We start from the raw sequence: 72,089 nt of genomic DNA on the forward strand, positions 1-72,089 counted from the left end.
TGGCAAAGGCATGAAATGCACGAAAAATACAGAAAATGGAGTAAATACCTCTCGTGCCTCATAGGAGAGGTGATGCTCTGGCTCTCGCAGAAGTAGATCTCCAGGTGTTCGATCATCGAAATCGGTAAAGTGATGAAAAATGGCCCGGGGAAGAACATGTACCGGCGGAGCATACCTCCCGGGAATAAAGGGTCGAACCCTCGGAGGCAAAGTCATGACATCAAAATCGTCCCCGGCACCCGGAGCGCCTCCACCATGAGGAAAATTACCCGCCATTTCGGAAAAACTGCAAAAGGAGCAAAAATGAGCCAAAATTGAAAAAAGTCAACAAAAGTCAACTCTCGGGAAATGAAAAAGTCAACAAAAGTCAACTCCCGAGAAAATCTTCCAAATATTGAGACAAACTCACCTCAAGTGGCGAAAATGAGAAAAGAAGCCCCGAAACCAAAATTTAATCGGTTCAAAGTGCTTGAAACTGAATGTTTTCGCGAAAACAACTTGCGTGGGGCCTTGAAAAACGCGTACGGAGCTCAGATCTGAGGGAGAAAATGGTGTGGGAAGCAAGAGGAGAAGATTTCGTGGCTGAGGTTATGAGCTCAAAGTGTTTGGGTGAGAGAATATATAGAAAAGGAGGTGAAAAGACAAAATTACCCACGAATTTGGGCAGGTGGCCGGCCGGCCACCTTTTCTGGCTGGCCGGCCATTCTCTTTTTGAAAACTAGCCGGCCACCTCCCCCTTTCCATAAAATTGGCCGGCCATGTCCCCCACATGCTCACCTAGCTCACAGCAAATTTTGAGGAAGATTGGAGTTCCCGGGACCTGAAAAAGTTTAAGGAAAGTGCCCTTTCTGTCGCAAAATTGCTCCGCCGGAACTTCAGCTTCAGGTTCTGACATGTGTCTCGTCATTATTCATCGAAATCAAAGTGTATCCTTTTTTAATGTGTTGTAGCCTTTCCAGGAAGTGGATCGGAGGCCGTGATCGAGCCGCCTTCACCGAAACACGCGTTTCCTTGCTCGTCATTTCATAACAAACGGGCACCTTGATTTATGCTCGTTTTGCACTTTCATGCACACAATTTGCATTCTCATGAGTATACTTGCATTGTTATGCACATTTCTTGATATTGCCATACCTCTGTGCTCGAGCATGCGTTGTCACGCACGTTCCTTTCTCGCATCGCGATGCATTCACTCGTCGGCACTGCGTGTGTCAAACTTTCGAAATCACATTGAATATATGTTGGTAGCATATTGTGCTTGTTGAATTTCTCTCTTTTGCAGGCACGATGTCATGACCCGAACCCGTCCCTATGGGTTAAGGACATAACCGGCCAGCAATCTTGAGATTACCCACGGCCTCAGACCAAAACAGACATGACTTGTCAGAGTAAAGGGGCCAAACGGAAGCAATAAATAAAAACTTTGTCCATAGAGCCGTGCTTATATGCACATTAACAGACCATGTTCAGTTACGTTAATAACCCACATCAAAAGTACAGTTCCACAAATTCATTACAGACAGGATCATCCAAAACGAGTCAACCTATGATAGACTATTTACAGATATACATAAAGCCCTTGCCGGCAAGACAAAATATAATTACATAGCAAAAAGGCAAGGGTAGGTCTCAAGAGTGAGACCCAAGGCTGACTTCCGCAAAACTCGGATGTTTTCCTAGCAGACTTCACTGGGGCTGGGTTTGGACTTCCCTTGGCTCACCTACAAACACATGAATGAGCGTGAGCGATAGCCCAGTGAATAATATCAAATATGACAGTTGCATAACAATGTAGAACAACATGTTCCAAACGGCCTTTGGCCCAATTCACATTTCTACTTAACATGTATATTATATATATACTTATACAAAATTTAGATCAAGTGACTGTAGTTCCAACGTGCTGGCCTTTGGCCCATTCGGGTTTCTGTTCTTGTCAAAACGGCCTCCGGCCCATTCATTTATGTCAAACGGCCTTCGGCCCATCCATTTATGTCAAAACGGCTTTTAGCCCATTCATTTACGTCAAAACGGCCTTCGGCCCACTCATTCATGACAGAACGACCTTCGGTCCATTCATATTCATCTAAACGACCTTTGGTCCATTCATATACATCAAAACGACCTTCGGTCCATTCATTCTTATCAAAACGACCTTCGATCCATTCATATTCATCTAAACGACCTTTGGTCCATTCATATACATCCAAACGACCTTCGGTCCATTCATTCTTATCAAACGACCTTCGGTCCATTCATTCTTATCAAAACGACCTTTGGTCCATTCATTCTTATCAAACGACCTTCGGTCCATTCATTCTTATCAAAACGACCTTCGGTCCATTCATTCTTATCAAAACGACCTTTGGTCCATTCATTGATCCCTGTCAAACTTTTGTCCACAATCCCAATTAACAACCCATAAAGTTTATAAGGGAATAACAATTGGACATTGACAAGCTTTCAAATATTGATATTACTTACAGTGATCGGCTTGTGGATTCGCCCTGGAGCTTGACCCTACACATTCCATGCACACAAAAGGGTCATTAACCATTCAATCCGTCCCTTACTTCACATATTCCTCTTTAGGCTTTATTCTTATCTCATTAACTCATTTATAATGTTTAACACACGCCGAAGAGTGATTACAAGTGAAAGAGAACGGAAAACGAAACACAGAACGCATGAACAAAATTCCAGAAATTAGGGTCCCCGCCCGAGCGTCAATTTACCCGCTCGAGCGGACCCTCAAGGCCTGCAAAAGTACTGGTTGCATGAAAAATACGCTCGAGCGTTAAATAGGGCGCTCGAGCGGAAGGCCTAACAAAATAGCTCCCACGCTCGAGCGTCAACTTCCCCGCTCGAGCGGGAACCATGTCTACAAAAAAAAAAAAAAAAACTGCTGGGAGCTCGATTTCTACGCTCGAGCGTCACTTCACCCGCTCGAGCGGACATCGAAAATCTGGGTTTTCCAGATTGAGTTCTTGAGCTTCATCTTGACATTCAAAGGCTCTAAATGCAGGATTTCGGTCCAAACTTCACATAATCATATACTAACATGGTACAAACATAGAATTACAACATATTGAAGCTCAATTTCATAATTTATCTACATGCATGTCCCAAAATATGTTAAACTCAATCATTAACATAACCAATTCATGCATTCAAACTCATGTCTTCTCAATTTGTACATGCATGTGATGGATTAGCCACATTCTCAACTTAGATAACACCAACGGTGATCAAAACATGAGTTTCCTTTTAACATTTCACATGGGTTATACACATTTGTGCTTAAACATGCAAATTTCAAGGTATTTCTTACATGCATGCACATATTAAGCCTCAATTCAACAAACACAACTCAACTTCATCACAATCTTGTTCTTGATCACCAAGATAGCTTGGACATGCACAAAATTACAATTATAATCCAAGAATTACTCACCTAGGAGCTTGATTCTCACAATCTATGATCAAATCTTGACTTAGGCTTCCAATCTCCAAGTTTCAAGACCAAAGTTGCACAATCCCTCTTTCTCCCTCCCTATAGTCGGCTCTCCCTCTCAAATTGAGTTCAAGAATCAGCCAAAATAAGCTAAGGGAGAGAAATAAGGTGCAGTGCTCAAATATGGCAAGTCCCACTAAGTCAATATAATATTAGTAAATAATTGGACACCAATTTACCAATTTAATCAACTTAATCTGGTCCGAATCAATTTTTCAATTAAATTTCACCGTAGGCTCTAAAAATTATGCCAATCACAATGGCGTAATCAATTTCGGGTTCTGTGGCCGATAAGGCCCTCGATTAAATTTCCAAAGTTGATTAGTCAAACAGATATTCCTACGGTGAACAGATAAAACTTCAAAATCACATATATTCACATAATGGCACATAAAATCATGATAAACACATAATCCTACTCAATTTAAGGACCAATTAGCATATTACAGAACAGGGGTATCACACACGATATTGTATGTACGGCTCATTTGAGGCTGGTGCGACCAGACGAATCGCGCAGGTATCGTATCTTCTCCGTGTGAGACGCGACGAGGATTGAATAATCCTCTGCATTCTTAACTGCATGAAATGTAGTTGTTGCTTTGCATTCTTGCTTAAAACTGTTGCATCTATTTGCGAATACTTGCTTCATTACAGCTTGCTGCATTTGCATGATCATTGAGTTATTTCCGGCTCTGTGCATATCACTTTTCATTTTGCCCCCTTGCCCGCGGGCATGCCTGCGGGCACATCTCTGCTTATCTTGTACGTTTGTCTAAGTCTTCGGCCTTGTCAAAAATGGGTCGTCTCTGGGCTTTGACATTCACTCCCGTCACTTATGACTTCCGAGTTCTGTCAAAGAGGGGCAACTGTAGACACCCCATTTTTGACCGACCTTAAGACTCAGACGTCACCAGTTGAGCACTCGGTGATATCGCATATTGTGCTCGCTCAGAAGTTTCAGAGTCTTGGTTGCGCGCCTTGCCTCCGGACTTCCAGGCTCTTCTTTGCTTTGCCTCGGTTTGCGAACCAGGCTCGATTTTCTCTGTTTCTTTTCCTGAGGGGAGGGAGAGGTCCCGTAGACCATCTCTCAGTGGCCGTAGTCTATGTTTCGTGGTCATAGGCCATTTTGCCCGTTTGGAGTCCGATTTTCGGTTTTTCGGAGCCGATGGTCGTGTGCCTCGGTTCGAGACCGCTTAACCACCTCCGTTTGCTCCGGTTTTTGGCACACACCTTATTTGCTCCCTTTTGAGGGACACTGTGGTCCGAGAGACCAACTTCGTGGTCGAACACCACTCCCGGTGTTTAACAGGCAGTTTTTGGGGCCCCGAACTGCGCGTTTTTAGCCCCCGAACATTCGTTTTGCATCGGTTTTCGTTCATTTTTGGCAGGTACCTCTGTTTTATCACCGGGAAGGTCGTACAAGGGTGGGAGGCCAGCAATTGTTTCAGCAACCAGTTATATTCCTCTGGCGCCCTCCGACGCCCGATTTTCTTCACTTCAAAGCCAATGTTGAACAACCTTGGGCCATTTTCTTGAACTTTTAACCACATATTTGTGTTGTACACACATGGGAGGACACTAAAAGTTGGTGGCCGGCTAGTAATTCCATATGACCCTTTTGAACCCTTCCTAAAAATGGCTTGTTCTCTCTCTTGTTTTACAGTTGACAATTTTGAACCACAGGGTTGTGTTGAGGACACCTGGGAGGACACCTATCTGTGGTGGCCGGCTAGAAATTTCACTTGAACTTTTTGACCCTTGGCCGGCCGGCCATGGGGGGTGGCCGGCCGGCCACCTGCAGCTCCAAAAACTAGCCGGCCTCTCCCCTGAGGGTGAGTACTTTACAGCTGTATATCTGTTTTCCCCAAAAAATATCTGTATCCGGGGGACAGCTTTTGGGGGAAACTTGGTCCCTTTTCCCCCACTTTTTCCCCTCCATCTCTCCTCCTCCTTGGTCCATATAACTGGCCTCCAGCATTGGTCCAAGGGTTGGAAGAAATTTGCCTTCAAGCTTTGTATGCATATCTCCCTCCATCTCTCTCTTTCAAGCTAAAACAACCAAGTTCTACCACCTTTTCTTCATCACCACCTAGCATCACCACCACTACTCCATTTCCAGCAGCTTGGGGAGCTTTCCAGCAGCTAGGAGGCATCACTTCTCAAGCCCAGAAGCAACCAAAGACATGTCTTCAAGGGTGAGTTTCATTTCCCCCTTTTTGGCCCATTTCTTGTATCATTTATAAGTCATACATGCTTGCTGTTTTGAGCTCCGGCCCTAACTGAAAGTGGCCTTCTTTTGAGCTCTTTTTCACTTTTGTTTAAGGGCCTCTCACTATTTGAGGCCCTCTTGATGCACTTGCTTCATTATCCCTCTTGTATGTCATAATCTTGCATAGTATTTTTGGCCTATGTATGATCTGTTTTGGAGCATGATGTAAACTGTAAATAGGGTTATTTCGAGCCCTTCTTTAACATTGAAGAAGGGCTCATCACTGTTTGGGACCTCCATGTGCCACTTGTCATTATACCCCTCTTTGGTCCCCATTTTTGCATGATTTATTAGCCTATTGTGCTTCTATTTTTGGGCGATTTTCAGAACTTAAAACAGCCTTATTTTGGCCTCCTCTTCATGTTTCATTGAGGGTATTTCACTTTTTGAGGCATCCTTTATATACTTTGTGTTATATCTCTATTTTTTGGCCATATTTTGCATAGTATTTTTGACTTGTATGCATACTGTTTTGGATCCGGACATCAACTGTAAAATGCATTTGTTTTGGCCCCTCTTCAATGTTGTTGAAGGGCCTCTTTGTGGTTAAGGCCAGAAACCTTCACTTGCTTCTTTGTCCACCTTTTGGCCCATTTCTTGCATGAGAGTTTAGCCATGCCTGTGCTGGTTTTTGTGGTTTGCCATAAACTGTAAAAGATCATGTTTTGGGCCCCTCTTCAACTTTGTTGAAGGGCCCTAATCTGTTTGGGGCAGCATCTGTGAGTTGCTTCTTTATCTCGCATTTAGGGCCATTTTTGCATGCTAGTTTTGCCCTATTTCTGTTTGCTGTTTGGCCATGCTTTGAACTGTAAAGATGCTTATTTTTGGGCTGCCTTGCTTCTGTCTTTTCATTCCATGTACCAATTATGTATGCATTGCATAGCTATAGGCCATTTCATGCACCAAAATTCATGTTTCGGGACTCGTTCCATGCATTGGGTATCATTTTGCCATGATTCGGGGCTGTTTTGCATCTCATTTTGCCTCTGAAAATTGCATGTTTGCATATCATATTCCATGTCTTTGCCATGTCTCATTAGAGTGGCATTTCGGTGCCTGAGGGTCGGTCCTCGGTTTGCGTGCACGCATTTTGAGCTGTCTTGTTTCATCTGATGGCCTCTTATGTGAGTGTGGCTGAGACTCTCTCATGTTGGTGTAAGCCCATTATTGCATTGCGTATGCCATTTCATCCATAGCATTGTGTATGCTCGGTTGTGTATTACCTCGTGCAGCGTGTATGCCATTCCATAACATTGTGTATGTTAGGATCGTATCTTAGTTGCATTTCATGCATGTCATGCACATTGCATCGTGTTCAGGATAGGTGTTAGCCTGGGCACGGGAAACGAGGCGCATTTCGTACTCCGAGTGACGGAACGTGCCTCAATTCCCCAGTCACCGACACTCCAGATTATCCATGATGGAGTTAGGTTTTAGTTGTGTTTTCATGTGCATTCATCCTATATTAAATTGTGCAATTCGGCTCCTCGGCCATCATGCATCGAGATGCGTGATTGGTGGCACGAGGATCGAGGCATGCATACATTTGTGAAAATACATTGCTATGCCCCTTTCCTGCTCTCTGTTGCAGCAAATCAAGAATCAGCAGTCTTCCGAAGCTTGGCACGCATTTCAAGAACAGGTGCAAACAGAGGCTAATTGGGGCATCCCAGTGGATTTCTGCGCAAGGCAGCCCAAACATACATCATTCATCAGAGTCAAGGCAACCCCTGGCTTGCATGCCAGTTTACAGCTTTCTTAGTTAATTTGTAAATTAATTAGGAATTTGTATATATTTGGACTGTGTTATTTGGACTGTATTATTCATTCATTCGGGACTGTATATTATTCGGACCCTCTGCGCGAGGGCACAACTGTAATAAGTGTGCGTGTGTGTGATGTATGTCTTCCAACCCCACGTCTTTCTCCCTTTTATTTACCAGCTTATGATGGTTAGATTAGGGCATATTTCAATTAGCATACAGTATGATAGCATGTTTGCATTCATTCATCTGTTTTGCATGCACCGGGCTCGGCGCATCATACTAACTGCATTGTACTTTCAATTCCAAATTGAATACATGTTAGTTGTAACATTTCATATGCCATGTTTAGAATAGCCGAGCCTGCTATAGTTGCATTTTGCATGTATTGCATTAGGCATTTCTGCATACTTAGGATCATGCATGACTTCTAATGTAGTCTCTTTTTTTTTGGCTTGGAGTACTCGGTAAGTTTTCCTGCTTTAGCATCCTTACATGCGTGTGAGTGAATGCCATGATAGCATGCTTACCATGAGGCTATTTGCTTATGTGATATAACTGCCTGAATGCCTGTGGGTGAAGGTTGGGCTATTTGAATTGGAATAATTCATCGAATGTTTGTTTTAAGCCCACTAGATAGTGGCAAAACCCTCTTTTTTAAGCCCACCTGAGGGTGGCAAAATCTGCATTTTAAGCCTACTTGCGAGTAGCAAACCATTTTCAAATAAACAAACATGAAATGTTTTGTTCCAATTCAGGCGATCCAGTCTATACTTGTATGCTGTGCGCATCACATAGTAATCTAGGCTAATAAGCGGAATAAGAACGCATAATGTTTTCAAAAATTGATATCATGGTTAGTAGAGGCCGATCTTTGATCGGGCGAGCGGGGGTGCTCACGAAGTGACCTTTCCCAATCGTACCCAAGTTCCCGAGCCGAGGCAACTTTGGTGATGACGGACACGTGGCCTTAGGCAACGAGTCAGGGTTTCCTAAATTTTCCAAAATAAAATATTTAGGTGGCGACTCTGTATCTGGCAAAGCAGTCCATGTTTGGCACTTCTTTCAAAAATCTATTTTCTCAAAACAATTTGCCGGATTTGGACTCTTTGGTTCAGACTTAGAACCGTGACAATTTTAGAGTCCTGAGCTGTAGTGACCCAAAATGAACAGAACAGGAGCTCACCCTCCCGGGAGCGTTCGGGGACGTCTACACCACCCAAATTGCATCACTCACCTGTTGAGTCCTAGGAAGGCCCACAACAAAGTCCATCGTGACATGCTCCCACTTCCACTTGGCTGTAGGCAAGGGTTGCAACAAACCCGCTGACCTCTGACGCTTAACATTCACTTGTTGACAAGTAAGGCACCTTGACATAAACACGGCCACATCCTTCTTCATTCCCCTCCACCAAAAACTGCCAGCTAAGGTCATGATACATCTTTGTGCCTCTAGGGTGCACTACAAGGCGTGAATGGTGAAACTCTCAGAGTGCTTCCTCTTAACAAGACTCCGGCATAAAGAGACGGCCAATGTATCTAACACTAGAGTCGGAGTACACGTTCAAGCCTCTCTCTACCTTTCTACTGGAGATCTTCTCCCAGCGAGATTCAACCTCAAGGTCACTCTTCTGTGCTTCCATCACCCAGTTCACAAGAGTAGGTTGTGCAACTACCGAAAATAGGGCTACAGACTCAACGAACTTGCCAAGGTGCAAGTCAAACTCTCCAGTGGCACCCAACATCTCCCAATCCCCGATGGCGATACAAGTTACACTGCTAATTGGTCTCCTACTCAAGGCATCGGCCACAGCATTGGCCTTCCCCGGATGATAATGTAATTCAAAGTCATAATCTTCTATAAACTTCATCCACCTCTTCTGCCTCAGATTCAGGTCTTTCTGTGTAAACAAATATTTCAAACTCTTGTGATCAAAAAACACTTCAAACTTCTCACTATACAAGTAATGCCTCCAAATCTTTATGGCAAAAAGGAGCCATGCCAATACTCGAGTGGTAGTTATTGTTATACACAAATTCGACCAAAGGTAAATAGGTTTCCCAATTGCCTTGAAAGTCTAAGGCACACATCCATAACAAGTTTTTCAACGTTTGAATGGTCCGTTCATATTTGCCATCTGTCTGTGGGTGATAAGCACTGTTTAGTCTCAATTCAGTTCCTAAAGCTTGCTGTAGACTCTGCCAAAATCTTGAAGTGAACTTAGGATCTCTGTTAGATACAATAAATACTGGCACACCATATAATCTCACAATCTCATTAACATACAAGCTAGTCAACTTATCCATATTATATAAAGATTTGACAGGTAAGAAATGTGTAGATTTAGTCAAACGATTAACAATTACCTAGATAGAGTCCATACCTTGAGGAGAGCAAGGTAATCCCACAATGAAGTCCATCGTGATATGTTCCCATTTCCATTCCGGTATTGGAAGCGGCTGTAGCAATCTGACAGATCGTTGATGTTTAACTTTAACTTGTTGGTAGTACAAACATCTAGCTACAAAATCTGCAATACACTTTTTCATTCCCAGCCACCAAAAATTTTGTTTCAAATCATGATACATCTTTGTATTTCCTGGATGCGTAGCAAATTCGGAATTATGGGCTTCAGTCATAACACGTTTCGTCAAATCGCAACAATCTAGCACATAAAGGTGATTCTGAAATTTCAACACATCAATGTCAAGCACAAATCCCGGTCTCGATTTTGAGTTAATCTCATCAACAATTTTCCTTAGAAACTCATCTTCTCGTTGTTTTTCTTTAATTTCTTCAATGATTGCAGGTTGGGCAGAAATAGTAGCCAAGATCCCGCCTTGTTCACCCAACACAATTTCAATTGCATTCTTCTCCAAGTCACACAATAACTCTCTCCGACTGGTGAGAAAACATGACAAATTCCCAATAGATTTTTGGCTCAATGCATCTACAACGGTATTTGCCTTCCCTGGACGGTACAAAATTTGCAAATCATAGTCCTTGATCAACTCTAACCGTCTCCTCTGTCTCATGTTCTGCTCTTTCTGGGTGAAGAAATATTTTAAACTTTTATGATCTGTGTATAGTTCACAAGTTACTCCATACAGATAATGGCACCAAATTTTTAAAGAAAATATTACAACAGCTAATTTAAGGTCATAGGTTGGATAGTTCTTTTCATGAGGGCAGAGTTGTCGAGAAGAATAAGCAATCACTGTTCCATTTTGCATCAACACACCCTAAACCTTTGTAGGAAGCATCATTGTAAATTTGAAGTCCATCAGTACCAGTCTCTCTTTGATTAGTCCAATCAAATGGTGTAGCTTTCCGTGTCAATTGAGTGAGTGGCAAAGCAAGTTTGGAAAAATCTTTCACAAATCTACAATAATAGCCTACAAGTCCTAGAAAACTTCTAACTTCTGATACATTTGTCGATCTAGGCCAGTCCACAATAGTTTCAATTTTCTGTGGGTCAACAGAGATATCGTCCTTGTTGATTACATGCCCCAAGAATGCCACATTGTCAAGCCAAAATTCACATTTGGAGAATTTTGCATATAACTTCTTTTCCCTTAGCGTCTATAAAGCAATTCTTAGATCATTCTCATGTTCTTCCCTACTTTTAGAATAAATCAATATATCATCGATCAACACAACAATAAACTCATCAAGAAATTGTTTGAACACTTTATTCATTAAGTCCATGAATGCTGCAGGTGCATTAGTTACCCCAAATGGCATGACTAAGAATTCATAATGCCCATATCTAGTTCTTAATGCAGTTTTCTCTACGTCTTTTCCCTTGACCTTTAACTGGTGATACCCGGATCTAGAGTCAATTTTAGAAAACAATTGGGCTCCTTGAAGTTGATCAAGCAGGTCATCTATTCGGGGTAGTGGGTACATATTATTGACAGTTACTTTGTTCAACTCTCGGTAATCAATATATAGTCTCAAAGACCCGTCTTTCTTTTTGACGAATAACACTGAAGCACCCCCAAGTGAAGTGCTCGGGCAGATAAACTTCTTGTCTAATAGTTCTTGGAGTTGAGTCTTTAATTCCTTTAGTTCAGAAGTGGACATTCTATCATATATTATACCAAAAATTTTAAAATTATAGGAGTTTGCACCCCCAAATTTTTTTTAGATGCTTTCAAAATTATATGGAGTAGCCCTCCAATTTTTCAAACTACAGAGTAGCCCTCCCAAAGTCTCAATCCTAGATCCGTCCCTGGTCCCACCCTCCCACCAACTCAGCAGATTGGCAACAGAACCTGGAATGACCCACTTGAGCCCCCACAACACTAATAAAGATGACTGGCCTCGCCCTTCCGATGCAAATAAACTTTTTTTTTTTTAAGAGCCTTCGTTGTGTAGCGGCCTCGCCCTTTCGACAACCGGCATTGATTGAAAATACTTATTGAAGAAGCCGTTTAGAGTGAAGGTGTTGATGGCACAAAATATACGAGACTGCGGTATAAGGAACCAAACCAAATTGAGGAGCTCGCCTCCTTCTCTAAGCTTTTGAAGATGGTAATTTTTTGGACAACTAATTACAGCGTAGCATAACATGGCCAACCACAAGTTTTCAATTTTTCCCATTTCACCTCCTTATTACCTTCGTCGACACCGAGTTTAATAATCACATCTGTATAGAAAAAATCCATCGCCTCTACGAAATGCAATTTGGCTCCTTGTTCAATTTTAACTTTTTCAAAACGAGCAGATCTTGCGAGCTCAATGAAATTTTTTATCATATCCGAGGGTGACCATTTGCGTCCTTCTTCACCTTCTTGTGTTTTCATTACACTACATATAAGAGTTTTAGAAATTAATTTTTTCATCTCTAAAAGTATAAATTTTGTTTTAAAAAATATTTAATAACTAATTTCAATTGTCGCGAGTATAGTTGCAAAAAGTCATCTCGAAAAGTAAGAAAATTAGTTTTTAAGAACAAAATTTGAAAAAATATCGCTAATAAATGCACTTTTAGGGACAAAATAATTTGTTCTCAAAGATTTATTTTTTGAGACAAAACTTGTTGTTTCAAAAGGCTAGTAATTCATCGCTAAATGTCCAATTTTATTGTTAAAAATAAAATAATAACACTTTATGTAATAAAAATACTTTGTCCCTAAAAAGTAATATTGTTCGTAATTTTTTTTTGTCTCAAATCATAATTTATTGTAGTGATAACATCCGTAATATACCTGAGTAGATATATCATGTAATTTGATAGAGTTTTGCATGTTTCCTTGTCATCATGATGTCCACATGAGTTAGCACTATTTTGGGAAGTGCATGTAACCGACTCTAAATCTGACTCTGACTTACTAGTATCATCATCATGGTAGCATATATTTGTTATGGTACGCATAATAAGAATTTGGTCATGAAAAGCTGTAGAGCCAATGAACCGCTTAAGCCCCCCAAGGTCAATTAAGTTGTTTGTAGCTGCGGCATGATAAATAAATTGTATGATCATAGGATATAGCGTCCGAGGGATACTATGCATATTGAACGAGTCTTGAATCCCCGAGCACCCAAGTATTCTACGCCATTTTGGAAGCATGTCTTCCTCTTCGAATATATCGATTTGCCCCATCTTTTTAGACCACTTCTTCTTTTCGAAAAACCAAGGAAATTTCTGCAACAATCGGATTGCCAATTTGCCTCTGCGGCACTTAATTAGACAAAGCATCGCCCAATCAGAGAATAATGACAAAATGACTGCATAAACCTCCAAAGCTAGAGCTCCGACCAATAATACCCCTGTGATGACAATATCAACCATGGAGTAGTGCTGCTCGTTCCACTTCGCTTCCATGGCGATAAGCTGGAAGAGTCCTACCAACACAGACACCGTACACATGAAGCTGATAGAGCGAAAAATGCACCCTCTCTTGGTTAATGTTATGGGTGCTTTTGTGTATAACAAATCGTACATGAGCCCCATTTCAACCTCCAATATATCCCCAAAATATGTATCATCATCCAGATTCATTGAACACCCTTCCATGAATTCATATCTATCAATGTCATAATTCTCTATATAATCTTTAAATTGCGCAACCAGCACGGAGGCCGTACTTAAAAAAACTTCATCTCTTCCCTCTTGTTTGATAGGGTAAGCAAGCTTATCGCTATATAGAACTATTAGATCATTATAAAAGGGTACAATGTTTCGTGATTCATCATGGCATGCTAACTTAAGAGCCCATGTTCTCTCCCCATACTTAATAATTTCAGTCACGAATGCCGGAATTAACATAAATGAAAACCAGAGAGGCCTCCAAGACATAACACTGACATAAATTGTCATAGTGGCTTGAACACCCATGCCCAAAAAATGCTTTATCCACAATTGATTACCTTCCAAAGAATAAGCAGTTATGGTATCTGGGTCACCAAGATGCAATAAAAGCAAGGGAGCCCATAATGCCTGTAATGCATTAGTGGGATTAGGAATATTGTTTTGGGCACAAGAAAGCTTGCCAAGGGCAAAAGTTTCCACCAAATCGGCCATTATGTAGGCCAACCAAACAATCACATTAATCCATTGTGACAATATATTCTTTCTACGTTTGCCAAAGACGAAAAAAATGATTTGTAAACTGAGACTAAGTAGAAGTAGCATCCGAACATCCCACACATCCCATAGTATCTTCCACGATGCTGGAATCAAATTCATCACACCCTTCTCTTCTTTATCCACATGGAGAGAAAATTAAGTTACTATAAGTAAACATAGATGGATAAATATGAATTGAACATTGTTATCCAACCTAAAAAATTAGACTCACTTTTTAAATTCAATAATGTAACATTTAATTAGAATATCTGAAGTAACATTGTCTCTTATATCTTCTCTATCATCAACCAATCATCTCAATTACACATCATTGGGTCTAAAAGGTGAGATTATATATCATTTTCCATCATGGTAACGCATTATAATTGAGAATGAATATTCAAAAATTTCAACAACACAACTCTTTTTTTTTTTAATTGTGCATCATATGCAAGTTATGATAATTTATAATGTCGATGGTACTACAACGTGTCTTAACCAAACCACCTTTAATCAAAACTAAAGAAATCAAAATGGGTCATAACTAAATACCCTAATGAATTATAATTTACACCAAAATGAATCATAGTCAACATTAAAATGAGTCATAATCAGACGCCACTTGCATCATAACTAAAGACTTTTTTAATCATAACCAAAATAACAATCACAATTAAAAATAATAATAAAAAAAAAACACACAATAATCACTAACTTCTGTAGATAAAAAAAATAACAACCATAATAAATCATAACAAAGTGCTAACCAATACTCTAATAGGTCAAAACCAATATTACAATCGATTATAACCAAACATCACAAAAGTCGTAAATAGGCATATGATACACTCCAGGGGTGTAAATTTGGCCTAGACTCGGCCCCGCCCATGTCGGGCCTTACGGGCTCTTGCCAAAATTTGGGTCTGGTCAAAAAATTAGGCCCAGGCCTAGGGGGTATTCGGGCCTTGAGCAACCTCGACATGGGGCTCGGGCTTGGGCATGCCTGAACATTTTTTTTTTTTGTTTTTTTTTTCTATCAAAATTCTATTATTTTCCACTAAAAAAGACACTGGGCCTCGGGTGGGCCGGACGGGCCAGGCCTTGAGTGGCCCTGAAACGAGCCTATGGGTTAGCCCACGGGTCGGACCAAGCAGGCCGGGTTTCAAAATGATGACCCAGGCCCAAGCCCAAGGTCTCAGGCTAGGCTCAAGCTCAGGCCTAAATGGGTCGAGCCCACCCCGGGCTGCAGACGGGACTTCAGGCAACCCACAGACTACAGGCCATTTGTATACTCCTTTTTTTGTGGTGTGTTTTCAAAGAATTTTTCATTAAAGTGAAGAGAAACGTTATAAACTCATAATTTATGTCTCTCAATTTACTCACAATGGCATAATAAGAGAATTGGACCCCTTATATGATTGAGTTTGTAACATATCAAAATTGACACATAATCTATCAACTCATTGTGAGACTTAAATTATGAGTCTTAATCTTTATTTCTAAAATCAATTAAAGCAACACGTATTTTTCCTTCCTATCTATAAAGGGAGCTTTTTTGATAAATCCATTTTCTAAGAGCTTTATTCCATCCAACCCATATTCTTTTTGACTATTCCATTAGGTCCAATTTGAGATAAGAAGACCAAAATACCCTTTTCATCTACTTATATTCCATTTAGTTCATATCATTTTCTTATATTTCAATAAGTCCTACAGGTGAGATAATTACCAAAATACCCCTAATGTGAATGTTCACACCGTCAATGTGAATGTTCATATCGTCAATGTGTAGGGGCCCGACCCATGTCGATCCTCGTGGGTGCCAGGAAAAATTCGAGTCGGGCCGGGCCGGCCCACAGGCCAAAAAAATAGGCCCGGCCCGGCCCGTTGATAATGTGAATATTCACATTGACAAGTTAACATTCACATTGATAGGAGTGTAAAATTGGCCCGCGGCCCGTGGGCGGCCCGAAGCCAGCCCGCCGCCCCGGGCGGGCCCGTTCATAATGTGAATATTCACATTGACAAATTAACATTAACATTGATAAGAGTGTAAAATTATCCCGTGACCCGTGGGCAGCCCGAAGCCCAGGCCCGGGCCCGGCCCGTTGACAATGTGAATATTCACATTGACATGTTAACATTCACATTGATAAGAGTGTAAAATTAGCCCGTGGCCTATGGCCGGCCCGAAATTCGCCCGAGGCTCGTGGGCTGCCCTGGGCGGGCCCGGCCCGACCCGTTGATAATGTGAATATTCACATTGACATGTTAACATTCACATTGATAAGAGTATAAAATTAGCCCGTGCCCCGTGCCTGCCCGAAACCAGCCCACGGCCCGTAGGCGGCCCGGGGCAGGCCCGGCCCGACCTGTTGACAATGTGAATAATCACATTGACATGCTAACATTCACATTAATAAGAGCGTAAAATTGACTCGCGTCCCATGGGCGGCCTGAAGCCCGTGGGCGGCCCGGGGCGAGCCCGGCCCGGCTCGGCCCGTTGACAATGTGAATATTCACATTGACATATTAACATTCACATTGATAGGAGTGTAAAATTGGCCCGTGGCCCGTGGGCGGCCCGAAGCCCGCCCACTGCCCAGGGCGGGCCCGGCCCGGCCCTTTGACAATGTGAATATTCACATTGACATATTAACATTAACATTGATAACAGTGTAAAATTGGCCCGTGACCCGTGGGCAGCCCGAAGCCCGGCCCCGGGCCAGGACGGGCCCGGCCCAGCCCATTGACAACGTGAATATTCACATTGACATGTTAACATTCACATTGATAAGAGTGTAACATTAACCCGTGCCCCGTGGCTGCCCAAAACCCGCCCACGGCCCGAGGCGGCCCGACCCGGCCTGTTGACAATGTGAATATTCACATTGACATGTTAATATTCACATTGATAAGAGTGTAAAATTGACTCGCGTCCCATGGGCGGCCGAGGGTAGCCCGGGTTTGGGTCCGGGCCTACCCCGGGCCGCGGGCGAGCTTCAGGCAACGGACAAATTTTACACTCCTATCAATGTTAATGTTAACATGTCAATGTGAATATTCACATTGTCACGGGTCGGGCCAAGCCCGACTCGGGCTGCGATCCAGCTTCGGGCCGTCCACGGGCTGCGGGCCAATTTTACACTCCTATCAATGTGAATGTTAACATGTCAATGTGAATATTCACATTCCCAACGGGCCGGGCCCGCCCCGGCCCGAGGTCGGGCTTCAGGCTGCCCATGGGTCACGGGCCAATTTTACACTCTTATCAATGTGAATATTCACATTGTCAACAGGCCGAGCCGGGCCCGCCTCGGGCCCCCCATGGGCCGTGGGCAGGTTTCGGGCAGCCATGGGGCGCGAGCTAATTTTACACTCTTATCAATGTGAATGTTAACATGTCAATGTGAATATTCATATTGTCACGGGTCGGGCGAAGCCCGCCTCGGGCTTCGGGCCGCCCACGGGTTACGGGCCAATTTTACACTCTTATCAATGTGAATGTTAACATGTTAATGTGAATATTCACATTGTCAACGGGCCGGGCCCGCCTCGGGTCGCGGGCGGGCTTTTGGCCGCCCATGGGCCGTAGGCCAATTTTATACTCTTATCAATGTGAATGTTAATATGTCAATGTGAATATTCACATTGTCAATGGGTCGAACCGGGCCCGCCCTGGGCCGCCCATGGGCCGCGGGCAGGTTTCGCGCCGCCATGGGACAAGGGCCAATTTTACACTCCTATTAATGTGAATGTTAACATGTCAATGTGAATATTCACATTGTCAACAGGCCGGGCCGGGTCGGGTCGAGCCCGCCCTAGGCTACTGACCAATTTTATACTCTTATCAATGTGAATGTTAACATGTCAATGTAAATATTCACATTGTCAACAGGCCGGGCCGGGCCCGCCCCGAGCCGCCCACGGGCCGTGGGCGGGTTTCGGGCAGCCACGAGGCGCGGGCTAATTTTACACTCCTATCAATGTGAATGTTAACATGTCAATGTGAATATTCACATTGTCAACGGGCCGGGCCGGGCCCTCCACGGGCCACGGGCGGCTTTTGGCCGCCCTAGGCCGCGGGCCAATTTTATACTCTTATCAATGTGAATGTTAACATGTCAATGTGAATATTCACATTGTCAATGGGCCGGACTGGGCCCGCCCCGAGCCGCCCATGGGCCGCAAGCGGGTTTCGCGCCGCCACGGGACGCGGGCCAATTTTACATTCCTATTAATGTGAATGTTAACATGTCAATATGAATATTCACATTGTCAACGGGCCGGGCCCGCCCCGGCTCGCGGGCAGCTTTCGGACCGCCCACGGGCCAATTTTACATTCCTACCAATGTGAAATTTAAAATATGAATGTTCACATCATTAAATTGCTAATCGTTCAAAAAATATTTATAAAGGTATCAAAATTGAATATAAGGGCATAAGTGTCCAAGAAAATAGTGTAAATCAAGAAAATAGACTTTATGGAATAAAACTATACATACATGGGACTAAATGGGTTAAAAAATTCCTTCATGGACTTCTTAGATTGAAACTCTTCTAAATTGGACTTATCAATAAAAATCTCATCTAAAAATAATGTGCACCGTCTTTCACTGACAACTAATAATGATTAAAAAGAGAACATGCCATAATTTTTTTATTTTCATCCAAAACACTAATTTTGAAAAGATAACGCTTGATGTAGATTCAACTAATTAACATAGTTTCATTTAATATTGTAACTAGATGGTGTGTTAATTGATAAATTAATTAATATTTCTAATATTACTGTGAAATAATTGTCTGTCTAACTCGTGGATCACCTCACCTATTTATTTATTGATCTTGCTAATAATATAGCCCTAAGGACTATCAATAAGAAACACAAAATGCCAAAAAAAAAAAAAATTATAATCTATATACACTTTTTACGTATTTTTAAATATTAAAACAAATAGAAGGGTTAGATATTATTTATGAAAAAAAAAAATGAAGATGTAATTTAAACAATATATATTTTTAAGCATGACACATGTATTTTTGAACGTGACATAAAAATTATGCACTACACATATTTTTTTAATTTCTTTTTATATGTGCCATGCGAATTTTTTTTTTTTTTTTGATTAATAAATACATCGTAATTACTCTGACCGCTAAAAAGTTTATAATTCTTTAGACGCCATATATATTGGTTAGTTTTTAAAAATAAAAATAAATATATTTTGTGTTAGATCTAGGTTAGATATGATGAGTAAAACATTGATAAATTTCTTTTTTGATTTTCAATATTCTATGAAGATTTTTAAATTTCAAAAATCTTATATATGGTTAGATGGGCCTATATTTAAATGATATTTTTACTTCTTAATATTTTAAAATTTTTAGAAAATAAGAAATTTAGATTAATATTTTTGAGCACATATATATTTTCAGACGAAATTTAATTTGTAATTGGTAAATATTTTTAGAAATATTTTTATAACAAAATAGGAAAAATGTATATATTATTTTTGTATATTTATTAACATTTTAAAACTTTAATTAAGAAATTATATATTTATTCTTAAAATAAGTCTAATATATATCTATTGTATCAATATTAAAGTATATTTATATTTGAAAAACTATATAAGACTGAAGGAGGCTAGTCTATAAACTATATTTTTAGCCTTAAACCAAAAAATTATAAGTTATCATTCCATTTAGAAAATATTTCATAATTATAAACATAAATTCTATCAATTTTCATTTAATTTTTTTCTCAATAAAATTAGGTCATTTGATAATTATAATTTGTAGCTAAAAATTTCATTCATATTTTCCATTTAAATATTTTAAAATTATATATAATTAAAATTATATTTAGACTTTTCTTTTAAATCTCAAAATAGATGTAATATAGATATGGTCAGAATTTTATTTTTGACTTTCTATTTACAAATTTTTAAATTACGAAAAAAGAAGAAGATAGGCCAATAGCTTTATATCATCTATATTTTATGCAACGCATTTTAAAATTTTAAAAATAAAATATTGCAGGCTTGGATAAGCACAACACATTTATTTTTTTATGTGACAAAAAAATATGCACAGCACACGTATTTTTTGTTTTAATTTCTCTTTGATTAACAAATGTGCTATAAATATTTTGATGCTTAAATGTTTTTTTAATTCTATAGATGCCACATGAATTGTTTAGTTTCAAAAATAAAAATAGAAAATTTTGAAATAAATATTTTTAAAATTTAAAATTATATAAGACTAATTTCATATTTGGAATTTTTTTAAAGATTTTTAAATCTCAAATTAGTGATGGATAAATTTCTTTTTTGACTTTCTATATTAAGATTTTTGAATTCCAAAATTATAGATATGGTTAAATGGCCAATATTTCTATGGCATGTGCATTTCGTAAAATTTAAAAATTTAATAAATTTAGATTAATACTTTGGACTCATAGAACATTTTCAGATGAAAAGTTTATCTTAGGGGGAATTATAATATAGCGGGATAAAGAAAAAAAAATTGCAAAATTATTTGAGATGCAAGTGATTTTGTGATGGAATACAAGTGAAATATTCTTGTACCCATCCATGTTTATGTAAAAAAACTTTTTTATTCCACTGGGATGTAATACCCCTTTCATTTTACTTAATATAAGAATAACTATGGTACATACTCTTAAAAAGTGTGTACTATATACACCTTATAATTAAAAAATAAAATGACATAATTTCATAATTTCTAAGTCATAAGTTAGAAAATATATATATGATAACTAAACACAACATGAGGCATAACTAAAAAACACATGAGTTATAACTAAAATAATGTCATAATTAAAGAAGAAAATAACATAATTAGAAATGCATATGATACACTCTTTTTAAGGATGTGTAGTTATAAATCGATAGATTATTCAATCAGTAAAATAGATAAGAGGGGCTAACCAACATGAGACAACCCTCTCTCAATATTAATTATATGAGTATTTACCTGTTGCGAGGTCTTAATAAGGGGCTCAGCAATGCAGGAACCGCAACAAGAGATCTGTAAGTAGCCCCTCAGGTAAAAAATTCATTTGAAGCTACCATATAAAGTGTTTCTACATTATTTCGCAAATATTTGAACCTCAAAAAACATTTCTCAGAAACAACATTGTTAAGGCATTATGAACATAGAGATAACAATAATGTAGGACAAATCAAGATTAACTTTAAAGAAATTAAAATCTCCCTTGGTGACTCCTGCAATGATATTAAATTCTTATTGTGGCTAACGTGTAAACTAAAAAATAGAAGTTAGACAGTGCCAACTAATTAAAAAGAAAACATATATATTTTTAAAGAGAAGAAAAGAAAAACACTCTTTCGTACCTCTATATGGTAGCCTATGATGACTTAGAAAGCAACAAGATCAATGATGATATGGTACTCCATATTACCTCCCAATCCTTATATTTATATAGAAGCAAAGTATGCCAAAGGACAAAAAAGAAGAGAATAAATTACTTGCTTGCATTTTGGTTTAGGAAAAAAATGAGGACAGTGTTGGGTATACCTCCTTATTGGAGTGTGGGATCCAATTGGTTTGTTAAAAAAATTTTAATTTGGTTTGGTTTAGGTATAATATATTTTCATATATTATATTTGTGGAGACCCAATCCAATTTGGTAACAACTAGGGTTTTTAAAAAACCTAGATTCATAATATTGTTTAAGTGGCTTGGGGAAAACCACCCAGCGGCAGCAGCATACACTTTTGCTTTGTGAGATACTGTTTTCACCAAAGAGAAAAAGGGAGGCAGCAGCACATTGATGGTAATTGATCATCTTTGTTTAAAGTGGATTGGTGCTTCAATTTTGGTTTGAATCTTTGGTCATTCAGTGTGGTTTCGGCTGGTGCTTTGGAGATTAGTTTGGGTTATTATTTTGGTCTTCTCCAAATTTGGTTCTGAAGATTTTGGTTTATTTATTTGGTGAGGTGTTTCCTCTTATTTATTTGTGATTATTTGGAATTCACCTAAGGGTGGTTTGTGAGACCATTAGTGTCTCGTTTGTAATCGTTTGGAACTTATTTGGTTGATGGTGGAATCGGATTTCGATCCCGTGGACGTACCTTACATTGAGGGAACCACGTAAAAATTCTTGTGTTGCTTTTGATTTAATTTTTCCGCATTAGTTTTTATTCCCATTGATTGATTTACTTGTGGGGAATCACATCGATTTTCCCTAACAACTGGTATCAGAGCCTACGGTTTATTTAGGTCTATTTATTTGTGTAAATCAATGGAGGGGAATGTGGGTCGTATGTCTAGCTTCAATGGAAGCAATTGGGTAACTTGGAAAACTAAAATTGAGGACCTATTATTTTGTAAAGATTTGTATGGACCCATTGAGGGTGATTCTGGCAAACCCGAGGGTATGAAAGATGATGAATGGAATAGGCTTAATCGAAAAGCCGTTGGTGTTATCCGTCAATGGATTGATGACAGTGTGTTTCATCATGTTGCTACTGAAACTTCAGCACATGATTTATGGAAAAAATTAGAGGGCCTTTATGATAGGAAATCAGCCACAAATAAAGCTTTTATGTTTCGTAAGTTGGTTAATTTAAAATATAAAGAGGGCAGCCCTATTCCGGAACATCTGAATGAAATAAAGAGTATTGTTAACCAACTTGCTTCTATGAAAATTGTTTTTGATGATGAGTTGCAGGCTTTGATGCTACTTAGTTCTTTGCCTGAAAGTTGGGAGACTTTGGTTGTGACCGTCAGTAATTCGGCGCCCGACGGAGTTGTCACAATGGGCCAAGTCACTAGTAGCCTGTTGAATGAAGAAACTAGAAGAAAATCAGCGGGTTCCTCTCATTCGAAAGCATTCGTTGTAAGAGGCCGAAGCAAAACAAGGGGGAGGAGTAAGACTCCTCATGGTCGTGATCAAAACCGTGACAAATCAAAAGATGGTTCTTTTTCAAAGAAAGACATTGAGTGCTATTATTGCCATGAGAAAGGGCACATGAAGCGGGAATGCCGAAAGCTCAAGAATAAGGAGAAAAGGCGTGGCAAAAGTGTGGACAAGAACCAAGAAGACACAACAGCAGTTACTACCAATGGTGATCTCATGGTCGCTTGTGAAGATGATTGTATCAATTTTGTGGGCCAAGAGAGCAATTGGGTGATTGATTCCGGTGCTTCTTTTCAGGTGACTTCTCGAGTTGATTTCTTCACTACCTACACCGAAGGAGATTATGGTTCTGTTCGAATGGGTAATGAAGGTTTGTCCAAGATTATCGGCATGGGTGATGTTTGCTTGGAAACAAATTTGGGCTGCAAGTTGTTGCTTAAAGATGTGAGGCATGTTCCCGACATTCGCCTCAATTTGATCTCTACTGGGAAGCTAGATGATGAAGGCTTCAACAACAAATTTGGTGATGGAATATGGTGGTGGCTAAGTGCAAGAAGACTCATACACTTTATTCGATGCAAGGAAAAATTTGTAAAGGTGTTGTCAATACACTTGAAGATGATACTTCTACTGAATTGTGGCACAAGCGGCTTGGGCATATGAGTGAAAAGGGGCTGCAAGTTTTGTTCAAGAAAGAGCTTTTACTCGGTTTGAAAGGTACACATCTTAAAACTTGTGTTCATTGTTTGGCGGGTAAACAACATAGAGTTTCTTTTCATAAAAATGTTGCTTCTAGAAAAGAAAATGTTTTGGAGTTGATCCATTCAGATGTTTGTGGTACTTTAAAAGTTAGAACACATGGTGGTGCACTTTATTTTGTTACTTTCATTGATGATTATTCAAGGAAAGTTTGGGCTTTTCTACTAAAAACTAAAGATCAAGTTCTTGAAGTATTTAAGCATTTTCAGGCCATGGTTGAAAGAGAAACAGGGCAGAAATTGAAGTGCATCCGATCAGATAATGGTGGTGAATACATTGGACCATTTGATGAGTATTGTCGCAGCCAAGGTATTCGGCACCAAAAGACAGTTAAAAAGACTCCTAAACAAAATGGCGTTGCAGAGAGGATGAACCGCACAATTGTGGAAAGAACAAGGTGTTTGCTTTCACAAGCTAAATTGCCAAGATCCTTTTGGGGTGAGGCATTGAAGACAGCGGTTGACGTGATCAATTTGTCTCCTTCCTATCCTTTGAATGGTGATGTTCCAGAAAGAGTTTGGATCGGTAAAGATGTATCTTATGAGCACTTGAGAGTGTTTGGTTGCCGAGCTTTTGTTCACATTCCAAAAGATGAGAGGTCCAAGCTTGATAGTAAGTCAAGACAATGTATTTTTCTTGGCTATGGGCGTGATGAATTTGGGTATAGATTGTGGGATCCGGTCGACAAGAAAGTCATTTGAAGCCGTGATGTTGTGTTTCTTGAAGACCAAACAATTGAAGACTTTGGCAAAGGTGATCAACCGGAGCAAAAAACTAGTGATCTCATTGACATGGATCCATCTCCTTCATCTTCAGTTCAGTTGATGATGAAAATGGGGGAGATGTGCAGCCACCTATTGAAGATGTAGAGGATGATGCTAATCCTAATGAAGTTGAGCCAGAAATTGAGGAAGAGCATCCAACTCAAGAATCGCCACCACAACTTGAGTTAAGAAAATCTACAAGGGACCGACAACCTTCAAGAAAGTATCCTCCCAATGAATTTGTGTTGATTTCTGATCAAGGGGAGCCGGAGAGCTACCAAGAAGCAGTTGAGCATGCAAAGAAAGGTGATTGGAAAAAGGCCATGGACGAGGAGATGAATTCCTTGCTTGAAAACCAGACTTATGATTTGGTGAAGTTGCCTAAAGGGAGGAAAATTCTGAAAAATAAGTGGGTTTTCAAATTGAAGAATGATGGCAAGAATCTGAGGTACAAGGCACGTCTTGTTGTGAAAGGCTTTGGGCAAAAGAAAGGCATTGACTTTGACGAGATTTTCTCACCTGTTGTAAAGATGTCTTCTATTCGGGTTGTACTTGGCATGGCTGCAAGTATGAACCTTGAAATTGAGCAACTTGATGTGAAGACCGCATTTCTTCATGGTGATCTTGAAGAAGAATTTACATGGAGCAACCGGAATGTTTTGTGGAAAAAAGGAAAGAGAAATTTGTTTGCAAATTGAAGAAAAGTTTGTATGGTCGACAATGGTACAAAAAATTTGACTCTTTCATGATGAATAATGGTTTTTCTAAAACCACTTCGGACCATTGTGTGTTTGTGAAAAATTTTCTGGATGGTAAATTTATTATTCTTTTGCTTTATGTTGATGACATGTTAATTGTGGGTCAAGATTCTACCATGATAAACAGGTTGAAATTGGAGTTGAGCAAGTCTTTTGCTATGAAAGATTTGGGACCGGGAAAGCAAATTCTTGGTATGAAAATTGTTCGTGATCGCAAAGAGGGGCTGATTTGGTTGTCTCAAGAAAGCTACATTGAGAAAGTTCTTGAGAGGTTCAATATGGATAAAGCAAAGCCGGTTGGTTGTCCACTTGTAGGTCACTTCAAGCTTAGTTCGAATCAATGTCCTACAAGTGAGAAAGACAAGGAAGAGATGCTGAAAGTTCCTTATGCTTCAGCAGTTGGTTCTTTGATGTACGCTATGGTTTGTACAAGGCCGAATATTGCTCACGCCGTTGGTGTGGTGAGTCGTTTTCTCTCTAATCCGGGTAAAGAACATTGGGCAGCGGTAAAATGGATTCTAAGATATCTTCGAGGGACTTCGAAGGTATGTTTGTGTTTTGGAGATGGTAAGCCAATGCTTGATGGGTTCACGGATTCTGACATGGCTGGTGATGTTGATTCTAGGAAATCTACTTCAGGGTATTTGATGACTTTTGCAAGGGGAGCTGTGGCATGGCAATCTAAATTACAAAAATGTGTTGCTCTCTCAACTACCGAAGCTGAATTTATTGCTATTACAGAAGCTTGCAAAGAAGAGTTATGGTTGAAGAAATTTTTGCAAGAGTTGGGTTTGAAGCAAGAAAAGTATGTGCTTTATTGTGATAGTCAAAGTGCTATTCACTTGAGTAAAAATTCTACCTTTCATTCGAGATCGAAACACATTGATGTGAGATACCACTGGATTCGTGATGTGTTAGATTCGAAATTGTTACAACTCGAAAAGGTTCACATAGATGATAATATTTCAGATATGTTGACAAAGACTTTATCGAGGGACAAACATTTGAAGTGTCGAACTTTGGCGGGTATGGTTGATATCTCCACCTAAGTCGGTAGGGGGAGAATTGTTGGGTATACCTCCTTATTGGAGTGTGGGATCCAATTGGTTTGTTAAAAGAATTTTAATTTGGTTTGGTTTAGGTATAATATATTTTCATATATTATATTTGTGGAGACCCAATCCAATATGGTAACTAGGGTTTTGAAAAAACCTAGATTCATAATATTGTTTAAGTGGCTTGGGGAAAAACACCCAGCGGCAGCAGCATACACTTTTGCTTTGTGAGATATTGTTTTCACCAAAGAGAAAAAGGGAGGCAGCAGCACATTGATGGTAATTGATCATCTTTGTTTAAAGTGGATTGGTGCTTCAATTTTGGTTTGAATCTTTGGTCATTCAGTGTGGTTTCGGCTGGTGCTTTGGAGATTAGTTTGGGTTATTATTTTGGTCTTCTCCAACTTTGGTTCTGAAGATTTTGGTTCATTTATTTGGTGAGGTCTTTCCTCTTGTTTATTTGTGATTATTTGGAATTCACCTAAGGGTGGTTTGTGAGACCATTAGTGTCTCGTTTGTAATTGTTTGGAACTTATTTGGTTGATAGTGGAATCGGATTTCGATCCCGTGGACGTACCTTACATTGAGGGAACCACGTAAAAATTCTTGTGTTACTTTTGATTTAATTTTTCCGCATTAGTTTTTATTCCCATTGATTGATTTACTTGTAGGGAATCACATCGATTTTCCCTAACAGACAGAACAAATTCCTTGCTTGCAATCTGATTTAGCGAAAAGGGAGAACAAATTACTTACTTGTTCCTTACATTTAGATATACAAGCAAAGTGTATCAAAGGACAAAGAAGAAAAATAAAGGTATTGTTTGATAGAGTTTTAGAATTATGATTTGAGAATAGAATTGTATTTTAAGTTTGTAAGTTTTAGAATACTACTACTACTACTCTCTCTTTCTCTAAAAAACCTCTCTCTCTAAAAACCTCCACCCCAGGCCTCGTTGTTGGCCAACCGGCCGCCGCCTTCGGCAATGGCGGTCGGCTAGCCTCGCCTCCTTTGTGCACGGTCGTTGTTTCCTTTTTAATAAACTTGAATCCCCACAGTTTTCCATTTCTTTTTCTAGTCTATTAGGTGTTCGGGGTTGTTTCAGCCTTGGGGTGGGCTCAGTCTTGGTGTTCGGCGATCTTTAGAGTGTGGTGCTGTTCTTGGGGGAGTTCGATGGAGTTGGATCTTGGGTCTTTCAGCCATGGGTTTTCTTTGGTGGGAGTCGGTGTTTCGGATTGTGGAGGAGGTAGTTTCGACCTCGGGTGTGAGTTGTCGACGGAAATGTTAGGCATAGGTGAAGTCCGATGGAGTTTCCGGCCGTGGGAGAAGGCTAATGAAGATGTCTGGCATCGGAGAAGGCTGGTGGAAGGGTCAAGAGCAAATCAGCAAGGAGCGCATGCGTCTTGGCAGTGGTAGTGTGGGTTGTTAGAGGTGGTATTTCGGCTTGTGGAGGAGGTATTTTCGACCTTGGGTGTGAGTGTTTGGCCAAAGGAGAAGGCTGGTGAAAGGGCCTGGCGTGGGTGAAGGCTGGTGGAGGGTCTAGTGTGAGTGTTTGGCAAAGGAGTGCATGGAGTAGGCTGGTGGAAGGGTCAGGTGCAGACCAGCAATGAGTGCATGGAGTTTTCCGGTGTTGGCTATGGAGTTTTTCCACCGTGGGTGAAGGCTGATGGAGATGCCTGGCGCGGGAGACGGCTGGGTGAAGCCCGATGGAGTTGTCTGGTGTTGGAGAAGGCTGGTGGAAGGAGTGCATGTGTCTTGGGCGGTGCAGCAGTTTTTGTTTTAAATATTTGGGTTGTTTAGAGGTGTGCAGGTGTTTGGGTTTTTTGTGGGTTGTTTTTGTGGGGATTCATGTATTTTATTTTCTAGTTAAGTCCTTCTTAATTTTTTTGTTTTAAAAAAAAAATCGTGAGGCCAAGGGGTTGGTTGTATGGTTGCGAGTAGCAATAGTAGGGATATTTTGTACTTTCCGAATCTCTCTCGATGCATGTCATCTTCCTGTACCTTTAATTTCATGCTGTTAATGAAATTTTTCTTTGCTGATCAAAAAAAAAATTGTAAGTTTTGGAATTATGATTTGAAAAGAGAAAATTTATTTGGTTATGAGTTTTGAATTTTGGATGTGACATATAAAATGAGAAAAGTTATTTGGTTATAAGTTTTGAAAAGAATTTTCAAAACTTAATTCAAGAACTTATAATTCATAACCAAACACACAACTCAAAACTTTATTGGAAATTCTATTTAAAATTCATAACCAAACTCTTTTTAAAATTCAATTCAAAAACATAATTTGTCATTTTGGTTTAAAAAAAATAATTTCTATAGTTAAAAAATATCAAAACAAAATATAATTTTTTTTCTCCAAATAATAGGTGGCGATTGGCAATTGCAAAAAAAAAAAAAAAAGGTGCGGTTCCGATCAACCGGCCTAATGACTGACTAGACATCTGGGGGGACGACCCAAAGCGGAAATTCAAAAATCAAAAACTCACACTACCAAATATGGATTAGAATGTGTTTTCAAATGTGGCGTTGGAATTAATTTTTGAAAAATTTCAACCAAATATAGCATTAGAATGTAACGGTGGAATTATAATTTGAAAGTTATACCAAACACAGCCAAAAATAAAACAATTTACTAGCTTGAAATCTAGTTTAGAAAACAAAAGCGAATTTAACCAGCCATATGGTGTTTAAAATTTGAGGAAATATCATTTTACCTCTCAAACTTTCCCGCATTTTTCAATTTGACCCTTAGAATTCAATTAATATCAATTTTATAACTAAACTTTCAAATTTTTGATCAATTTGGCCATTGCCACCACGTTCCGTCTAGAATTGGACAGAATATATTGACGTGGCACTAAAATTCATTCAAATTTTATTTTACCCCCAAACTATACCTTAAAAATCAATTTGCCCCCCAAATATAAAAAAATTAATTTTTTTTATGTCAATAATGAAACAATTAATTTTTTTTTTATATTTGGGTGGCAAATTGATTTTTAAGGTATAGTTTAGGGGGTAAAATGAAATTTCAAATAAACTTTGGTGTCACGTCAGCACAATCCATCTAATAGTAGATGAAATGTGATGGCAGTGCACTACAAAAAAAAGTGTTTTTTGCAACGGCAAAACGCCGTCGCAAATGCCCCATGCGCCGTCGCTAATACTTTTTGCGACGGTAATTTGGTTTTTTGCGACGGCAAGTGGGGGTCGCGACAAAGGGGGTTGCAAAAGGGCTTTAGCGACGGTAAGTGCCGTCGCCATTGTTTTTTGGGACAGGAGAGTGCTTTTTTGCGACGGCAATTTTCTGTCGCCAATAAGTGAAGAAAATCTGAGTTTTTGCGACGGTACAGTATTTCCGTCGCTAAAATGAGTTTTTTGAGACAGCAAGAATACCGTCGCTAAAAGAGTCGTAGCTGATAACTATTGGCGACGGCAATCTGAGCTGTCTCTAAAGGTTTATTTTTCAATTACATTCCATAGCTTTTGCGACAGTATGGGTGCCGTCGCAAAAGCCTCGTACAATTTTTTTTGCGACGGGTGGTATGCCGTCTCAAAAAAAAAAAAAAAAAAACCTGTTGGGAAATTATTAAAAAAATTAAAATAACCTGTATTAAATGAAAAATAACTGTAAAACAATCCAAAAATTACATAATAATATAAATACATACATAAACAAAAGTTAACAAATAATGAAAATTCATAATATTGTTCCATTTATAACAATACATAAATAAAAATTCATAACAATAAAAATTATGCCACTACATAATATCGCATAATACATACATAATGTTGTTCACAAATTTAAATAACATAAATCAAAATCAAAATCAAAATCAAAAGTTTTCGTCTTGATTCTTTCGTGGGTTACAAAAACAAAAGTTGGTCATAATCTTTATACGCCCTCATTCCACAAGAAGCAAACTGCTACTCAGGAAATATTTGAAAAAAACAAGATAAAAATAATTAATAACCATATAATGGTGTTAATATTTTAATTACAGAAAAATATAAAAAAAAAATTGACTACTATATAATTAGAAAGATAGTTTAGTAAATAATTTTGACTAGATCGAAATCCGACTCTTAACTCCCAAACCGGGAACCCGATTCGAGCCCCGTCTTCTCCCACAAGTCTATCGTGCCTAGACGGTCGTGTGTGCCAAGTTTCATGCAAAACCGACGTCGTTTGGTGATTTTAGGGCATTAACGCCTCGAATTCAAGTTTTTTGAGGAAGTAGTTTGTCTAAAGTGAAATCCGGCTCTAACTCCCAAACCGGAAATCCTATTCGAGCACCGTCTTCTCCCACAAGTCTCTTGTGCCTAAGCGGTTGTGTGTGCCAAGTTTCGTGCTAAACCGACGCCGTTTGGTGATTTTGGGGCGTTAACACCTCGAATTCAAGTTTCTTAAGGAACTAGTTTGCCTAAAGTGAAATTCGGCTCTAACTCCCAAACCAGGAACCCGATTCGAGCCCCGTCTTCTCCCACAAGTCTCTCGTGCCTAGGCAGTCGTGTGTGCCAAGTTTCGTGCTAAACCGACGCCGTTTGGTGATTTTGGGGCGTTAACACCTCGAATTCAAGTTTCTTAAGGAACTAGTTTGCCTAAAGTGAAATTCGGCTCTAACTCCCAAACCAGGAACCCGATTCGAGCCCCGTCTTCTCCCACAAGTCTCTCGTGCCTAGGCAGTCGTGTGTGCCAAGTTTCGTGCTAAACCGACGCCGTTTGGTGATTTTGGGGCGTTAACACCTCGAATTCAAGTTTCTTAAGGAACTAATTTGCCTAAAGTGAAATCCGACTCCAACTCCCAAACCGGGAACCCGATTCGAGCCCCGTCTTCTCCCACAAGTCTCTTGTGCCTAGGAGGTCGTGTGTGCCAAGTTTCATGCTAAACCGACACGGTTTGGTGATTTTGGGGCCTTAACTCCTCGAATTTAGGTTTCTTAAGGAACTAATTTGCCTAAAGTGAAATCCGACTCTAACTCCCAAACCGGGAACCCGATTCAAGCCTCGTCTTCTCCCACAAGTCTCTCTTGCCTAGGCGGTCGTGTGTGCCAAGTTTCGTGCTAAACCGACGCCGTTTGGTGATTTTGAGGCGTTAACACCTCGAATTCAAGTTTCTTAAGGAACTAGTTTGCTTAAAGTGAAATCCGGCTCTAACTCCCAAACCGGGAACCCGATTCGAGCCCCGTCTTCTCCCACAAATCTCTCATGCCTAGGCGGTCGTGTATGCCAAGTTTCGTGCTAAACCGACGCCGTTTGGTGATTTTGGGGCGTTAACACCTCGAATTCAAGGTTCTTAAGAAACTAATTTGCCTAAAGTGAAATCCGACTCTAACTCCCAAACCGGGAACCCGATTCGAGCCCCGTCTTCTCCCACAAGTCTCTCGTGCCTAGGCGGTCGTGTGTGCCAAGTTTCGTGCTAAACCGACGCCGTTTGGTGATTTTGGGACATTAACTCCTCGAATTCAAGTTTCTTAAGGAACTAGTTTGCCCAAAGTGAAATCCGACTCTAACTCCCAATCCGGGAACCCGATTCGAGCCCCGTCTTCTCCCACAAGTCTCTCTTGCCTAGGTGGTCGTGTGTGTCACGTTTCGTGCTAAACCAACGCCTTTTGGTGATTTTGGGGCCTTAACTCCTCGAATTCAAGTTTATTATGGAACTAGTTTGCCCAAAGTGAAATCTGACTCTAACTCCCAAACTGGGAACCCGATTCGAGCCTCGTCTTCTCTCACAAGTCTCTCGTGCCAACTCTTATCCATCATCTGTACACATCCACAAAAATATCTCATCAAAGTAACTCTAAATATAATACCTACGTATTTATATACCATGATACTTATCCATCCAATTTCTCTCAAATAGGTAGGTAGTCTTATCCTAGTTAGTTATTTACCGATTTAATAGGAGAACATAAATAATGAAATACTTATACAACAACACGTGAGATCAATTAATTGAAGAAAAAAATGATATAATTTCGTACTTTCTGAGTCATAACTTAAAAAATAAATAAATCATAACCAAACACCACATGAGGCACAACCAAAGATCTTATAAGTCTTAACTAAAATAATATCATAATTAACGAAGATAATTCATCATAACTAAAGAAAAAAAAAATGACATAACTAATGATGCATATGATAAATGGATGTGTATGGTAGAATTCTCCAAATTAATAGTATTCCATAATACTATGAGGCATTATTTATAAACTTGATAGATGAGTTATACAAAAACACACTAATCAAGTATATTGTCTCAAAAATTATTTAATAAAGATGGATCATTATTTTATATATTATAATTTTGAACATCACATACATAATCTTATGTAACAAAGTAGAATAAGAAAGCCCAGTCCAAGTTTCTTTTCTGTCTATATATATGGAGGCCCAATTACTTTCCCAACGATAAATTACTTCCACAAACAGACCAGCAAAGATCAACCAGGTAACGTAAATACTTAAATGCCTCGCACGCTACATGTTGGGAACATTGTAAGATATGCTCTCCTTGAAAGAAAATGCAAAAACTACATATAATGAAATGATAGCAAAACTGCATTAGCTATGGTTATGAAGTTCACAGACTAGATAGATGTACAGTACAACCAAATTAAGCACAGAACCATTACCTGTCGATAGAATGGTGACTGGAACTTAAAATCCACCAAAAAATAAAGGCTTCAAGTTCCTGGATCAAGTCCCGGCCTAAATTCCCAAAAGTTTATCAAATGATCAAAAAGACTACTTTTCGATACAGTTGTCTGGAAGAAAAACAGAACAAATTATAGGTACATCAATAACAGTATCAGCAAAATTAAACTCATGATTTATTTTATTACAAGACTTAAACTTTGAGTTTTTTTTTTTTTTTGTAATTTTTCATATTATTTTTTATTGGACACTTCTTATATTATTGAGAATTGCATTACTTTAGTGATTAACTAGTGTATATAATATGAGAAATTTGTTGGATTATATTATGAAATTTGAAGTATACCAATGAAGTTTTTTGAAACTCTTCAATCGTGGAACTAAACTGGATTTGAACAAATTTTGCAGTTTGGTTTTGGTTCGATTTCTAAAATTTCACGATTTATGATTCCAAAATTTCTCTAAGGATAGCTTTAGTACTTGGATCATCTCATAAACAAATTAAACTAGTATGTAAACACCCCTACTAAAACAATTGATTAATCAGGCTAAAAATGATTATACATCATTCACTTTTATAAGTCATGTATATTTTCATTTCCAACATTTTTAGCAAGTGGCCACAAATAAGAGACCCGTTAATAATTCTTTTTTTTTTAAATATCTAAAAATAGGTTGTGAATTTTTAAAAGTTTATTATTTTTCAAAAAAAAATAAAATAATTGGAAATAATGAGTGTTTCCATAAATGTTATTATTATTTATTTAAATATACAAATTAAGTGTTATTATTTATTTTCAAAAAAATAAAATGATTGGAAAATAATGAAAACAGATTTTAATTTTAAGTTGGGAATAATATCAATGTAATTAGAATTATAATGTATATATATATATTTATATATAATTTACAGATTTATCAATATATATATATAGATGATACAGATATATCATATACATTCGCAGATGATCTACAGATCTGTATATATATATACACAGAGAGAGAGATAGAGAGAGCATACACAGAGAGAAGACTTGTCGTCCTCGCCGCCGGTACCTGTTGTCCTCGCCGCAGCACCACCACACCACCATTCGCCGTTCGCCGTTCGTAGGGATTTGGTTGAAATGATCAATACAGCCGTTCGGCTTAGTAGGGATTTAGGGGAAAAAAATTTGTTTCAAACATTTAGGGATTTGGATTATGTTTTGATCGAGCGGCAAGATGAATAGGGAAGAGCGGGGACAAAAAAAAATTTCACTTTTTGCGACGGTAGGTTTTACACCGTCGCAAATGGAAAGTATTTTGTTCATAAAACGACGCCGTTTAAATTAGAATTTTTTGCGACGGACATTTGCCGTCGCAATATGTAAACTATTTGCAACAACAAACGTATGCCGTCTCAAAACATTTTTTTGGTGACGGTAAAAACATCTGTCGCTAATACTGATGCATTTACTCCCCTATCCGCGCATTTTTTATTACCGACGGGGACAACGCCATCGCTAAAGCCTTCATTTGCGACGGTTTAAGCTGCCATCGCAAAAAACCATTTTTTGCGACGGGACAAGCGCCGTCGCTAATGCTTCCGTGTTTTTTACCCCCTTTTCTTGTAGTGAGTGGCCAAATTGATCAAAATTTTGAAAGTTTGTGTATAAAATTGATATTAATCGAAGTCTGGGGATCAAATTGAAAAAGGGGTAAAAATTTGAGGGGCGAAATGATATTTTCTCTTAAAATTTGGCAACATTTGTCCTGCACTTGATATTTAATAGAATTTATAGCCCATTGATCAGAACTCTTGCACCGTACAAAGAGGTCAAAAGTTCGATACCTCTTACTTGCGCGAGGGTCCTATTTACCTCGTAGTCATTTTGGGTATCTCTTTTTTTCTTTGGGAGTTTATTTGTAGTTCTTTATGTTATAATTATTAATTCAAACTACTTCAACGTTTTGAGAAAAAATGTAATTAAAAAAGGGCACTACAACAAAAAAAAGGTTTTTACGGCATGCAATGCACACTGTAAAACTCTTCTACGACGTGCAGCGCGCGTCATATTATGACTAGTCATGGAAAGTCATTTATTTTCAATGACATGCTTCGTACGCTGTAACAAGCCCGCGGGGGACCTCGCTACAGCTCGGACTCGACTTTCGTCAGTCACGGTTCTAAGTCTGAACCAAAGAGTCCAAATCCGGCAAATCGTTTTGAGAAAAACAGATTTTTGAAAAAAGTGCCAAACATGGACTGCTTTGCCAGATACAGAGTCGCCACCTAAATGTTTTTTATAGGAAATTTAGGAAACCCTGACTCGGTGCCAAAGGCCACGTGTCCGTCATCACCAAAGTTGCCTCGGCTCGGGAACTTGGGTACGATTGGGGAAGGTCACTTCGTGAGCACTCCCGCTCGCCCGGTCAAAGATCGGCCTCTACTAACCATGATATCTATTTTTGAAAACATTGTGTGTTCTTATTCCGGTTATTAGCCTAGGTTACTATGTGATGCGCACAGCATACAAGTATAGACTGGGTCACCCGAATTGGAACAAAACATTTCATGCTTGTTTATTTGAAAGATGGTTTGCTACTCGCAAGTAGGCTTAAAATGCAGATTTTGCCACCCTCAGGTGGGCTTAAGAAAAGATGGTTTTGCCATTATCTAGTGGGCTTAAAACAAACAGTTGATGATTTATTCCAATCCAAGTAACCCAACCTTCACCCACAGGCATTCAGGCAGTTATATCACATAAGCAATTAGCCTCATGGTAAGCATGCTATTCATGGCAGTCACTCACACGCATGCAAGGATGCTAAAGCATAAAACTCACCGGGTACTCCAAGCCAAAACAGAATTTACATTAGAAATCATGCATGATCTTAAGTATACAGAAATGCCTAATGCAACACATGCAAAAAATGCAAACTATAGCAGGCTCGGCTTTTCTAAGATGGCATATGAAATGTACAACTATCATGTATTCAATTTGGAATTGAAAATACAATGCAGTTAGTATGATGCGCCGAGCCCGGTGCATGCAAAACAGATGAATGAATGCAAACATGCTATCATACTGTATGCTAATTGAAATATGCCCTAATCTAACCATCATAAGCAGGTAAATAAAAGGGAAGAAAGACGTGGGGTTGGAAGACATACAACACACTCACGCACACTTATTACAGTTATGCCCTCGCGTAGAGGGTCCGAATAAATATACAGTCCCGAATAAAAGAATATTACAGTCCAAAAATTACAGTCCGAATAATATACAAATTCCTAATTAATTAATGAATTAACTAAGAAAGCAAGTAAAACTGGCGTGCAAGCCAGGGACCGCCTTGCTTCTGACGGATGACGCATGTCCGGGTTGCCTTGCGCGGAAATCCACCGGGATGCCCCAATTAGCCTCTATTTTACAATTATTCTTGAAAAGCGTGCCAAGTCCCGGAAAGTTGCTGATTCCTGATTTTGCTGCAACAGAGAGCAGGAAAGGGGCATAGTAGTGTATTTTCACAAATATATGCATACCTCGATCCTCGTGCCACCAATCACGCATACCGAGGCATGATGGCCGAGGAGTCGAAATGCACAATTCAATATAGGATGAATGCACATAAAAACACAATAAAACCTAACTCCATCATGGATGATCCGGAGTGTCGGTGACTGGGAAATTGAGACACATTCCGTCACTCGGAGTACGAAATGCACCTCGTTTCCCGTGCCCGGGCTAACTCCTATCCCGAACACGATGCAATATGCATGACATGCAACTATGATGCAATCCTAACATACATCATGCTATGAAAGTGAGATGCCTCGAAATGCGTGCACACGGGCACGTAAATCGAGAAATGACAGAATGCAATCTAAGATACAACCTAGTATGCACTATGCTGTGAAAATGAGATGCCTCGAAATGCGTGCACACGGGCACGCAAACCAAGAAAATGACATAATGCAATCTAAGATACAACCTGGTATGCACTATGCTGTGAAAATGAGATGCCTCGAAATGCGTGCACACAGGCACGCAAATCGAGGCGATGGTATATGCAATGCAAGTGATTAAAATGGCATGGAAAATGCAACATGGGCTTATACTAACATGAGAGAGCCTCAGCCACACTCACATAAGAGGCCGGTAGATGAAAATGAGGCACCTCGAAATGCGTGCACACGGGCACGCAAACCGAGGCGATGATAGAATGCGATGCAATGACATGAAAACATGATATGGGCTTATACCAACATGAGTGAGCCTCAGCCACACTCACATAGGATGCCGATGGATGAAAATGAATTGCCTCGAAATGCGTGCACACGGGCACGCAAACCGAGGCGATGATAGAATGCGATGCAATGACATGAAAACATGATATGGGCTTATACCAACATGAGTGAGCCTCAGCCACACTCACATAGGATGCCGATGGATGAAAATGAATTGCCTCGAAATGCGTGCACACGGGCACGCAAACCGAGGCGATGATAGAATGCGATGCAATGACATGAAAACATGATATGGGCTTATACCAACATGAGTGAGCCTCAGCCACACTCACATAGGATGCCAATGGATGAAAATAAATTGCCTCGAAATGCGTGCGCACGGGCACGCAAACCGAGACGATGGCATACGCAATGCAAATGACATAGGAATGGAAATCAATCATTCTAATAGAATTTCAGCAAGAAAATATGGGGGAAAACAGTCCCGAAATGAGGCGAAATGACACCAAATGCATGGAATTGTCCCGAAATGCGAATTTAGGCACCCGAAATGGCCTATAGCTATGCCAAACATGCACAATATGGACATGTAATGCAAAGAAAGAAGCTAGGCAGCCCCAAAAAAGGCACTTTCACAGTTATAAACATGACCAAACAGCAAGCATAGGTAGGGCAAAAATGGCATGCAAGAATAGGGGCCAAGAGAGGGGTAATGAAGCAAGTGATATAAGCAAAATCCAAACTGAAAAATTTCCTTCTATAACGTTGAAGAGGGACCAAAAATATGAATGTTTACAGTATATGGCAAACCTCAAATCAATATACAAACATGCTAAAAAAAAGAGCACAAGATTGAGGCTCAAAAGGTGCTATAACATGAAGTATACAAAATAATCACCAAACAGAAAAAAAATGTTAATGAAACATGAAGTATAGGCCAAAATAAGACTATTTACAGAACTGTAAAATGGCCAAAAACAAAAGCAAAGGGGGCTGCCGATTTATGCAAAAATGGGGCCAAATAAGGGATATAACTACAAGTGGCACATGGAGGAATCAAATGGTGAGGGGCCCTTCAACAATGTTGAAGAAGGGTCCAAAATAAGCATATTCACAGATTACATCATTCTCAAAAACAGATTACTCATGGGCCAAAAATAGCATGCAAGATTATGACATATAAGAGGATCAATGAAGCAAGTGCATCATGGAGGGCTCAAACAGGGTTGAGCCCTTAATGAAAAGTGAAGATGAGCTCAAAAGAGGGCCACTTTCAGTTAGGGCCGGAGCTTGAAACAAAAAGCATATAGGGCTTATAAATGGATCAAGAAAAAGGGTCAAAAGAGGAGAAATGTCACTCACCCTTGAAGACTAAAGCTTTTGTTGCTTCTTGGACCAATTTGCAGCTCCTTTAGCCTTTGAGAAGCTCTCCTTGTTGCTGGAAATGAAGTGGTGATGGTAGAGCTTGGTGGTGATGAAGAAAACAAGGTGTAGGACTTAAGGTTTTTTAGGGAAATGAGAAGGATGGAGGGAGATATGGATCTTGAGGCTTGAAGAACAAATTTTCTAACCCCTATATGTGATGCCACCAGCTGGTTATAAGGGCAAAAAAGGGGGTGTAAATGTGGGGGAAAAGGAGGGCAACTTTCCCCCAAGAAATATCCCCCGGATTGGGATATTTTCTGGGGGAAACAGCTGCACAGCTGTAAAGCACCAAGCATGAGGAACATGGCCGGCCAGTTACTTTTGCTGCAGGTGGCCGGCCGACCACACCCCCTAGCCGGCCGGCTAGGGGTCAAAAGGGTCAAGCAGATTTAGTGGCCGGCCACCATTTTTTAGGGTCCTCCCATGTGTGTACATCACAAATATGTGGTTTGGGTTTGAAGAATGTGGGTCCAAGAGGTTCAACATTAGCCCGGAAAGAGGGGTTCAAAAGGGTCAAATTGAATTAATGGCCGGCCACCACTTTTTAGGATCCTCCCAAGTGTGTACATTACAAATATGTGGTTGAAAGTTCAAGAAGATGGCCCCAAGGTGTTCAACATTAGCCCGGAAGTGCGAAAAACGGGCGCCGGAGGGCGTCGGAGGATGTATAACTGGTTGCTGCAACAATTGCTGGCCTCCCACCCTTTAGTGACCTCCCCGGTGATAAAACAGAGGTACCTTCCAAAAATGAACGAAAACCGTTGCAAAACGAATGCTCGGGGACCAAAACGCGCAGTTCGAGATCCCGAAAGTGGCATTCGGCCACGAAGTGGGTCCCCAGTGTCCCTCAAAAGGGAGAAAATAGGAAGTATGCCAAAAATCAGAGCAAACGGAGATGGTTAGGCGGTCCCAAACTGAGGCACACGGCCAACGATCCCGAAAAATCGGAAATCGGACTCCGAAATGGGCAAAATGGCCTGCGGCCACAAAATGTAGCCCACGGCCATTGAGAGATGGTCTACGGGACCTCTCCCTCCCCTCAGGAAAAGAAACAAAGAAAACCGAGCCTGGTTCGCAAACCGAGGCAAAGCACAGAAGAGGGTTCGGAAATTCGGAGGCAGGGCTCACGGCCGCGACTCTGAAACTTCTGAACGAGCGCGATATGCAACATCACCAAGCGCTCAATCGGTGACGTCTGAGTCTTAAGGTCGGTCAAAAATGGGGTGTCTACATACGCCGTTAAAAACTATTTAACACAATTTGACTCCTTGTCTTTTTTCAACTTGTTCATCAGGATCCACTTCCTTGAAAATTTGTCATATCCGCGAGAGACCATTTGCGTACTTCTTCTCCTGCTAGTCCTTTCCGTCATCTACATATAAGAGTTTTAAAATTTAATTTTTTTTTATCTTTAAAAATATAATTTTTGTTCTACAAAATATTTAAGGACTAATTTCAATTATCGCGAGGACAAGTGCAAAAAGTCATCTTGAAAAGTAAAAAAATGAGTTTTTAGGAACAAACTTTTAAAAATATCGCTAATAAATACATTTTTAGGGAAAAAATAATTTGTTCTCAAAGATTTATTTTTTGAGACAAAACTTTTGGTTTTAAAAGGCTAATAATTCATTACTAAATGTCTAATTTTATCACTAAAAATAAAATAGTAACACTTTCTGTAATAAAAAAATTTTGTCCCTAAAAAGTAATATTGTTCCTAATTTTTTTTGTCTCAAATCATAATTTCTTGTTGTGATAACATCCGTAATATACCTGAAACAAAAACTGTAATATACCTGAAACAAATACGGAGAATGCGTATCCAATGCATCGACTCACTATCCGATATAACAACAGGCAACAACGAACGGCAGGTGAGGAGTAGATACATCATGTAATTTGATAGAGTTTTGCATGTTTCCTTTTCATCATGATGTGCACATGAGTAAGCACTATTTTCGGAAGTGCCTGTAACCGACTCTAAATCTGACTCTGACTTACTAGTATCATTAGAAAAACGGTATAATATATATGTTATGAGGTGCATAATAATAATTTGGTCATGAAAAGCTATAGAGCCAAAGAACCCCTCAAGACTCCCAAGGTCAATTGAGTTGTCGGCGGCATGATAAATAAATTGTATAATCATAGGATATAGCATCCGAGGGATACTATGCATGTACCTATTGAACAAGTCTTGAATCCCCAACCTCCCAAGTATTCTACTCCATTTTGGACGCTTGTCTTCCTCTTCGAATAGATCGATTTGCCCCATCTTTTTAGACCACTTCTTCTTTTCAAAAAACCAAGGAAATTTCTACCACAATCGGATTGCCCATTTGCCTTTGCCGCACTTAATTAGCCAAATCATCGCCAAATCAGAGAATAATAACAAAATTATTGCATAAATCTCCAAAGCTAGAGCTCCGACCAATAATACCCCTGTGATGACAATATCAACCATGGAGTAGTGCTGCTCGTGCCACTTCACTTCATGGCGATAAGCCGGAAGAGTCCTACCAACACAGACACCGTACACATGAAGCTGATAGAGCGAAAAATGCACCCTCTCTTGGTAAATGTTATGGCTACTTTTGTGTATAATAAATCATACATTAGCCCCATTTCAACCTCCAATACATCCCCCAAACATGTATCATCATCCCGATTCATTTCAGCCAGAAATTTTGGTTCTTCAGATGTCCTATGCGGTACTTCGAAACTAAATCTACCAATGTCATAATTCTCTATATAACGTTTAAATTTCTTCACCATCATGTGGGCCATAATTAAAACATTTTTATATCTATCCTTGTCTTTCATAGAGCCAGCCATTAGATAATAAAAGGGTACAATGTATCCAAATTTATCATGGCATGCTAACGTAAGAGCCCATGTTCTCTCCCCATACTTAATAATTCCAGCCACGAATGCCGGAATCAACATAAATGAAAACCAGAAATGCCTCCAAGACATAACAATGACATAAATTGCCACATTAGCTTGAACACCCATGCCCAAAAGATGCCTTATCCACAATTGATTATCTTCCAAAGAATAAGCAGTTATGGTGTCTGGGCCACCAAGATGCAATAAAAGCAAAGGTGCCCATAATGCCTGTAATGCATTATTGGGATTAGGAATATTAGTTTGGGCATAAGAGAGCTTGCCAAGGGCAACAGTTGCCACCCAATCGGCCATTCTGTAGGCCAACCTGACAATCGCATTAATCCATTGTGATGACATATTCTTTCAACGTTTGCCAAAGACAAAAAGAATGATTTGTAAAGTGAAACTAAGTAGAACCAGCATCCGAACATCCCACACATCCCATAGTATTTTCCACGATGCTGGAATCAGATTCATCACACCCTTCTCTTCTTTATCTACATGGAGAGAAAATTAAGTTACTATAAGTAAACATAGATGGATAAATATGAATTGAACATTGTTATCCAACCTAAAAAATTAGACACACTTTTTTAAATTCAATGATGTGGCACTTAATTAGAATATCTAAAATAACATTCTCTCCTATATCTTCTCTATCATCAACCAATTATCTCAGTTACATATCATTGGGTCTAAAAAGTGAGATTGTATATCATTTTCCATCATGGTAACACATTGTAATTGAGAATGAATATTCAAAAATTTCTACAATGCAACTCTCTTTTTTTTTTTTATTGTGCACCATATGCAAGTTATGACAATTTATGATGTCAATAGAACTACAAAGTGTCTTAATCAAACCACTTTCAGTCAAAACTAAAGAAATCAAAATGGGTCATAACTAAATACCATAATGAATTATAATTAACACCACAATGAATCATAGTCAACATTAAAATGAGTCATAATCAAACGCTACTTGCATCATAACTAAAGACTTTTTTAATCATAACCAAAACAACAATCACAATTATAAAAAAAAAAATTAAAAAAAAAAACACACAATAATCACTAACTTTTGCAGATAAAAAAAATAATAACCATAATAAATCATAACAAAGTCCTAACCGATACCCTAATAGGTCAAAACCAATATTACAATCGATTATAACCAAACATCACAAAAGTCGTAACTACGCATATGATACACTCCAAGGGTGTAAATTTGGCCTGGACTTGGCCCGGCCCATGTTAGGCCTCATGAGCTCCCGCCAAAATTCGGGTCAAGTCAAAAAATTAGGCCTAGGCTTAGGGGGTATTCGGGCCTTGGGCGGCCTGGGCATAGGGGCTCGAGCTTGGGCGGGCCTGAACATTTTTTTTTATTTTTTTATTTTTTCTACCAAAATTCTATTATTTTCCACCAAAAAAGACACTGGGCCTTGGGCGGGCCAGAAGGATCGGGCCTTGAGTGGCCCTTAAGCAGGCCTATGGGTTTGTCCACGGGTCAGGCCAGGCAGGGCGGGCTTCAAAATGATGACCTAGGCCCAAGTCCAAGGTCTCGGGCTAGGCTCAAGCCCGGGCCTAAATGGGCCGAGCTCACCCTGGGCCGTAGACGTGGCTTCAGGCCGCCCACAGACTACGGGCCATTTGTATACTTCTTTTTTTGAGGTGTGTTTTCATAGAATTTCCCATTAAAGTGAAGAGAAACGTTATAAACTCATAATTTATGTCTCTCAATTTACTCACAAAGGCATAATAAGAGAATTGGACCTCTTATATGATTGAGTTTGTAATATATTAAAATTGACGCATAATCTACCAACCCATTGTGAGTATGAATCTTAATCTTTTTTTCTAAAATGTCCTAATTAGTGTTTTTAACTTTCCTGTCTAAAAATAATGTGCACCGTCTTTCACTGACAATTAATAATGATTAAAAAGAGAGCATGTCATAATTTTTTTATTTTCATCCAAAACACTAATAGATGTAACATAGATATGGTCAGAATTTTTTTTTGACTTTCACAAATTTTTAAATTACGAAAAAAGAAGAAGATAGGCCAATAGTTTTATATCATCTATATTTTATGACACGCATTTTAAAATTTTAAAAATAAAATATTGCAGTCTTGGATATTGTTAAAAGACATAGTTAAAATCATATGTATTTTTAAGCACAACACATTTATTTTTTTATGTGACAAAAAAATATGCACAGCACACGTATTTTTTGTTTTAATTTCTCTTTGATTAACAAATCTGCTATAAATATTTTGATGCCTAAATGTTTTTTTAATTCTATAGATGCCACATGAATTGTTTAGTTTCAAAAATAAAAATAGAAAATATTGAAATAAATATTTTTTAAATTTAAAATTATAAAAGACTAATTTCATATTTGGAATTTTTTAAAAATATTTTTAAATTTCAAATTAGAGATGGCTAAATTTCTTTTTTGACTTTCGATATTAAGATTTTTGAATTCCAAAATTATAGATATGGTTAGATGGCCAATATTTCTATGGCATGTGCATTTCTTAAAATTTAAAAATTTAATAAATTTAGATTAATGCTTTGGAGCTCATAGAACATTTTTAGATGAAATGTTTATCTTGGGGGAATTATAGTATAGTAGGATAAAGAAAAAAAAAATACAAAATTATGTGAGGTGTAAGTGATTTTGTGATGGAATACAAGTGAAACATTCTTGTACCCCTCCATATTTATGTAAAAAAAAACTTTTTTATTCCACTGGGATGTAATACCCGTTTCATTTTACTTAATATAAGTATAAGTATGGTACACACTCTTAAAAAGTGCTTACCATATGCACCTTATAATTAAAAAATAAAATGACATAATTTTATATTTTCTGAGTCATAACTTAAAATATATATATATATATATGATAACTAAATACAACATGAGGCATAACTAAAAAACACATAAGTTATAACTAAAATAATGTCATAAATAAAGAAGAAAATAGCATAATTAGAAATGCATATGATACACTCTTTTTAAGGATGTGTAGTTATAAATCGATAGATTATTCAATCAGTAAAATAGATAGAAGGAGCCAACTAACACGAGACAATCCTCTCTCAATATTAATTATATGAGTATTTACTTGTCGAAAAATCAAATACGAGATCTTAAACGGGCTCAGCAACACAGGGAACCGCAACAAGAGATCAGCAAGTAACCCCTTAAGTAAAAAATTTCATTTGAAGCTACCATATAAAGTGTTTCTACATTATTTCGCAAAGTATTTGAACCTCAAAAAACATTTCTCATAAACAACATTGTCAAGGCATTATGAATATAGAGGTAACAATAATGTAGGACAAATCAAGATTAACTTTAAAGAAGTTAGAATCTCACTTGGTGACTCCTGCAATGATATTAAATTCTTATTGTGGCTAACATGTAAACTAAAAAATAGAAGTTAGTCAGTGCCAACTAATTAAAAAGAAAACATATATATTCTTAAAAAGAAGAAAAGAAAAACACTCTTTCATACCTCTATTTTGTAGCCTGTGATGACTTTGAAAACGAAGAAGATCAATGATGATATGGTTGGTACTCCATATTACCTCCCAATCCTTATATTTATACAGAAACAAAGCATGTCAAAGGACAAAAGAAGAGAATAAATTACTTGCTTGCATTTTGGTGTAGGAAAAAAATGAGGAGAGAACAAATTACTTGCTTGCAATCTGATTTAGAGAAAAGGGAGAACAAATTATTTACTTGTTCCTTACATTTATATAGACAAAGAAAGTGTATCAAAGGACAAAGAAGAAAAATAAAAACAAAACAATTTACTAGCTTGGAATCTAGTTTAGAAAACAAAAGCGAATTTAACCAGCCACATGGTGTTTAAAATTTGGCAACATTTGTCCTACACTTGACAGTTAACAGTATTTAGCCCATTGACCAGAACTCTTGCACTTTACTAAGAGATCAAGAGTTTGATACCTCCAACCTACGTGAGGGTCCTATTCGCCTTGCAATCGTTTTGGGTATCTCTTTCTTTCTTTGTGAGTTTATTTGTAGTTCTCTATGTTATAATTGTTAATTCAAACTACTTCAATGTTTTGAGAAAAAATGTAATTAAAAAAGGGTTAAACACTAATGATCTTCAAAGGATACGTTATACTATATTTTAGTCCCAATTTTTAATTGTTCCATTTTTGTTCTCAAATTATGTGATTTGTTACACTTTAATCCCTAACGTTAATGCCATTCAAAATTAATAACACAAAAGAAGTATTTTTTAAAAAATTTATGAAATGCATCAAGTTCTAATTTTTTTGGTTAGTATTTTTTTTGTAAGAAGCATTAATGGAATAATATGGATTAAAGTTTAAAAATTAAGGGAAATGAAACTGATTAGGTTGTGATCTTATACTCCGTTTGTTTGGGCGGAAAATATTTTTTTATAGAAAAATTTTTTCAGAAAATATTTTCTAGAGAAAACATTTTTCTATATTTAAAGGTGGTGGTGGTAAAACAAAGGTGGAGATAGAGGTGGTGGCATGGTGGTGGGGCATTGACAACGGTAATGGTGGCAGTAGCTGTGGCCGTGGTGATCGTGGTGTGGTGGTGGAGGTGAGGTGACAGTGGTAGTGTGGAGGCATTGGTAAGATTTTAATCCGGAAAATATTTTCTAACTTTTAAAAGTAAAAAATATTTGTTGTCCATATAGACTTATTTTCTGTTAACCATAGAAAATATTTTTCATCAACTTTTATTTTCTATTATTTCAAATACTAAAAAATACAAAAAAATATTTTGTATAAAATGTTTTCCGACCAAACTCAAAAGGCTGCGTGCCATTTCTTTTGATAGGTTTGGGGGATGTTGAATTGATGTGCCCAACCTTTCGTGAGGTCAAGGCAAATTAGGTTTTTTTAATATTTAAAAAACTTTTATTAATTTTTATATTATGAAATATTTTATGAAAATTATATGTTTAATTCTTGTAAGGGTAAATTACACCGGTGGGCTTTACATTTTTCCCCTTATGTCATTTTGATTCTTACACTTTCAATTAATAAAATTTTGACCCTTAATTTTAAATTTTGTGTCAATTTGATTCAATTGATAATATCGTTAATGTTTTTGATTGAAAATAATTACTGAATTGGTTGAGATAACTTACTGAGTTTAGTAAATTTATAATTTTACTCTAAAAAATATGACACATACCACTTATATGCATATTTTTCATAAAGCAATATTAAGAGTTGTAATCAATTGGATTAAATTGAAACAAAATCATAAATTCATAATCAAAATCGAATCAATTGAAATTATAATAATCAAAATGACACAAGAACCAAAATACATAAATCACTGTCGCAATTTCTCATTGTTGTAATTAAAATTCTAAGGGTTAATATTGGGATCTCTTTTGGGTAATTATTTTTTTAGTTGAGCTTTGAATATGAAGTTTTTATTTATTGATCTTCAGAAAAGGAGGGTTTTTTCTTTTATTTTTTATTTTTTATTATGTATCATTACTCGAAGAATAAAATTCTTTTCTGGGCTTGTTGATAAAGAATATTTTTCTCAATTTTTACAATTGAAGACTTTTGGACAAAGATTATTTGGCTGGGCCTTGATTATAAAAAAAAAAAAATTCTTAGGGCTTGTTTCACGCTCAAATCAATTTTTGGGCTCTCAAAATCAAAAATTGTTTGGTTTTATAATTTTTTCAAAATTGTTTTTAATCAATTTTTGTATCTCCTCTTTCCTTCTCTCACATTTTACACAACAATTAATCAGTTTTTTCTCTCTCTCCTCTATTGCATCATTCACATTAATCAATCACGTTTCTCTCGCACTCATCCATTCATTTACCAAAAAATTACAAATCATCCCAAATTACAAAACTATCTTCTATCTATACAGGAGTGCAAAAATGGCCCACGGCCCGTAGGTAGCTCGAAGCCCGCCCATAGCCTGGAGTGGGCCTGGCCCGGTTGGGCTTGTTTTGGCCTAGGCCTAAACCCAGCCCAAGACCCTAGGCCTGGACCATCATTTTGAAGTCTGGCCTGCCCGAGGTCCAGTGTCTTTTTTAGTGAAAAATAATAAAATTTTGGTAGAAAATTTTTTAAAAAAAATGTGGCCCGACCCACCGGTCCGAATACCCCCTAGGTCTGGGCCTACTTTTCTGGCTTGTGGCCCGGCTCGGCCCAAATTTTGATGGGAGCTGGCGAGGCCCAACATGGGCCGAACCAAATTTACACCCCTATCTATACTATTATTAAGTGAAGGTCTCAATTAGTGTAATGAAACCTTACTCTCTTCATGCCATGTGATAGTGTTTTATATAAATATTGTTTTTCACTTATAAAAAATTACACAAAAATCTTCATACCATGTGGCAGTGTTTTATATAAATAGTTGGTGTTGTGAAACCTTATTCTCCTCATGTGACGTGATAGTGTTTTATATAAATAGTGTTTTTTATTTATAAAAAAACTAAATAAAGAGGTGGGCAAGATTTGAACCCATGATCATCATAAGTTTAAGATAAGAGAACTTATACCACTTAAGCTAAGTACATATTATAACATTAATTTCATTATTACTTTCTTTTATTCTGACTAACTAGCATATCATCTGTGCTATGCATGAGATAAAATAATATATTATTTATTAAAATAGGATAATTATATTTAATTTTTCAATATTTTGTTTCTCATAAATAATATTTTATATATAAGTTTAAGAATTTTGTTTCAAAAGTTCCTTTATTATAATATATATCATAGATAGATTAAAATTGTTGTATTGATAATTAATAATTAAAATTATGCTTTGTTATAAAAAAAAAATAACATAGTTCTAATACTTCACTATTTTAGAATAAAAATATATGAATTTAAAAAAATTGTCATATTGGTTTTTGAAAGGGAAATAATTAAAGAAATTTCAAAAATTTAATGAGTAAGAAAGAATCATCGTAACATGTAAAACCGCTAAAATCTTGGATAAATCAACAAATCATTCAAACCAAAAACGGTTTAGCTTAATCAATTAAGTCAAAAAAATAACTAACTTACACAAAAATTAATTAATTAAAACTTTTAATTTTTTTTATTAAAATTTAAACTATCACTAAATATGAAAAGCAATCTATTAATTTAAATTTAAAATTGACACAATATAAATTTAAAATTATAATAATTTATCCCATAATTTAGAAGTTTTTAATACAAATTTAAAATGATCATAATTATCTCATAATTTTTGTATTAAGGAGCAGTCAGAGTGACGTCAAGATTATTAATATACCAATATATTTTACAAAAGAATACTTTTAAGGAGAGATATTATAAGAATTTCAAAATCTCATGCAATATTATTTTGAAAATCAAAACCTCTATGTAGAATTGTTAAATAAAAGTTAAATGGAAGTTAGTCAATGAAAATTTTTTTAATTATTTAAAATTATGAAAAAAATTAGTATGAGATATTGATCATAAGATTTCTCACTAAAAATCTCATTTTGCTTATATAAATGGAAACATAAGATTCACTTTATGTAAAATAATTCACTTTTTTCTTCTTTTTTTGATTTGAGATTGTAGAATAAAAGTTAAGTGGAAGTTAACCAATGGGAATTTTCTTAATTGTTTAAAATTAAAAAAATTCAATAATTTATATAAATGGGGGCATAAAGTTCACTTTATGTAAGTAAAACAATTCACTTTTTTTTTTCTTTTTTCGATGTGTGATTGTAAGATAAAAGTTAAATGAAAGCTAGGCAATTTTCTTAATTGTTTAAAATTAAAAAAAATTCAATAATTTTAGAATAAGGGTTTGGAGCTCCTAAAAAGCTTCTCTCTAAAAAACTCATTTCCCTTATATAATGTAAGTGAAATAACTCAATTCTTCATTATTTTCCCGATGTGGGATAGTGTAAAATAAAAGTTAACAATTATTTGGACGAGAATTTTTTTCGAATCAAGCAATTTTAGCCGTTTAATATTTAATTAGGTCAATCTTTAATTTATTTCAAATCAAACAAATCTAACCAATATATTTTGATAAAACTACTAAAATTGCGATTCAACCAGCGAATCAGTCAAGCCAAAAACGGTTCACCCTATGGGCTAAGTCAAAAGACCAACCAACTTATACAAAAATTAATTAGTTAAAACTTTTAAATTTTATTATTTTAATTTTAAAATTTAAACTATTTTGAACTGAAACATACACAACACTACAATATTAAATGGAATATAATGTTTATATAGTGAAACAAATCATTTTTCCTCCTATTTTTGATGTGGAGTTGTAAAATAAAAGTTAACAATTGTTTGGACGGGAAGTTCATTTTTAATCAAGCAATTTCAGTCATTCTATTTTTAATCAGGTCAATCTTAATTTATTTCAAATCAAACAAACCTAAAAAATATATTTTGATAAAACAGTTAAAACCGCGGTTAAACCAGTGAATTAGTCAAACCAAAAATGATTCAACATAATCGGTTAAGTCAAATGACCAACTAAGTTACAACAAAATTAAATAATTAAAGCTTTTAAATTTTATTTTAAAATTTAACTCATCTTGAACTGAAACATGCATAATACTACAATATTAAATAGGAGTATAAGATTCACTTTATATAAGTGAAATAATTCACTTTCTTTTTCTTTTCTCGATGTAGGATTGTAATTATTTTAAAGTTAAATATTATGAGAGTTTCAAGATCTCATAAAAAATTATTATAAAAATCAAAACCTTTATGTGGGATTGTAAAATAAAAGTTAAATGGAAGATAATCAATGGAGATTTTCTTAATTGTTTAAAATTAAGGGGGGGAAATTGGTATGAGATATTGATCATAGGATTTCTCACTAAAAATCTCATTTTGCTTATATAAATGGAAGCATAATATTCACTTTATGTAAATGAAACAATTCATTGTTTCCTCCTATTCCCAATGTGAGATTGAAAAATAAAAGTTAAATGAAAGTTAGTCAATGGAGATTTTCTTAATTATTTAAAATTAATAAAATTTAATAATTTATATAAATGGGAGCATAAGATTCACTTTATGCCTTCGTTTGGGATGTGGGTTAGCGTTTTGGTGTTTTGACTTTTGGCTATTGTCACGCCCCGAAAATAAATCCCACATAACTCTTATATCAACTCATTTTCAAAATGAGATATTAACCAATTTCATTTACAAAATTCCAAATGTTTACCAAAGTATTCTCACATGCCGTTATACATTTATTTACACACCAGTACATGAATTTATAGCATGTAAAAGGCATCATTAAATCACTACGAATAAGGCCCTCAAGGGCTTACAAGTTCCAAGGCAATAGCCCGGTTACACATATTGGTCTCTCGGACCCAAACACATTAGCCCTGGGCTTACAAAAATATCACAACAAAATAAGAGTTAAACTACTCTTCTTCAAACATTTCCACACCCTTAGCTTGGCGAAGTCACCACATCTTTACCTACACCAATTTCCATAAGGGTGAGCATAAAACCTTGTAGAGATTCCTCACAAAGTATATATATAGTTATGCCAATTCCATCAACGTTAAAAATGCATATGTAATGCCATACAAGTGTCAATAATGAAGGAAAATTTTATTTTGATGCACTATTTCAAAATCATCATGTTCTCAATAATATTCAATGCACAACTTTAAATTTATTTAGCAATCTCATCAATTTCAAACTTCCAATATTTAAATCAACAGGGGCAGTAAATATGACACTGGTAATCTCTAGGCTGGTGCCTGCAAGTAAACTCTACGAGTGCTACCAAACTGTCATTTTTACTGATATTAACCGGAAGGCTCGACACCTATCCGTGCGGCTTTCTGGTCTTTTACCAAGGACACTCAGGCCAACTTAACAAGTTCAACTACACCCCCTATCTGGACTTACCACCGTATTTACCCCATAAATATTTCCATTAGTTCTCATTACAATGATCTTTCTCAAAATAAATGTGTTTCCAACTCATGTCAAGATGTGCAATAATGACAATAAAACAAATGAGAATATGATGCAATAACTACTAATTCATAGCATTCCTTTATATTCAAAAACATGTCCACAACAATATTCAACATCACATTTTCATTTCCTCCTTACCATGTTCTTCCACAAGGTATCCATACGTCTCCAACACATAGTTAAAATTTCTTATTTCGCACAATAGTCATGTGTCTTCGACACACCACAACAATTCCTCAACAATAATTCATCATAACCAAACTTTCAATATGTCTAGCATACCATCCTTCATTTCGTTTCCCATTACATTACGGTTGAGCATTTTTACATCACTTATGGCACTTAACAACTCACCATCTTACCACTCTACACAAAAATGCATTTATCAAAGGATTATAATAGACGGCCTCTATTTTATATATATATATATATACACATATCAAGAAGTTGCTATTTTGTTAAACATTTGGTGAGACTTACTCTCATACATTCTCTTGATACAAGAAAATAAACAATTTCAAAGGCACATTCATTATTTTTCAAAAGCCCCAATTTCTAGGGTTTTCATAGGAAACAAGCCTTCATCATTTTTCTAACAGAAGCTCCATCTAGAAGTTTTCTTTGAGTTTAGTAGAAGGGAACCCTCAAGAAGTAGTAAAAGATTTAGATATAAAACCCCATTCAAAACTCTCTCTACATTTTGGGTCAAAAACAACAAAATTAACACAAAACTCAAAAAACACTTTTAAATCATCAACAATATAGCAAAACATGTATATATGACTCAAGAAATCGCTACCTCAGGATTTTGATGAAGGAGATGATGAAACCCTAGCTTCAATAGAGGATTCTTCAATGTTCCACAACCCCAAGAGGAACCCCAACTCGGATCTTCGAGATTGGTACGAAATGTTGGTGATTTAGACTCAAGATTTACAAAGATCAAAGTGTTTTAGAGCCTTGGTGAGAGTTTCTAGAAAGAAGGGAGAGTAAATGTGTTTTTAGAGAGAGAGAAGTGTAAAAAAAATGAGATAGAATCAGCCCTAAAAGATGAGAGAAAACAGAGCCCCGAATCTGCCCAGATCGCCGTACGTGCGGCACTCATTCCCGCACGTGCGGAGCCCCCTTCCCGCACGTACGGCCTTCATCTCTGCACGTGCGGGGCTCTTTCTGCACCTCCTCCCGCACGTGCCTTTTAGACAGAATGCAGGCCACCCAAAATCCCGTCTTCCCGTATGTACGACTTGGCCCCCCGCATGTGCGGCCCTGCCCAGCAGCCCAGAAATTTCTCCGCTTCGCCCCCGAGCACTCCGGACCTAATCCCGCACCTCTCAGAACAAGAAACTTCAACATCGACCCACACGCAAGGACAAGAGTCCTAACTCGAAAATGATTTCCGAGGGTGCTAACCCAACGAAAACAAAAGAAAGCGAACCAAAAGAAGGACAAGAAAGAGAGGAAAAAGGGTCCCGATTGTCACAGCTATTTTAGCCTGAGGCTAAAAAACCTTGTTTTGGGATGAGCTTTTTGACTTTTGTGAGAGAAAAAATAAAATGATTATGGTTTAGATGTGACATTTTATCTTATTTACTTTTTAATCTATTTTGTCTTTTGTAGCTAAAATAGCCTCCAACCAACATGCCAAACATAAACAATTCAATTTTTTTTCCCCTCAATGTAGGATTGTAAAATAAAAATTAACAAGGGAAAATTACATTGACACCCCTTGAGGTTTGCACTTAATACAACTTCCCCCCTCACATTTTGGAAATTACATTCCCCTCCATGAGGTTAATAATCCCATTACATATTACCCCCCTCTGTTAGTCTACCGTTAGTCTACTTAACAACTTGTGATGATGTCAGCAATATGTTTTAACAAAATGCCAACTTTGCTCCTGAAATTATCAGACCAAAATTTTCCATTTTTCTCACATCTCTTTGTAGATGGATTTAATCAATATATAGTTCACTACTCCATCTTCCCTCCTCTACCGTCCACTATCATTGCCCCACCATGGACACTGACCATGACACCATTGAAAATACAGAGTGTATACAATGTCAATTCTTTATAAGTGTTTAATTACCATGTAAACAAGAAGCAAAGAAAGAAACAACTCAAGTTGCAAAACAAACTCCTAATTCAACTAAGGTATAACTAGTTAATTCCACCAAAACTACAAAAAAGACACAATATACAATCGTTCTGGTAATCCATTCACTGAACAATTACATACATGTACATCTAATTATTATTATTATAATTGTTATTATTATATATATACATGTATGAATAAATAAAATAGATGGTTCAAGCATCAATTTGATTTATACCCGTACACCAAATAGTCTTGGAAACTATGGTTCTTCGTATTGTTTTCATGGCACTATGAGCATTGGCAAGCTAGCAGGTTAGTGGCTTGAGAACCAACCAACGACCTCCACCATTATTGAACAAAGCAACCCATTCACCAAAACCCCACCTCTGTCGTCATCACCCATCCACCTTTGTTTCAATCTCTATTGCTATTATTGCGAACCACTCTGCTTCTGTTCCATAGCTGCAAGCCCTTTCACCATCCCTCCTCTTCCATCACCCTCACTTCCGATCTCCATGTCTTACCAACCCATAAATCATACAAATAAGATCCAAATCAAACAAAATTATATCCAAATCATACAAAATAAGATCCAAATCACACAAAATCTTCCTCATTGCCACAAAGCAAACCCCCTTTTAATGACTCTTATTTCTCCAAACAAACGGTGTTGGAGTTGATGTATTTTGAGGCAATGGAGCTAGTATTGCTGAAATTTTTCGGTGATATAGAAGGTCTGAGAAACTGCTAATGGCAGTTAGTGGAGTTTGGTGATGATGAAGAAGACCAAGGGAAGAGAATTATGGAGACATTTTAGGGTTCAGATAAAGAATATGGAGGATAGATATGGTAGGGCTGTTAATGTCTTTTTATGTTATTGTGTAAGGGTAACATGGTAATTTTATCTTTTCCATTGATTTTGTCAAAAGACAAACGCTGACAGGGGTGTCAGTGTAATTTCTAAAACGTGAGGGGGAAAGTTGTATTAAATGCAAACCTCAAGGGGTGTCAGTGTAATTTAGCCAATTAAGAATTGTTTGGGCAAGAAATTTATTTTTAATTAAGCAATCTCAACTTTTCAATCTTTATTTAAGTCAATTTTTAGTTTATTTCGAATCAAACAAATTTGATCAATATATTTTGGTAAAATCGCTAAAATTGTCGTTAAACCAACAAATCATTCAAACCAAAAATGATTTAACTTAATCAGAGTTAGGTTAAAAGACCAACCAGCTTATACAAAAATTAATTAATTAAAACTTTTTAATTTTAATAAAAACAATCTATTAATTTAAATTTAAAATTGACACAATATAAATTTAAAATTATAATAATCTATCCCATAATTTATAAATTTTAAATACAAATTTTAAATTATCATAATTATCTCACAATTTTTGTATTAAGGAACAATAAGAGTGATGTTGAGATTATCAATATATCTGTATATTTTACAAAAGAATACTTTTAAGGAGAGATATTATGAGAGTTTCAAAATCTGATACAAAATTATTTTTAAAATCAAAACCCTATGTAGGATTGTAAAATAAAAATTAAATGGAAGTTAGCCAATGAAGATTTTCTTAATTGTTTAAAATTAAGAAAATCAAAAACATTAGTATGAGATATTGATCAGAAGGCTTCTAAATAAAAAACTCATTTTACTTATATAAATTAGAGTATAAGATTCATTTTATATAAGTGAAACAATTTACTTTTTCTTTCTTTTTCTGATGTGGGATTGTAAAATAAAAGGTAAATGGAAGATAGTCAATGAGAATTTTCTTAATTGTTTAAAATAAAAAAAAATTAATAATTTTAGAATTGGGGTTTGGAGCTCTTAGAAGGCTTCTCTCTAAAAACCTCATTTTCCTTATATAATACATAGATTTGAATTATCACTCGCTAGTTTTTAAAATATACAACTAAATAATTTTAAAAATTTTAAAAACCCTTCTAAAAAATATATCTTTCAAAATTGATTTTAAAATCAAACCAAACGGATTCTTTTAGTCTTTTGGGTAAGGGAAGTATTTTTTGTTGGATCTTTTAAAAATGACATTTTTTTATTTTTCAATTATTAAGATTTTAGACGAAGAAAATTTTGGAGACTTATCCAATATGGGGACTAAAGCCACTGTTTGAATGGTCTACGACATGGGTTGGCCGGGTGTTTAACTGTCATGACCGGACTGGCTAGTTGTAGGTCAATCAGTTTCTATAGGTAGAACCAAAGTATGTAAATATCAAAGGACCAAAAAGAAGAGAATAAATTACTTGTTTACACTTTGGTTTACAAAAAAAATAAGGATAGAGTAAACTACTTGCTTGCATTGCAATCTGATTTAGAGAAAGGGAGAACAAATTACTTTTGCTAGTTCATTACATTCATATATACAGCCAAAGTGCATAAAAATAAAAATAAAAATAAAAATAAAAATAAAAAGTATACAATTTACTAGATTGGAAAGAAAAGAAAACAGAATTTAACTAGCCATGGTGTTTAAATTTGAATTTGAGGTGATTGTTGTGCTTTATGCACGGGGTCACTGTTGTGTGGTCAATAGGGTCCATTATGGGTGTTATTTCAATAATTTGAAGCATTCACTTTTTAGAGTATATCAAATAAAATATATCTACAAAAAAATCAAATTGATCGGATATCGATAACTTTTTCATTTAATTACATTTGTATTTTAAAAAAAATGAATGGTTAATGTGATTTTGTGTATAAAATATAATACAAATGTACTTAGGTGAAAGGGCTACCAATGTCCGATTAATTTAATTCTTTTCAAGTATATTCTACTCAATATCTCTAAAAATTGAATGATTCGGATTATCAAAACAAGGCTCGAAGTGAGCTGAGCTAGCTGTACAACAGTGACTGTTGTGCTTTATGCACAGTAGCTACATATACCCATCTTCCTTAAAATTTGGCAATATTTGTCCTTCTGTGAGCATTTAACAGAATTAATCCAATGGCTAGAGCTCTTAAAGTGTACTAAGAGGTTAAGAGTTCGATTCTTTCCACCTGCATGAGGGTCGTATTACCCTTGCAATCATTTGGGATATCTCTTCCCTTCTTCAGGAGTTTATTTGTAGTTATCTATGTTATAATTGTTGATTTAAACTACGTCAATGTATTGAGATACATTGTAATTTTTTTTTTAAAAGAGTAATTACACTGATGGTCCTCAAAGCATACATTACGTTACATTTTAAATCTCAATATTTTAATTGTTCTATTTCAAGTCTCAAAGTATATCATTCGTTACACTGTAATTCTTGATGTCAACACCAATCAAAATGAGTAAAAAAAAGAGATATTTATAAAATTTTACATGAAATTACAACATAATGAGGAGCCTAATAGGTTTGACTTGCTGACTCTACTCTCGTCGATGCTCGACTTTAGAAAGAAAAATAAATTATATTAATTTGATGTGTCTAAATAAAATAATAATATTAGGTTGTTTTACAACACACATTTTTTTTTTTAGTATATATTATATGTAAGTTATGTCATCTATATCATAAATATTATAACTAAATTGCTTTTGTATTCAAAATTAAAAATAATATAATGGATCATGGTCAAATATCACTTATGACATGATGAAGATTTTTTCGATCATAACCAAAATAATAATTATAATAAGTTATAACACTACAACAAATGACGGTTTTAAAAACAAAAATTTAGGGATAAAATCACTTTTTAGATATGTAACATTTTTTTGGGGGTCAAAAATAGCATTATTGTATTTTTAGAGACAAAATTGGACATTTAGTGATAAATTATTATTTTTTTGGGACCTGAATTTTATCTAAAAAATGATTGTCCCTAAAAATGTAACTATCAGCAACAATTTTAAAATTTTATTGCTAAAACGTTTTTTTTTTTTTCGAATTGACCTTTTAGCAATTATTCTTGTGACAACACAAATTGGTCTTTAAATATTTTTTGCAACAAAAATTTTATTTTTTGAAACAAAAATTTGATCTTTAAAACTCTTATTTGTTGTAGTATAACCAACTTTACAACATAACTAAGGATCATAACCAAAGACTAATTGAGGCATAATCAAATACCTCAGATATAACTAAAATAAAACAACAAGTGATTATAATCAAATTATAATTTACATTACAATTAGTCATAATCAACTAATACCAGAACAAATAATAATAAAAAACTACAAAAAAATCACAACTAGACATGTGTTATAGAATTTTCCCAACTAATACCCACTTACACTTGTGATTGTAATATATACCTCTTAACTTGTCCACTAGTGATTCTAATATAGTCTGTAGCTGTATGGTTATTTATATAGAGAACTTCTAAATTATTAAAAAAATATATCATTTTGATCTTTAAATTATGAAAGTGCACAAATGAATTCCTAAATTATTGTGAAATGTCACTTTGTCCCATAAATTATAAAGGTGTATAGATAAACCTCTTAAATTATAAAAACCATACAAATTGGACCCCTAACAAAAGGGGTCAGATTGAAACATGTCCATAGTGTATAAAACTGTACAATTTAGACCCCTAACGAAAGGGACACCAATAGTTTAGGGGTCTATTTGTACGCTTTTATAATTTAAGAAATAAAGTGATACTTCATAATAATTCAAATAATCTATTTACAAGCTTTTATAACTTAGGAAGTCAAAATGATATTTTTCAACAATTTAGGAGGTCATGGTGTAAATGATCCCAGCTGAAATTATTGGTTATATTTCCACATTATTTGATAAAACTCTTCTATTTTGCTAATAAAAACAAGAGACAAAACAATACAAAGGTATCTCCGACCAGGGAACAGAAGTTGCATTTTTTTTGTTTAATGGTAAAAGGCTGAATTTTGATGCAAACAAACAAAAATATTACCTTTTTTTTATAGGGCATGTCATGGCTCTTGCTGAGTGAAAGGACAAGGAAAAATAGAAAAAGCAAACCACCTCAAAATTCTTTTATTTATTTATTTAAGAAGAAGTGTGGTTGCCTAGAAAATGGTACAATCATATTCAAAATTTCAAGCCTCATGTTTCTTAGAGAAAGAAAATATGAGAAAGAGGCACAAAGGGACTACAACAAATGCTGCAAGCTTTAACAAATCTTCAATCTCCTTTGAAATCACTCCAATACTTGATCAGTCTCCACTATACCTTCACATTTAATTGTGCAGATTTTGCAACTTAGAGTTGAAAGAGAGAGAGAAAGAGAGAGAGTAGATACTGGTAAAGTTTAAACACTACTATATCTATTTAGATCAGAAAAAATAAAATAAAAATAAAATAGTAGAAGTAATTTCTAGGAGATTACCCGGCATCGATGAACCCCAATCCAAGCACTGTAGCTGCAGACTGAGTAAGAATTTTGTTTGAAACTCTCAATGGAAAAATGGGTTCTTGTTTATCCCTTGATTTCTCACCCAATTCTCTCTTTTGAGCTACAACTGTACTGCTTCTAAACTTTGTCCCATTTTTCTTCACAACCATGTGTGTAAGGATGTTGGAGATAACACTCCTTTCAGTGATCAGCATTTTCTTGTCCAAGTCCTTTCTTGCATATTTATTGGTGGCTATCATTACATACATATCCAAAAAATAAAAAAATAAAAAATAAAAACTCAAGGTAAGGGCAAAAATGTCATTCAACAAAAAACACAAACTCTAAATTTTCTAACATTTGATGAGCAGTCAGGTAACAACCTAAAAGATAATTTTATTAGCACAACAAACTTTATCTTAGTATGCATGTTTGTATTATTTCGATATCAATTGTCCAAAAATAATATTAACTTCCAAACAAAATTATTTGTTTGACTATCGTATTGAATAAAATTTTTATTTAAACAATTGAATTTTGTTTAAAATTGAAATTCAAACAATTAATTTTTATTTCAAAGTTAATTTTCAAACAACATAAATAATTTATACTTGGAAAAAAATATGAGTTACGAATAGAACTAGAGCAAAGATATAATTACCCAATTTTTACACAAATTTATAGACTATCTCATATGGGTATATAAGAGAGTTCATAGAATTTTGTGTGGAAAACAAAAATGATTCATTTACACGATTTTTTCTCCCCAAATGTATTTTTCACCTGTAAGAAAATGATTATGACCTTTTTACCGGTCAGAAACATATCTGGGAAAAATGCGGAAGGAAAAATTGTATGAATGTAGCATTGCTGGTATAAAAAATTGTATGGATGTAGCATTCATTGTTGGTAATAAAACTCAATGGGCTAGGGTTTTTTTTTAAAATAATGTTTGCCCCATACAAAATCCTCAGTCTGGTCAAGCCTGAATTATATGGCACCATCAAAAGTTTAAAAAAAAAAAAAACCATGCGTTTCTTTGCTCTCTTTGCCTACACCAACAATCCTCTCTATCTCTCTCTCTCTCTCTCTCCTCTCTCATATCTGAATCTATGAAGAAAAAAAAGTAGAGAATGGGTGACCAGAGAACCGACCTCCATACCATCGTTGCCACTCCTCTACCGACCACCGTGAACCACTCATCCCCTTTCATGAACCTCGCCACCACAAGTCCAACCCCATTTTTTGCTGTTGCAAATTGCGGGTCACCGCGCTAAAGAGAGAAGCAAAAATGGTAGGGAAAGAGTGGGTTTAAAAGCACCATTTTTGTAATGCCCCCAAATTATTAAAAACAAAACAACATCCAACGGGACAGAAATATATATATTTATACCAATAATAATAGCTAGTGATTACAAGATTAATCCTAAAGATTCTCTTTCTCATTGAACTACAAGTTGGGAATCACAACTTACATGAATAATTTTTATAGTTCAAAGAGCTAGAGAGAATTAATAACAAATTTCCTACGAGCTTACAATCTTTAAGGTAAAGCCTTTATTGAACAAAAGAACTCATGGTCCCAAAACAAAGCCAAAACTCCAAAATGTCATCTCCCATGTTTTGCAAAATGTTCTTGGCTCAAACAAAAAGCATTGATCCATTCCTACTTCATTGGCGTGGTTGCTGCTTACCAAGTCTTGAAATTTTGTTATATTGGAATGAGCAATTGCCCAATAGAAAATATATTTAACCAAATATATAAACATTTTGATTTAAATTGTGCATAACCCATGACCCTTACCCATGAACACTAGTTCCAAAATCACATATTTCCATCCACATTGTTCCAATTCATTCCACATTTCCACATTTCTTCGTCCTTACACGGATGGCAAGTTGGCACCTTAAGTCCTCCACATTCATCGTCCTCATATGATCGGGCACGTGGACGCCTCAAACATTCCCACATTTATCATCCTAGCACAATTGGGCAAGTGGGCACCTCAATTTCCCCGCGTAGGTAATACCCTGACACACATCAAACAATTTATTCAATAACTCTAATTTTGTCATAACACAAGATGCATCGACACATCATCAATTTATCCATTAATTCCCCTTTACTACCAACCAAGACCCATGAACAATGATTAAGGCTTCACAAGCGAATTAGGGCTTTTCATTCCATTCTTTCATTTTCCAAGATTCATGATGTGTGCATCGTTTTTCTTTAAGCACTAACCAATTATTCCATAAAATTTAAGGCAAAAACCCTTTATCACCATTAATGCCCACATATGAATCACCCATTGCCAATCACACACACATATCATGAAATTAATACAAAATCTAACCAAAACATAGATATACAAGGGTAAAAATATTCCTATCTCAAGGTTGTGTGTGAAGGGATGAAGACCCAACAAGATGAACTTCCAAACTATCACAATCCAATCGGGTCAAAATGTAGCTTTCAACAAGATCAACACCTTTGACGAAGGAACAATGATAGATTCTTGCTATAAATAGATGAAATCTAGAGTTTTGGTACTAGGGTTTTCGAAAAAGAGGAGTGAGAAGAAGAAAAGATGAAAAAAGTGAGAGAAATGAGTCAAAATATCTGCTCTTGAGTAGACCGCTCGAGCGAAGTGTACAAAGGCAAAGAGATTGCTTAAGTGAACTTTACACCGCTCGAGCGATAAACACAAAGTCCCAGAAGTTTTGTAGAACTATAGTGAAATTACTGAAAGCCTCATATCTTTGCTCGAGCGACCACAAAACAGCTCAAACGGTCTCACTTGCAAACAGTGAAGATACTGAGAGTTTCGCATATTCGCTCGAGCAACTAATCGATCACTCAAGTGGTCACCCAGAACAAATTGTTACAATTTTCACTCTCTTTCTTTAAAACTCTAGTGATCGAAATCCACAAGACCTCCATTTTGGCACAAACTCCACATATTGTCACACACATTCTTCTATACACACACACATACACAAAATAAATAAATAAAAAACCCACAACCCATGACAATCCTGACTCGATCTCGAAACTAACGGGCCCTAATTTATCTATCTTGAAGGGTAATTGAATGGATGTAAAGAGATTAGCCATTTGTTTTTCATTTAAGACTTTTCTCTCTTCCTGTACATATGCAATACATACAACCATGGCCAAAACAATAGTTGATGATGATGAAATGGACAATCCCAAGACCAAAGCTTTATTTTTTTTTTTAATTTGATTTTTATTTCTTGATGGGTTTGTGTTTTTTTGGGTGAATTTTGTGAGGTGGATTTATGAAATTTTGGATATTTCAAGCATTAAAATCAAACCTCTAAACCACCCACTTGGTCATTCAAATTGTTGAGTGAGAGATTCATGATTTTGAGACCAGACAGCTGAGGGAAATCAAATGGGATGCCGACATTAGCTTGGCCGCCGTTGGGGCTTTGGGTTTACACAACTTGGAGGGCAGTTTTCTTTTTCTTTTTTAATTGGACTCCCATGAAGAAATATAAAGTTCTAGTGTTTTTGATAATGTAAGAAATTGCATAAATAATGTTAAGATTAGTATTTTTATTTTTTTTTTGGAATTTTGTATTTGCAAGTGTTGTGTGTGTGTGTGTGTGTGAGAGAGAGAGAGAGAGAGAGCTTTGTTTACAGTTTGAGGGGAAATAGAGAGAAGAAAAGAGGTGTGGGTTAGATTTGATTCAGGGATGATTATTTAGTATTTTCGGAGTATGAACATGTGGTATTCTATAAAATTTTGATTGGTAGAGAGAGGTAGGGGCCCATGATTTATGTTGGAGATAGGAAAACAACATAAGATTAACTAATTGGTGATTGGTTTAGAATATGATCACATGATTTTCTGGGATTATCAAATAATTTTCCCTAATTTAGTGACTCTTCTTTTTCTAGCGCGAGAAATTCACTCATTTTTTAGGCAAATGGAACAATAGCAGAGTAAGACTGTCCACCTCATTTGAGCATTTCAGGTGGGCATAATTTCGGTGGATGTAGAAAAATTGTTTTTTAAATATTCATAGTTGAACTTGATAAAATTTAAAGGGCTCATGTAGTTGTATTCGTTTTAATTATCCAAATTGTTTATTTTGTAAAGTCTTTCATATATATCATCTATAAAAAATAAATAAATTATGTCAATCTAATAAACACAATTTTATATTTTATCGTATTTATTTCAATAAATAAATAAATAATAATAGATGGTTTATTTTTAAAAAAAAATATGCTTCTTCATTTTTTAGACAAAAATATTATAAAATAAAAATGTCATAATTATTCGATCAATTTAATTTCTTTTTGAGTAAAATACACTAAAATTTTATAAAATAAACGATTTAGATCAACAAAATAAAATTATGAATTTTACAAGTCTTTTAAATTTTCTTAAATTTATATTTAAATTTGAACATCATAACTCAAATTGAATTATCTAAGGCCAAAACCTTCCATTAGACTATCTGTCACTTAGACTCAAATTTTTTATTAAATTTAAATTTGATAAAAATTTAGTAGAAATGGTGTTCCAACTATTTCACTAAATTGGTATCAATTAAAGGAGTTTTATTTATTATTTATTATATTAAAGGAACGTTTAAATTTTTATTAAATATCGGAGATGGTTGTTGGTGGATGACCGGATTGAAAAAATTTTGAAAAAAAATTATATTAAGCTAAACGACGGTCCGGATATCCTCCTATCGATTAATCGTTTAATCAAAATTAAACATTTAACATTAAATCTAATTTTTATTCAAATTTGATATAAACGAACGATTAAACCGTGTAGGAGCCTCTACATAGAATCAAGATCCTCTCCTTGAGTTCCTCCTTCACTTCCTACTTGCAAGGTTATTGGATTTATTTTTAGGCCCGAAGGGCTCATGCAGTTGTATTTGTTTTAATTATTCAAATCGTTTATTTTGTAAGGTCTTATATATATATATATATATATATATATCATCTATAAAAAAAATTATGTCAATCTAATAAACACAATTTTATATTTTATCGTATTTATTTCAAAAAAATAAAATAAAATAATAATAGATGGTCTATTTTAAAAAAACATGCTTCTTCATTTTTTAGACAAAAATATTATAAAATAAAAATGTTATAATTATTCGATCAATTTAATATCTTTTTGAGTAAAATACACTAAAACTCTATAAAATAAACGATTTAAATCAACAAAACAAAATTATGAATTTTACAAGTCTTTTAAAAAAATTTATATTTATATTTAAATTTGAACATCATAACTTAAATCGAATTATCTAAGGCCAAAACCTTCTATTAGACTATCCTTCACTTAAGTGTTTCTTTTAGTAAAAAAGTTACTAAAAAAATTAAAAAGTCAACAACTCATATCAAAAAGTCAAAGATTTCCTTTTCTCTCTACATTTTGCACATCTTTTCGTAAAAAGTCAAAAAGTAATCCTAAACTTACTAATTTTTTTTACATCACATTTTAGTCAAAAAGTAAAAAAAGTTACTAAAAAAATTTATTCTCAAACGAAACCTAGACTCAAATTTTTTATTAACTTGAAATTTGATAAAAAAAATTAATATCAATTAAAGGAGTTTTATTTATTATTTATTATTTATTATTTATTATGAATTATTTTGAGAATATGATTATAATCAATTTTTTATGAGAGAGATTAGTAAATTATAATATAGAAAATGAATTATAAACTACTTTTCAAAACATTTCTATATTAAAGGAACATTTAACTGAGCAAGGATCCTTTAAAAGTTTTTTTTCTTAAAGTGGTACATTGTGTAGTTGAGATTTAATGATAAGGTTAATTTTTTAACATTAAATCTCAATCACATAATACACCATTTTAAGAAATTTTACCAAAAAAACAATTTAGAAGATCCTTGGTGCATTTAACTTCTCATTAAAAAATTAAAAATCGTAGATGTTGGTGGATGACCGGATTGAAGAAATTTTGATGTTTAATCAAAATTAAACATTTAAAACCGTGAAGATGCTCTTGCACTACTATCAATCACAAATCTCACTTTCACAGTTCACTGTCTAGAAACCTTACAAAACCCTAGCAATGGCGGTGAACGGGACACCAGAGACTCTCCAAATCCATAGACTCCCACTCTCCAAATACATCGATGCCCTCCGTTGGCTTCCACCTCTCTCCGCCGTTGACCGCTTCGTCGTCCTCGCCGTATTCGACTCCGATTCCTACTCCTCCGCTATCGAAATCCACTCTCTAACCCGATCAAACCCCTCAAACCTAACTCTCCAATCCTCATGGTCCTCACCCTCAAGAATTTCCTCCCTCAAAGTCTCTCAAACCCTCCACAAACCCCTCATCGCTGCATCCACCTTCTCCGGCTCGCTCCATGTCCTGCTCGCTGACCCGGTCGATGTGTTGATCGAATCAGAGGTTTCGGTGCCTGGGAAGACATTGCACGTTGGACCCATTTCGTGTATTGATGTGCAGGAAAATGGGTCTGAGTGTGTTAGTGTTGGGGAAGATGGGAGGGTGAATTTGGTGAGTGTTGGTAATTCGAATTTGAGTCACCGCCGGTTTTTCGATAGCAATGGGTTGGTGTCGTATACAGCGGCGAAGTGGGCGTCGCCGATGGAGTTTGCCACGGGTGGATTGGGGTTTAGTCTTCAGTGGTGGGATCAGAGAAAGCCTGGAGGACCAGCTTCTCAGTTCAAGGGTAATTGGTAAGCAAATATCAACTTATTTTTTTGCCATATTGTACAATTATTGCATAGAAATTTCATTTTAAACATTGTAGTTTCATCCAAAAATCTGGATAGAAGTAATGGCAAGTAGGTCTGTGACTAGCTTATTTTCAACCTGATATGCAAATTTGCAAACTTTCTCTTCAAAATGATCTCATGGAACTTGTTGATCTCCCTATTTGAATAATAAGAAAATTCTATCTAAAATACGGGTTCTAATTGGGTTCAGATGTGGCAAATGTTATTATACATGGCAATAATATGGGCAAGGTCTGGACTTGATCATGTTTATTTGCCGCCCATATTTGAGTTGAAACAAGGACTCATCCAATGTCACAAGGGTACAATCTATCTGCAATAATACATGTATTAATGTATGTGGGTGTTTTTTGTGTATATGATGTAGAGTGAATGCTTCAAAGTATGGAGTTGGGATTAGAAATATGCTTCAAAGTATCCTTTCCCAATCGTCTGTAGTGTAAGCTTTTTAAATTTTTTTAGCCTACCATGTCCCAAACAAATGAAAGAAGAGAGACAAGATCCCTAATCCCTGTTCCCTTTTGGAATGATTTAAAAAGAGACGGATGATTATTTATGTTGGGGTTCTTTTTTGCTTGTGATTCCCTGCAATTGCATGGTTCCCATTGATTAGTTTGGGTATTACTAGGCAACTAGTCTTCAATTTTTCGTTCATTAAAATTTTAGTATAAGGCCTACAATCCTTGTATGGAGCAATCTCTGTTGTGTTTTTAGTTCTTTTTCTCCTATTTATATAAATGGGTAAAAAATAGTATAAAATTTAGAAGGCAGAGGAGTCAAAACATGAGATAGGGTTGGGGAATCTTCCCATTTTTTGAAAAGTAGAGATATATATTAAATTAAAAATTAGGAAGGAATGTCAATCTGAAATATATTTCAGTGAGAGTCATGTGCAGATTGCATGGGTTGCTCTACTATTGTCTTTTATCTTTTACTAGTGAAAACTGCAATTTAGGCTGAATTTTCCAAGTCCTACTTCAATTTCGCTTTGGATTCTAGAGATGTCATAAATTTATCATGCCTATTAGTTGCCTACCCCATAGGAAAATGAACCTTTATTTTGGGTACGTCTTGGGGGAAGATCCTTTCCAGTTCCAACACTTACTTTATACAATCATCATTCAACACTTGATTCAAATGCCACAATTCAATAGCTAGTCATTATCATTTGTGGTATTTGGATAAAGTGTCGTATGATGGTTGTATGAAGAAAGTGTTGGAGAGGATCCGAATCCCATCTTGACACATCTTAAAGGTGTGTTATTACGTACTTTTATCAATATGAGGTGGGTTTAAAGGTGTGTTCTAGATAATGGTTGGCAATGTTTAGAGCTTATGTTGTTGGCTTTAAAGGGTGATCACTTGAGCTTTAGGTTAGTTCAATTTGGCTGTAAGTGTAACTTGCTGGCAAGTAATATTTGAGAGTACAAAGAATTCCATGATTTTATATACTTGGAGGTTTCAGCTAATTTAGCAATCGTCACCTATTGATCACGTTTTCATGTCTGGTAGAGTTTTGGAGGCCAGTACACGAGGTTAAAGCCTCTAATTAGAGCATTTTAGTGAGATTTTCGTTCATCCCCCTTTTTGAACACGGCTCTTTATGAGAATTATTTTGTTCTCCACTCAGGTTCTTTACTTATTTATTTCTTTTTCATATCAGGCTTTATTTTTATTTTCTTTTTGGAGACATAATATTATTCATTTGAATTGAAATCAGTTGTTTTTTTGTGCTCTAATGTGTTAAGGGGACCTATTTCCTATATGTTCTGATAAAATCTGCTTCTTATCAAATAAAGTTATGATTTTGGGAAAATAAACAAAAGAGAAAAGATGGATGGTGATACGCTTCACATGCAAGGATCATGAGGAGTGCATATTTGTTGATAATTTGAACATACCAATGTAGGAATTTCTTGAAGCTTAATGTGTTCTTAAGTGGTATTAGCTATTTTCTTAGATGAGTTTTTATTATGCTTCTAAATTCAATGTTTATTTTGGTTCTGTTTGCATTATCTTAACTGCATATTTTGACAGTTGGGTTCAGCACTGTCCATCTGAGTAGAAGTAGTTTATTTTTTATTTTTCATGGTTATTTTTTGTTGTGATGAGATGTGATTCTTCACATTAATAATGTTGCAGGGCTCATGGAACTACTTCTGGGATTGTACACTCCATTGATATTCATCCATCAAGAAAACACACTTGTATTGTAAGATGCTGCTTTTTCATTCTTCATTCCTCTCATAAAAATATGTAGATTTGATGCACTAAGCTTAACTCATGGGCATAAAGTAAGAATTAAAAACACCAGAAAGTATATGCTGAAGCATTAGGACAAGGGTATACAAACTATTGGGTTTTGTTTTAGCTGTCCCCATTGTTCTCTCTCTCACTCTCTCCACCTAATATATATATATATATATATTTTTGGGGGGGCCGGGGGATTACAGTATATTTGGAATATCCAGTGGCTAATAATATTTATGCTTTGTCTATAGTTTTCTTATTTGCTAAAAGGTTCCGTATTGACTTGGTAAAGGTAATAAAGATGATGATTTGGAATATAAACTAAAGCCTACTGTTGTTTGTGTTAGAAACATGGTTATCAGAATCCCGATCCGGATCTTACGATCCATTTGGGCACAATCGATCCGGATTATGTAAAAAATCCCTTATATGTAGGATCTTTCGATTCTGGTAATGGGATCTTATAAGATCGTGGAATCCTAATCTGAATCCCATCCTATCCGATCTAATTTGTAAGCCTTGTTTTATATTGTATAATCTATTTTATTGTAAATTTTATGTTTATTATCTAAATATCAATTTATGTACTCCAAATTAATATTAAAAAAAAAATAGTTTGAATTTAATAAACAAATTAGGAAATAAACATTTAATATAATACCAATTTTATTCACCCAAAAAAGTATAATACCAATTTAAGAAAACTAAGTAGTCGAGAAAACAAACTTAGCTTTAGTAGGGTCTAAGGAGGGTAAAATGATTGCAATTTTACCCTAATTTTTGGAGAGACAATTTTCGTGACTTGAACCCGCTCCACAAGGGATGCTAATGACAAACCTTATTATTCAGTTAAGCCGCTCTTTTAACTTCTCAATTTATTTTCATATCCGACACTGTTAAATATTGTTTCTTTACTTTTTATGCATATTGTAAGTATTATATTATAAAATTCTTCTTCTTCACCTTCTTTTTTAATGAATTGCAAAACTTTTACCATCGAGTTTTCTATTATGTAATAGTATATTTACATTTACATGCAGTATTATATGTTTCACAGTATTTTCACTTTTTTTTAGTAGAATATAGGCTTATTTTGTGTATACTTTTTAAGAAATGTTTATTTAAATTAAATTATTACGTAATTTGCCTTTTTCAATAGGATCTTACGATCCTCGATCCAATTCTACGATCCATAAACACCTCTAACGATCCAATGTAGGATCCCGATTTTAACAACATTGGTTAGAAACAGATCTTATCAAAATGTATCATATTGTGGTATTATAAGGGGTTTGGGCAGCTATATAATTATATGGTTTATTTGATTGCCACACTATAACGAAGTTTGCTGTTGTACTGCTACTGCAGATGCATGTTGATATTCTGTCCTTGAGTCACCTGAGGAGGTATTTTTGAGATAACTAGGATCTCTAATTGTCTGCTGATTAAGTAGCCGAGATAGCTCTGGTTGTGTTTAGTTGCTGGTTGATGTTCATCTTGATGATCATTGAGATTTATGTGTTGGCGCAAATACTACCAACTCTGACTGAAATTGTTTCTATGGCATATATTTCTGTGTCCAAGGGTTTAGAATGATTCACTTTCTTAAACTTAGCTTGTCAAAGTCTATGAATTTTGATTTCTCAACCATTGCTTCTTCTTCTTCTTCTCCTTCTTTTTTTTTTCTCTTTTTAATATTAAATAGACCAGACATTAATTATGCTTATGAACATTCATTTAAATGATGCCTCCAAGGAGAACCCCTTTTTCACTGGTAAAAAAAAAAAAAAAGAAAGTTTACATGCTTAAATTTCATGCTGGGTGATGATTCAAAGGATTTTGTGATCACATTGAAGTTCTTCCATGTTTAATTATTGGATTACATGGTTATTTGGAAACCGAATAAGTTGTCTTTCTGTGTTCTAACTCGAGAAAATTTTCGAGATTGTTTATTTATTATGCTGGTTTACATGAAGGCAGGAGGCTCTTCTGGTACTGTATTTGCATGGGATCTTCGGTGGCAACAGCAGCCAATAGTTCTTTCTGGGGTTGCAGCAGGTGAGTTTCAGTCCCACTCATTATCTGAGAGTGAAATTTGGGAGGTCCAGTATGACAGCTATTCTTCAAACATTGGTAACATGTCAACATCACGGGTGTTGCCTGTTATGATCTGCTCAGAAGATGGAATCCTTGCTGTTGTTGAACAAGGTATGAAGTTTGTTGCCATATCTGGCTTTTTCCATTTGAGTGCTCTAGTTTAAAGGCTTAAGGTCATCTTATTTGCTAAGTGGCTGAATTCATATTTCTTGTTTTCTGCGGCAAAAAGATAAAGCTGGCGCACTTTACCCGAAACTGTAAATCCATCCTATTTCACCCATTTAACCTCTCATCAAAATACATAAATAAACGGGTTATAAATGAGTTGTATACCTGTTGGGTTGATCTGATTAATTTGTCGGGTTAATGGGTTGATCGGATTAATTTCCCATACCTGTGTACCAAAGTCAACCCAACTCACTTAAACCTGTTTATTAAATGGTCAGGTTTTTTAAATGCATAATTCATTTTGACCCATCCAAACCTTTTGCCTCCTCTACAAAAAGAATACTTGCTTCAGACAATATGTAACCTCTATTATCTGGTTGTTGATTTGTTTCACACTGTTCCTTTGCACAGGTGAGGAACCCAGTGAACTCTTGGCTGAACCATGTGCTATCAACAGCTTTGACATTGACCGACAGAACCCCTCGGTGATGTGTTTTTTCTTCTCTCTTTCTCCTATACTCAGTTTTATCTCAGAGATGTACAACATTTTGATCTTGGGGAAAATTACTTTGCTATGTCATATATCTGTCGAATTGCTAAAAATGACTGATGATTTCAATTGTTGCCATAACAGGATGTGATATGTAGTTTAGAGTGGGAGGCTATTGCCATATTGATGAGGGCATAATTTCTGAAACTAAGATGAAGAATTCGGTGGCATAAATAGGATCTGTTCATTATCCTTTCAGTATATCTTAAAAAGTGAAAGTGATGATCTACTTGGGGCAAAAAGAAGCGGCACATCATGATTTTGGGAAGATGAACTGGGTAGCTTCAGTGTGTTCTGGTAACCAGCATATGCACCCAAAAATGTAAGGTTTATAGTTATGCTCCATCTTATATAGTAGTACAGAAAACAGATGGCTTTTTAACAGCGCCAGACCGAATCCATGTTGGAAAAGTAGTTGTAATCTTGGGCCATCTGCTTTTGTTTTGAATGACATTGGTAACAAAACACTAAAGCTATGGACCCAAAAAAAGTTGCCATGAAAACTGTTCAGAGCACTCGTGCATGGCTGAGATTGATTTATTGTGTTGTGGGGTTTATGGCTTAGATGAATTTTAACCACACAATAATGTTTCTGGATAATATTTATGGGTTTGTAGCATTGTTGCGAACGAAATGCAAGCTGCAGTTGATGCTAACTATGGCTTGGCCCAAGTTAATTGCTTTCAACTACATTAGTAAGGTTTATTTATTTATTTGATGTCATTTTCTTTTATGTGCCTTTAGACTAGAAATGGGGAATGGGTCAAATAAAATTTATTTATTTATTTTACCAAAGACAAATTTTTTTTTTTTTTTTTGGGTGGAAGTTTTACATTAACTCTTCCTTTTAGAGAAAATCAAGACTGTTTTATCAACATTAATGTTAGATTTACCACATTTTTATATTATATTAAGTTTTTAATTTTGTCAAAACAATATTGGCAATAAGTTCCATAACTAATGTGTATTTGTAATGTAATATCATGCATACAAGTCTAATGTACTATTAAAAATTAGATTAATAGTACATATGGTAAATAAGAATGTAGTATCCTTTGTTGACATTGTGTATTTGTGTATTTTTTTGTTTTTTGATCAGCAAAAGTTAATGATTAGTTGTTAAATTAGTAAGATCTTCCTTTGGAGGGAACTTGTTAATTTAGAAAATAATGATAGTAATGAAAAGT

General features: G+C 36.1%; 1 protein-coding gene and 2 long non-coding RNA genes across 4 annotated transcripts; 1 reads left to right on the top strand and 2 right to left on the bottom strand.

Annotated features, from left to right (window-relative positions):
- Positions 1-39,962: 39,962 nt before the first annotated feature.
- On the bottom strand, positions 39,963-45,146 carry LOC114285791 (uncharacterized). 2 transcript variants are annotated; one of them, XR_003637336.2, is made up of 3 exons: positions 45,114-45,146; positions 40,495-42,084; positions 39,963-40,070 (listed from the first exon to the last, which is right to left on the bottom strand). It is a non-coding gene; the product is annotated as an uncharacterized LOC114285791 (long non-coding RNA). The 2 variants fall into 2 exon arrangements; XR_014357695.1 differs by lacking the exon at positions 45,114-45,146 and adding an exon at positions 44,975-45,026.
- A 13,507-nt stretch (positions 45,147-58,653) lies between these two features.
- LOC114285789 (uncharacterized) lies at positions 58,654-59,289 on the bottom strand. Its single transcript, XR_003637335.2, has 2 exons — positions 59,035-59,289; positions 58,654-58,877 (listed from the first exon to the last, which is right to left on the bottom strand). It is a non-coding gene; the product is annotated as an uncharacterized LOC114285789 (long non-coding RNA).
- Positions 59,290-64,967: 5,678 nt separating this feature from the next.
- Positions 64,968-71,558, top strand: LOC114303557 (nuclear pore complex protein NUP43-like). Its single transcript, XM_082911239.1, has 5 exons — positions 64,968-65,777; positions 67,980-68,049; positions 70,064-70,295; positions 70,764-70,837; positions 70,987-71,558. Exons 1-5 carry the CDS (start codon positions 65,146-65,148, stop codon positions 71,038-71,040), a joined length of 1,062 nt encoding a protein of 353 aa, XP_082767365.1. The 5' UTR covers positions 64,968-65,145; the 3' UTR covers positions 71,041-71,558.
- Positions 71,559-72,089: the final 531 nt, after the last annotated feature.

The sequence above is a fragment of the Camellia sinensis genome, unplaced genomic scaffold (genome assembly GCF_055761805.1).
Source record: "Camellia sinensis isolate YWXY unplaced genomic scaffold, ASM5576180v1 Unanchor10, whole genome shotgun sequence".
Classification (NCBI taxonomy): domain Eukaryota; kingdom Viridiplantae; phylum Streptophyta; class Magnoliopsida; order Ericales; family Theaceae; genus Camellia; species Camellia sinensis.

What these genes read in the sequence shown, in the direction of transcription:
- LOC114303557 (XM_082911239.1), top strand. Translation starts at nt 65,146, where the DNA reads ATGGCGGTGAACGGGACACCAGAGACTCTCCAAATCCATAGACTCCCA. An exon ending in TCTCAGTTCAAGGGTAATTG is followed by an intron (nt 65,778 to 67,979) that starts GTAAGCAAATAT and finishes ATAATGTTGCAG; the next exon opens with GGCTCATGGAACTACTTCTG. An exon ending in CCTTGCTGTTGTTGAACAAG is followed by an intron (nt 70,296 to 70,763) that starts GTATGAAGTTTG and finishes TCCTTTGCACAG; the next exon opens with GTGAGGAACCCAGTGAACTC.